A 72,089-nucleotide genomic window follows, 5' to 3' on the forward strand; every position below is an offset into this window, starting at 1 on the left:
ACAAGCAGTTTGAATCTCACCAGCAATGCTCTGTGTGTGGGATGTAGGTTTGTCCTTGGATGACCATGTGCCACAGATTAAAATGGCTGCTTCTTTGTGTTTCTGCCTTCTCGAAATGTTAAAGGAAATGGAGTCTGGCTTCTCAGTGTGCACTTGGTTTGAGAGTGCAGGTTGATGGGTAAATGGGTGGAGTCCACTTCAAACAATATAGTTGGGGTATATTTGTCTCTCCGGCCACTAGATGGGGCTAGAGAGAAACAACAGTATATAAAGTTAGATGTTGTGGCATAACAATTACATTATTATTATTCATCGCACAGTCAGCCAGGTGTTCAGACTGGATTTGGCATTTCTGTCTACCTATTGAATCCTTTTCAAGAACCTGAGATAGGCAGTTGTGGATGTTTGATGGTATATTATTTATTTATTTATTATTATATCTTTTATTCATTAAACATGAAACTCAGTCAACTGAACATTTAAAAATATATAACAAATATAACTGACTGGCACTGATGGTTGATACAGGTTGCTACCAGCATCCTAGGTATCGACCAAGTATATTTTGTGATTTTTTTCCCAGTTCTTCTTTGACTCTGTTGTCTCCTGATACAGTGATATCAATAAATTGTACGCTCCAGTTTTCGACAACTGTGTTATCTGGCGTGTTGTGTTCCAAATGATGATCCATCTGTATTTGAAAGTCCCACAAGATGATGATGATGTTGTTGTTATTATAAACTTTTATTCATTAAACATGAAACATCAACTGAACATTAAAAAATATATTACAAATATCATTGACTGGCTCTGATGGTTGATATGGGTTGCTGCCAGCATCCTAGGAATCGACCAAGTATCTTCTTATAATGTACAATGTTCAGAGTAGGACAGTTTTTGCAGTTCTGCCAGTGTTATTGCAGAAAGCTACAATTTCTTGATGTAAGGGATATGGTACCAAGTGCCCCGATGATAATGGGGATCACTGTCACATGCTTCATCCATAATCGTGTAGTTTCGAGAGCCAGGTCACAACATTTCGTGATTTTTTCCAGGTCTTTTTCTACGACTCTGGAATCTCCTGGTACAGCGATATCAATAAATTGTATGCTTCGGTTTTCATCAACTGTGATATCTGGCATGTTGTGTTCCAAATGACTATTATTATTATTGTTTATTATTATTATTATTATTATTATTTATACAAAATGACAGTATACACAGCAAACGAGATAACGATGCTGGGTTTCGTATCACAGATCACTAGTCGAACACTTCCCAAGCATTTAGGACTGCGTGATGTACCAGCGAATTATGTGAGCAGATCCCAGTAAGGTGGCCTTCTGCAGCTGACCAATAGTGATCTTTATTTTATTTATTTATTTAATTAATTTGTCACAATAGTATATATAAGCATAAGCATGAAATAACTATACGATATATAAGCATATATATAATCATAAGTATGTCAGCGCCAATTGCTTTTAAGTGCTTGCCTAAGTCTTTAGGCATAGCACCCAATGTGCCAAGTATCACTGGGACCACCTGCACTGGTTTATGCCAGAGTCTCTGCAATTCGATTCTCAAATCTTGATATTTGGTGACTTTTTCAAGTCGTTTTTCGTCCATTCTGCTATCCTAGTCCTTGAATCTAGTGATAGATTGGATTGATAAACTTATAATGGCAGAACTAAAACATGTTCTGTAAAACAATTGGTCCTGGATGAAGCTTTATCTGGAGAAATATTAATATCACAGATAACTCAGTTAGAGTATTTATTTGATTAATGACCAGTAAAATTTAAAGATACAAAACAGAATGAAGCAAAAGATACAATAATATATTAGCAACTAGCAAAATAAATCACATAATATAACATTCATTCCTCTATTACTATATTGACACATTTCTTGCTTAGAATGAAATAAAAATGTGAAACATTAACAGATTTAAAATAAAAATTATATATCCCCAAACAATTTATATGTTAAGATATATCAAACTTAAAGTAATATTTGAAAGAAAGCGATTATATCTGTAACCAATAATCTTACTTTCATTGCAGCAATACAGTATTTATTTATTGCACATGAAAAGGGCGTTGCCTTACCTGAATGCCCGTTCTGCTGAGCAGGGGGGCCAGCAGTCAGGAATGGGGTTAACTGTCATGTCCTAGGACTGAGTCTGCAAGCTATTAAGCTCCTCCTCTTCCTCTTGCTTCCCAGCTTTCTGATGAGGGAGATATGGCAGACTGGGGTGGTGAGCTCAAACAACATGATTAGTCATACCCCCACCCTGGCAAGGACCGGAATAAACCAGGGTGGGACTGACTGCTGGCCCCCCTGCTCAGCAGTTTCTGAGCTCAGCCAGCTCAGAAACTCGAGGGTCTGAAGTAATTGTGACCAAAAAGGCCACTTTATAGTAGAGGAAACATAGGCTTACCTCCCGCAGGAGTTTAAAGGGGCCCCGGGTGAGTGCAAGGGTTCAAAGGAGCCCTGGGTTCCAAGTTGGGTACCGATGAAGTGCGGGAGGCGGAGGTTCATAGCCCCTCTAAGAAATTGTCTAATCAGAGGGAGTCTGGAGAGGGACCCCATGGACCCACATGTCAAGATAGAGGAAAGAGTTGATACCTGTCTCCGAAGAGTGTTAGGTGACAATCCAGCCTCAAACCCATCCTACAGGAACTCCAGGACATACGCCGTGGACGCCTTCATGGGGACCAGGTTCCTCTCCTCACACCAGCCAGTGAAGGTGGACCACGTAGAGTTGTAGATGCGCAACGTGATGCCTGTATGGTGGCGATGACCCTCAAAGAGAGGTTGCGACCCCTCAGGAGGCTCCGCTCAATCATCAGGCGGTCAATTGGAGCCACCCAGGATCCGGGTGGACCAACGCTCCCTGGCAGAGGAGTACCTTGTCCAGGGGAAGCCTCCAAGGGGGAGCCACTGACAGGGCCATCAGGCCTGAAAACCAGGGCCGATGAGGCCAGTGAGGAGCGATCAAGATGAATTCCGCTGCCTCCTCCAGCATCTTTCAAAGAACTCTGGGAATTACTGGAAGTGGAGGGAAGGCTTATAGCAAGCCCGGTGGCCAAGGGCTAAAGTCTTTCTTTCTCTCCCCCAAACTTTGCCTCTGTGACTTCCAAATCCCAGCCAGGGCAGTGGCCGCTTTGGGAGTGTGGTGATGGGTGCCGGCAGCATTGGCTATGAGCTCCTCAAGGACCTGGTGCTCACCGGCTTTGCCCACATTGATGTGGTTAAGGCCTGGGAGGCACACGAGCGGTGGGTGGGGACAGGCTTGGTGCCTTTGGGCCGCTCGCGTTCTACACAAACACCTCATGGGAGGGGAGGGACTTGATGGCAGCGTGCAAAGGGAGCCTCTTTCTGTCAGACTCCCGGCTGTGAGTGTGCAGGCCACCCAGGGCCTCCTGTACCCCTGAAATAATAAGACCCCCGATAATAAGGCCAAGCCCTTATTTAGGGGTTCAAAAGAAAATAAGACCCTGTCTTATTTTTGGGGAAACACGGTATATACATACATATATATATACATATATACACTCCACCTACCAATTAAGATGCAACCACACAGCCAACCAACCCGCTTACAGCAACAAAGCCAACACTCCACACACACACACCAGTATTTATACAGAGACGGCAGCTCCCACCACGCTTTGCTCGCACAAGCACGAAGCCGTAAGCACCAGCCTGAAGATGATGAGTGAGACCTCATCAAAACGTCGCTAAAATACTCTCAACCTTACATGGGAAAAGACCCGAATATGACAAGACCTACATATATACATATACATATGTATATGTATGTGTGTGTGTGCGCATGTATATATATATATAGAGAGAGAGAGAGGGGGGGGCGAGAAAGAGAAAGAGAGAGAGAGAGAGAGAGATTGATTTTCAATCTGTTCAAATGCCTCTTGCATTGAAACTGGTGTGCTTGCTCCAGATTCAGCTGCCTACAAAATAGGTTTAAGTTGATACAGTGATTTTCCCTAACCTTCTGAAAATATGCCAGAAAAGGGATAAGTCTCTCATTAAATTGATTGACTTAGGTTGTATCAGAACTTCTTCAGTGCCATTTTCTTCTTTTCTTAGGCTTATATTGAACCTTTAAATTCTTTAAGAGATACACCTGGTTCTCCAAACGGAAGTTTTTATTTTTTTTCTGTACCTTTTATATGCCCTTTTTATCTGTGTGCTCTTCTAATCAAACCAATTTTTATTTTTTATATCTCAGTTTCCATAGCGTGATTATGTTCATTTGATAAAAACTGTTTCAGATTAGCAATTAACATTTCGTATCATTTTAAATATAGTCTTTGGATTTATTGTCTAACAGATGTGCACAAATTTCTATAGTTTAGTTTAATCCTATGCTCTATAGTTTGGAAAGATACTATCCAATTAGGAACTGCTATTGTGTTAATATAATTCCATTTAATTCATGCTTCAAAATTATTTTCAATTTATTTTCATTGAAGGATAAATCATTTCAGTTCTTATGTGTTTTCAAGATGTCATAGTTAATATTAAGGGATGATAATCAATTTCTAATTTTAAGTCTACTCCAATCATTGAAGGGCTTTTTAAAGATCACATAATACAATAAAATAATCTACTATGGATGTCCTTCCTGCCACCCAAAAAGTGTATTCTGCCAGGTACTCCCCTTTCACAGAACCATTAAGTACATTTAGCTCCAAGTGAGCAGTAATCTATCTACCACATAACCTGCACGCAAAGCGTGTGCCTGAAGCGAACCAGCTGAAACCCACCACTCGGCATCAGCATGGCTAAGACGTCTTCCTGGTCGATGTATTAACACATAAGTGTAGGCAGCCAGGAATACAGTCTATCTGGTCATGCGTGGTGAAAGGACTTGAGGTGTTTGGCGGTCTCCTGAGAGCAAATCCAACAATGGTTTATGGTCTGTAATCAGTGCAAAACTTTGACCATACAAATACTCATGAATTCTTCTGACACCGGTAACAAGTGCTAATGCCTCCTTATCAAGTTGACTATAGTTCCTTTCAGTCTTAGATAACGTTCTTGAAAAGAATGCAATAGGTATTTCTGCTCCTGTTGGTAGTTTGTGACTCAGTACAGCACCAATGCCATAAGGAGAGGCATCACATGCCAGCACTAAAGGTAAATGTTCATTATATTGGATCAATAAACTCTGTGAAGTGAGGAGGCTTTTTGCAGCCCGGAATGCGGCTTTTCCTTTCTTGCTCCAGTGCCATGGCTGTTTGGTGTCCAGCAGTCTATGCAACGGTTCGGCGACTGATACTTTGTGGGGCAGGAATAGGCTATAAAAATTAATGAGGCCCAAAAAAGCCTGCAATTCTGTCTTATTTGTAAGTAGAGATGCATAATGCTACCCATTTTTCCCCACAGGATTGCACAACATTTCAATGGCAGAAAACCAGGGGTGAAATCCAGCAGGTTCTAACAGGTTCTGGAGAACCAAATTTTGAGTAGTTTGGAGAACCAGCAAATACCACCTCTGGCTGGCCCCAGAGTGGAGTGGGAATGGAGATTTTGCAGTATCCTTCCCCTGCCACACCCACCAAGCCACACCCACAGAACCGGTAGGGAAAAATTTTGGATTTCATCCCTGCAGAAAACCGAACATTGTTCTACAAACTTTTTTTCTCTGTGAAAACCTAACTCCTAATGAAAAGATTTTAAGAATGATTGCTGAATTATGGTCACATCTTCAAAGGTATATTTACTTCACTTTGCTCAGCTTTCCTTTCTATTATTTTCCCCATCTGTCCTCCCAAAAGCTGTTTTTATTTTTAGCCATAATTTGGTTATGGTGTAAAGAATTTATGGTAATAGGATTTTACAAACTATGTTTAGCAGTACCCTTGCAAATTCTTTCCAGTAATAATTTCATGATCTAGCTGGATGGATGGAAAGATAGATTCAGACATTCCCTTAAGAAGCAAAATGTCTTTGATTGGTAAAATAAGCCCATATTGGTTTCTCACATTTTCCATGCGGGATGATTAGTCTTGTTTTAAGTCATTAGAAAAAAGAACAGTAGCAAGAAAAAATTAGCTCAAATACATAGACTGCTGTTGGAATGCCTTAGGCTTAGGGCATTTCTGAAGTTAATGTAGAGTTGGGATTTTACAACTCTACAAAGTTGTTATCTTTGGCACTACTGTATTTAAAAAAAAATTGTTTTGAAGATATGGATTGGTATACCATTTTGCTAAAACAGAAGCAGAAGAGGCCGATCTGCAGATGTGCACAAAGTGAAGAGCAAAAGTCTTTATGGATATCAGGAGGGCATTCCTAATAGAGATTTTGGTCTGGGGATAGTTTTGTTCCTGGACATATGCTGTACATGGCTCTTTCAAGGCATAATGACTTGTCTTAGGTGCTTCTTTTCAAAAAAATCATTTCTGCCAACACTTTTAAAATGTTTACCTAGAGTGGAATTATAATCTATTGGCTGTCCCATATGACCTTGAGCAAGTCAGGTGGTAAAACTGTGCAAAGAGCGTGGAAATTAGAGACAAGTGCATTAATCTTTTATGCATTAATTGGTTGGAACATCTATCAAGCCTACTAATTAAATTTCAAACTGCATTTGCTTTTGGAGTTTTATCTATTAGAAGGATGGCAATTTAATTAATGTCTTCTGGTGCTTGATCAAATTCCACTCATAAAAGAATCGGATGGGTATACATTTAACCCAGGCCCTCTGGTGAGCAGATGGATGCACAGTTCCATTAGTTTTTGTGACAACACACATCAGTGGTTGACCAATGTTTCCTTTCAGATGTTTTTTGTCTCCCTAGCTCAGCCCAAAGTCCTAGTATTCCCTGGAGATTCCCATCCAAATAGAAATACAACCACCTATATTGCATTGTCCAAGTGCAGCTGAGACAGCCTAAAAATGGTTTTAAGTGCTGGAAAGTGATTTTTTCCCCTCCTCTTACCCCAGCTTAAGACTTCCTGTTCAAACAATTCATGGCAATTGGAGGAAAAGGTGTTTGGCAACATGGTTGGGGACAATAACCTGCCTGGCTCCAGTTGGTCAGACAGGTAGATATATTGTTGATCTATCCCTTCTGTCTGGTCCTGGGGGTTGGCACATATTCTGAAAGACACATTGATTGCAACCATCTTGTCCTTTTTAACTACACCAATCATATCAGATCTCAAATGCAAATTGATAAATGCAAGAAGCATAGTCAACAAATTACCTGAATTTATCCTCTTATTAAACAGTGGCACATTTGATATCATTTTTGTTTGTGAAACATGGCTGAATTCATCCCTTCCTGACTCCATTATCTCAAACAAAGAATATCAAGTCTATCGATCAGATCGGGAAAACCGAAGAGGTGGTGGAGTGGCTATCTTTTACAAAAAGACACTGAATCTAAAAAATATCCAAGTAGCACATAAACTCTCTCTTCCTGAAACTATAGTATGCGACCTATCCCTAGACACTACTCTTCGATTCTTACTATGCTACAGAGCCCCCGACTATGACATTACCCACGCAAATATGCTAACCTCAATGCTAACATGGGCTACCTCTTGCCCATACCCTCTCATCTTCCTGGGTGACCTAAATCTACCTCTCATTAACTGGACAACTAATGAATGTTCAACTGACCCAATCCATACTACACTATACAACGCTGTTACAAACCTAGGTCTTGAACAACTTGTAACTAACAATACAAGACTCAACAACTGCCTTGACCTCATCTTCTGCAACAATCCAAACTCAATTTACGGACTACAAATTAAAGAACCTTTTTCAAACAGTGACCACTGCATGATTGATTTTCGTCTCAATATACGTCCATACTTAAATCGTCATAACAACAGAACTCCCAACTACAACTTCAAGAAAGCCAATTACGACCTTATAAACAACGATCTTTCATTTCTGAACTGGCAAAATCTGTTTGCAACCTGCATAACCGCTGATGACCTCTATAGAGTCTTCCTACTTGAAATCAATAGAGTCATTAAATTATATGTACCACGAATGACTACCATGTCCAAGAAAAACAAACTACCCATATCAATAAAAAAGCTTCAATCAAAAAAATCCTCTGAAAAGAAAAAAAAGGCTATGTTACAAACTTCAGAAACCGCTACAGAAACATATGCAACCAAATAAAACTGAATGCACAAATTACCACACCAAGCAAGAAGAGAACCTTCACGCAAAAATTCCAATCGTGCCTTTTATAATTTTGTCAACAGTAAACTTAAAGATTCAAGATCCATCCCACCACTAAAAGATTCTAACAACAAAGAATGCAATGACGAAACAGTCAAAGCAAACCTCTTCAACATTTTCTTTGGCTCAGTTTTTGTTAACTCCGATAACACATATCCAACATTCCACAAACGAACCAGCAATGACTATGATGATTTAACTCATATAGATTTCACAGAAGACAACGTTGGTAAAGCTCTTCACAACTTAAAACCATCGCTTTCTATTGGACCTGATGGTCTATGTGCATATTTCTTAAAAAAACTTTCCATTAATATAGCTGAACCCCTAAGTATTATCTTTGATAAAGCTTTCACTACCAGTTCTCTTCCCAAACTTTGGTCACTAGCCACAGTCATCCCCATCTTCAAAAAAGGAGACCCCAGCTTAGTCGAAAACTACAGACCGATCTCCCTTTGCTGTGTCACCTGCAAAGTCATGGAATCTATCATCAATCAATCCATTACCTCACACTTAGAAACTAACAACCTACTCTCCAACAAACAATTTGGTTTCAGGAAAAGTTATCATGTAACTTACAACTTCTCCACTGCAAAAACATATGGACTTCAAATCTAGATCAAGGCAAATCAATAGATGCAATCTACATAGACTTCTGCAAAGCTTTTGACTCAGTAGTACACGATAAACTTCTCCTTAAACTAACATCCTATGGCATCTCAGGACCCCTCCACAAATGGATATCTGCTTTTCTGTCTAACAGACAACAAGTGGTCAAAATTGGCAATGCTTTATCAAATCCTGTTCCTGTCAAGAGTGGCGTTCCTCAAGGCAGCGTCCTTGGACCAACACTCTTTATTCTATACATTAATGATCTTTGTGACCATATCTCAAGTAATTGTGTTCTCTTTGCTGACGATGTCAAACTATTTAACACCACAGACAACACTTCTATCATTCAAAACGACCTTGACCATCTAACCGCTTGGTCTAAAATTGGCAGCTCCAAATTTCAACCAGCAAATGCTCAGTCTTACATATAGGAAAAAGAACTCTAAAACTAAGTACATACTAGATGGACATTACCTTACAGACGACCCCATCCCGTTAAAGACCTTGGAGTTTTCATGTCAAATGATCTAAGTGCCAAAGCCCACTGCAACTACATAGCAAAAAAGCTCTAAGAGTTGTAAACCTAATTTTGCGTAGCTTCTTTTCCAAAACACCACACTACTAACCAGAGCATATAAAACATTTGCTAGACCAATTCTAGAATACAGCTCACCTGTTTGGAACCCTCACCACATCTCTGACATCAATACAATTGAACGTGTCCAGAAATATTTTACAAGAAGAGTTCTCCATTCCTCTGAAAACAACAAAATACCTTATCCCACCAGACTTGAAATCCTAGGCTTAGAAAACTTGGAACTCCGTCGCCTTCGACAAGACCTAAGTTTAACTCACAGAATCATCTATTGTAATGTCCTTCCTGTCAAAGACTACTTCAGCTTTAATTGCAATAATACAAGGGCAACCAATAGATTTAAACTTAATGTAAACCGCTTTAATCTAGATTGCAGAAAATATGACTTCTGCAACAGAATCATCAGTGCTTGGAATACTTTACCTGACTCTGTGGTCTCTTCCCATAATCCTAAAAGCTTTAACCAAAAACTTTCTACTATTGACCTCACCCCATTCCTAAGAGGACCATAAGGGGCGTGCATAAGCGCACAAACGTGCCTACCGTTCCTGTCCTATTGTTTTTCTTTTCTTCTTCCTATATATGTTTATATGTGTATATACTATATAATCTTTTTGTATGATGTTGTGACAAATAAATAAATATTAATATTAAATATTAACTATGTTATTTGACTCCTTTACAGGTGACCTAGAAATGGACTAGCCCATCCCTGATTTAGCAATTGTAATGAAAAAGCAATTGAAAGGAGTCAGCTCTTGCATTTTCATGCATAGTGGGCAATTCTCTTCATAGTGGCCCTGACTCCTCATTTCCTTTCCTCAGGTAAGGTTCTTAGGATAGTTAAAGCTCCCACATAAATCCCCATAGCACAATGCTTTCTCTAGCTCTAACTCTTCAACAGCACTATTTTCTGCAGCTGTATCTTATCTGCAAATATCCAAATGAACGCTAGCTGGTAGCCAACAGATACAAACATCCTTACTGTTCACTGCTGTCTACTATGGTTTTCTCTATTTCAGAGCAATCAGACACTGATTGCTAGCCTCAGGATTAGTAAACAATCAACCATCTGAGGGTGATTTAGCTCCTCCCTCTAGAGTAGGGGTGTCCAAACTTGGCCCCTTGAAGAGTGGTGGACTTCAACTCCCAGAATTCTCCAGCCAGCATGAGCTATAAATATGAGCAAGTTGCTGGCTGGGGAATTCTGGGAGTTGAAGTCCATCACTCTTCAAAGGGCCAAGTTTGGACATCCTTGCTCTAGAGGTTTGTGAAGTACAAGTCCCATTCCTGAAAGAAAAAGAGGTACAATTGTGTTTTGTAAGGTAAGTATTTTTTACAATCTAAATTACAGAAATGATTGCAAAGAGAGTGAACATCAAAAATTCTGCCAATAGTCACAGCTGCTAGAGAAAAGTTCCCTGAAGTTGGGCTCCCGCAGGAGTCCGAAAGCTTGGAAGACAAAACCCCTGGTCCCAGTGACTGACCCAGATTGGATCCTGCAACATTATCCTGAGATACAGATATTCACCTTCATTGGTGAGTCACAGTTGTCTTCAGAATGGTATGCTAGCTACAGCCTATATTCCAAAGAGTGTACCGTGATGTAATTTAATATAATTAATGATTATTTTCCATATACTGTAATTAACATATTTCTCTGTCTGCCACATTAAAAAAAATGCAGTTGAATAGCAATATTTGGAAAGCTTTGGACAATCACAAAATCTGTAGTGTTTTTCAAACTTGGCAACTTTAAAATGTGATTGAGGAATTCTGGGAGCTGAAATCCACCCATCTTAAAGTTGCCAATTTTGAAAGACACTGTTGTAGAATGTTGTCAGATGTGCACATTCCAGCATTACGCATAAGGCACAATAGCATAGTACCCAAGACCTACAACACTTTGGGGGAAGGGGTGTCTATGAAAATATTTTAAATTAAAAAATGGAAAAGTAAAATTAAGTTTTGTATCCTATAAAAATATTTTAAGATATTACTTCTCTTTTTTATCTAATTTTTATACCGCCCATCTCTCCTATAAGGCAACTCTGGCCGCATAAATTATTATGTATGATTTGTTGATAGAGATCTACAAATGATACAGCTCTGGATGTGCAACCCAGGTCTATGTGCTTAAACCATGTTTAGACCTTTGGGGAAGTACAACTAGTAATGAGTGACTGAAGAATGAAGAATGATGTATTTTTGGTGGATTAAAAGCAGTAATGAGGATTTTCTGGAGCCATCACCTACTTTACAAGTAATAACTTTCCCCCCTTCATATCGGAACCTTTAATACCTTATAAAGCGACATATTTGTATGTCTGTGTACACGTGCATGCACATGCATGCCTGTCCAAAGTCAGAAGGAATAGAAAGAAATGTGCACTTTCACGTACTTTTTCTAGTTACACCTCCAAAGTTTTTCTTTGTGTAGTTTTTTTGCCACTGGGGTCAAAGCAAGCATATTCTAGACATAAAAAGCTAATTGGTTTATGCAACTAGTCCATGTGATGGGGTCATTAATAACAGTTTCTCAAATACCAACTGGCCAATTATCTGGAGATCAGTGGTTCAAAATTCAGAAGAGGTTTATTCTTGGCTCATTTTAATGCTTGCCCAACAGCAGTGTTAAAAGGGAACTACAAGAAAACCTATTTTGCCAAACCATGGTGTTCCCATGAAGCAAGTGCAAGAAAAACAATTCATGTTTTGTTATGCAGTCAATTCTATAAGAATATACCATTGCATTTGATTTCCCTTTTCCTCTCAAAATTCCCAGGATATTCTCACTTATTTTACCTAGATTTACCTATTAGACAATAAAGATAATTTGGTGTCCTTAAGTGCCTGTTAAGTTTTGTTATGCAATGTATAACTTCATTGAATATAACTAAATATAACACATAGAACATCCCAGTGTACACACTTTGGAGAGAGAGAAGTTCCCTAGTAACGGGCTCCAGCACATGCCCAAAAGTTTGGAACAATAAACCTTTGGTACTGGTGACCGACTTAGATTGGATCCTGCAACATTATCCTGGGACATATATATTTGCCTTCACTTGCAAGTGTGAATTAATTAATTAATCTATTATGAATATTAATGGTTATGCATAGCTTAGCTATGGTTGTTTTTTTTACTATGACCATAATACAGTTTACTCTAGGTTTATCTCAGGATATATGACAATCTAAGCAAGTTTCAAACAAATTTATTTAAAGATATGTTTAATTTCTATAATTACAGAACATTAACTGTACCTGTCATGCCAGCTGCATCCCTGAATTGTAAGAGGGTCATGCTAGAAAAAGAAACAAAACTCTTTTTGTCTTTCCACTATATACCAGAAGGAAATAGAAAATGATGACGACCAGTGGCAAGGTGCATGGGTTCAGGTACAGTGGCTATGAGGGTGCTGTTGGAAGACCTAAAAGGTCAGTTTAGGGACAGACTGCCATGAATAAAATCTATCCATGGATAAAATCTATCCAGTTGTGATCACTAGGAGTAAAAAATAATTTGTTGACAAATAATTAATCAAGTGCTAGAATAAACCATTTAGCGAAGGTTCAATAATCATACAACGTTACTCGTTTCACACAATATACATATCCAAATGCAAATAATAAAATTTAGGCAGGGGTGAAATGGAAAATTTGTTACTACCGGTTCTGTGGGCGTGGCTTGGTGGTGGGGGGTTAATTTTAAAAGCATTTAAGAAACGGAATAAATGATGAACCCAACCTCCCCACCCTATCAACAATTCTGCCTCCAGACTTCAGATTTCCCATAATGGGTGATCCTGATACTGTCATGCCAAGACCCAACTTGACAGGTAGATGTTTGTAGATCAGTCCTTTCTGGAGGATATAAAATGGAAAGTGGCCAGTGAGCAATTTCTCGGCCAATGCATATAATGTTCAGGAAAGTAATGAATACTGAAATATAAAGTTATAAGACTTGAACAGCTGTGACTATTTGTTTTTATAGGAAAAATACAGACTATCCCAAGAACTGTTTGTTAGATGAGTTCAGGAACACAAAATCTAGGTCACATTAATAACAATAGCAAATTACTGTATAATGGAACAGTGATTATTTATTTTACCTTCTGGGATAGAGTGGATTGTTTACTACCACATTCAATATAAACGCACATATTCAAGTACTTTTTTTTCTAGATCTAGATTTATTATTTTGTTTAACTTCAAATGTGCCACTCCAAGAATTATCTCATCCCAACTATTATCTCCTACACAGAAGAACATTTGGAAGTCTGGGAAAAAAATAGCACAAGTCTGCCACCTGGAGTGAGTCTTTTTTATAAGACCAATATATAACCTTGATTAAGGGATGCAGTGGCTCAGGGGCTAAGATGCTGAGCTTGCCAATCGAAACGTCGGCATTTCAGTGGTTCGAATCCCTAGTGCTGCCGTGTAACGGAGTGAGCTCCCGTTACTTGTCCCAGCTTCTGCAAACCTAGCAGTTCAAAAAGCATGTAAAAAATGCAAGTAGAAAAAATAGGGACCACCTTTGGTGGGAAGATAACAGTGTTCTGTGTACCTCTGGTGTTTAGTCATGCCGGCCACATCACCACGGAGATGTCTTCGGACAGTGCTGGCTCTTCGGCTTTGAAACGGATATGAGCACTGCCCCCTAGAGTTGGGAATGAGTAGCACGTATGTGCGAGGGGAACCTTTACCTTTACCTTTATCTTTATAACCTTGATTAATGATTTTACATACTGTAATTCAATTGATGTACATCATACTTTGCTAAATATAAAAACCCTATGTATGTCCTACAGGCAAAACACAGGAAGGCCAATGGATCTTTTCCTAAAGCACATGTAGTCCTCAATTTCAAAATTACAACAGCACTGAAAAAAGTTACTTATAACCATTTTCCACATTTACAACAGTTGCAGCATCCACATGGTCATATGATCAAAATTCAGATGTTTGGCAACTGGTTCATATTTATGATGGTTGCATTGTCCTGAGGCCATGTGATCACCTTTTGCAACCTGCTGGCAAACAGTCAATGGGAAAGCCAGATTCATTTCACAACCAGGTTACTAACTTAACAACTGTGACAAAAGTCATAAAATGGAGCAAAACCTATTTAACAAATGTCTCATTTAGCAACATAAATTTTGGGCTCAATTGTGGTCATAAGTTGAGGATTATTTGTATGTGGCTTAATTTTGCAATATAAGAGAAGAAAAAGAAGAAAATGTAGAGAATTTTTCTGTCCAAGAGATTGCATCCTACATTTTGAAAGGAACAACAGAAAGGATAGGGGAAATGAGTGTAACAAGAAAACAGCTATGGTATTTAGTCTTTGTTACATTTTTAGAGGATGACCTGTTCACCTTACACTTGTATTTGGCATTAATTCTGTTCATCTACTTCTCTAAGAAGGTAAAGAGGATTCTGCTTTGATGTTGTCGAAGAGTGTCTCTGTCAAGGGTTATATTCCTTATTATTTAAATATCTTTGAACCCATCTGTCCTTGTATTAATTTGTTGGGCTGCCCTGAACTCATACAAATTCCAGGGCTGACTTGAAATCTGTCAGTGCATCCCCAGGATGTTCTGAAACTCATGTGAGTTTTGGGAAGACTAGCAGCACTTTGTTTTTCCAGGATTTACCGAACAGGCTGTTTTGCACAGAAAGGAACGCCTCTTCATCTCACACCTCCTGAATTTTCTCCAGGCTCTTGTACAGGAAAAAACAGAGAATGCCATCATTCCTCCTCCCCCATTACTTTAAGAAGCATCTATGCTGCTTCCTTTCCACAGTGACTATAGGAAGCACATTGGTACATGGAGAATGAGGGCAGAGAGGTACCAGCTAGTGGCTGTTTTTTGCAGGCTCATCTCAGACTCAGTCTCAGTCTTAGCCATTAAAGCCAGCTGGGTGGCTATGGACCAAGCATTCTTTCTCAGCCCAATCCACCTCACAGGGTAATTAATTGTGGGAAAATAGGATGAAACTTCATTGAGTATTAGGTATGTTCACCACCTTGAGTTACTTATAGAAATAATAAATAGGATCCAATAAATAAATCTTCAATAAACACTGCCTGACTGTCCTTTCTAAAGCCATGTTTTCAAATTAAGAGCTTCAAAATATTGTACCTCTACCTATTCCCTTGGTTTTCTGTAGCGCAAATGGTTTTCATTTTTACATAATCATAACAAATAAAGACTTGGTAAAGCATATAATATAAAGTGAGTCCCTTGGACTGCAAGGCGAACAAACAAGTCAGTCCTAGAGATCAACCCTGACTGCTCTTTAGAAGGCCAGATCCTGAAGATGAAACTCAAATACTTTGGCCACCTTATGAGAAGGAAGGACTCACTGGAGAAGAGCCTAATGCTGGGAAAGACTGAGGGAAAAAGAAGAATGGGACGACAGAATGAGAACGAGGTGGCTGGATGGAGTCACTGAAGCAGTAGGCATGAATTTAAATGGACTCCAGAGGATGGTAGAGGACAGGAAGGCCTGGAGGAACATTGTCCATGGGGTCGCGATGGGTCAGACACGACTTCGCAACTAACAACAACAACAACAAAAGCATATAATATAAACCAAAGTTTGATGATGGCTTATGCATACCAAATGTTGAAAACCCTTTGATACCCTTTAGTTAAGGCAATTGATATTATGAGGAAGTCAAATAATATTTAGCAGTATAAATTCTAAATCGAAGCACAACAGACTCTTTAAAAAATATTCAGGAAGATTTTTTTGGATATGAACTGAAATATTCTCTTTGAAGTTTTCTGAGATATAGAATTTGTTTTAAATCTATTTTAGCAAGTCATCATTACAGTAGTCGATTAACAAACTAATTCATAGACAGTCATACACTAAAAGTGCATTATGTAACTAAATTTTCTGGATTGTGTAGCGGAATTGAAAAGGATGATCTAACGATCTGTTGAAATTTTTGTTACTTTAAACATCTATTTCTTATGCAAGCAAAACACGGAAGATACATATACATAATTTAAAAAAAAACAAAAAAAAAACCAAAACCAAAAGGGGTTTTGCAAAATAAAAAATACATTCTGGCAGCCCTCCCCCACTTTTCCCTCCAAGTTACTAAATTGTTACTTGCATATTTTATAGTAGTTTGAATATTTTCATCTCCTACCTGTTTGGATAATTTTAATCATTATTACAAGTAAAAGTTTTTTCTCTTCTCTTGGGAGTTTCTCTTTTTTTCTCTCTCTAAACAATCCCCCATTCTCTAAGCTTGCCTTGCAAGGGTGACACGCTGTACTTATAAGCGAACCCTTCCTATCCGAATTTAGCTCAACCTCTGCCGTGTTTATCTATCGTCCCTTTCCCTTTGCTGCAAACAATACCCCTTTGCTGCAAATCCTTCAATTCTTTCTCGTCTCCCCATCCTGGACTGAGGACAAAGTTTCTCTTTTCCAAGGCTGTGCCTGAACGGTGCCTGAACAAGCGAAGAACCATCCATTCCCGACTCAGCAACGTTTCAAAATCTTTCTTGGAGACTTTCCCGCGGGCGAAAAGGCGATGGCAGACCCGGGACCTGAGCAAACTCCCTTGCCGATCTGCAGAACACACGGAGCAGCTCCTCCCGTCCTCTCCGCCTCCTTGCCGCAGCCTGAGCTAAAAGCTCCGTGCTGGAAAGGGGTCCCTTCTCACCTTGCCTTCCACACGCACACACCCCACAACCTCTCCCAACCTAATAAGGTTTCGAGGCAACCGCACCGCCTTCTCCCTCGCGGGACACTTGGTGTAATCTGTGAGTCACAATCCTCCCCCTTAGCGTGACGTTCAGCCCGGTGGGTTGAGGTGAAAGGGGGCGAGACAAAGCTGCCCATCGGAGGACTTGTCGGGGAGGGGGGGGCTTGGGGTGGGGGGAGACTCAGTGTTGGTGACACTATGAGGTAGGAGGTTGCTGAAGCAGGATCTGTTAAACGAGAGACTCTGAAGCTCTTTTTTTTTTTGCCCCACATACTTTGTTTGTTTGTTTTTTTGGGTGGGGGAGTAGATAGGCGTGTTATAGTTGTTTTTGTTCAGATGTATTTTCTACCTTCCCCAACCCTCTATCTAAAGTAGTAGATTCAGCATGATTGGGACAGCCCGACCTCGGGCGATGTACAGCTTAACAGATTCCACCCCTGCCCGGACAATTTGGGTCTACCGGAACGGGGATCCTTTCTACTTGGGGAGGAAATTTATAATCAATCCTCGATACGTGCCCACTTTCGAAGCCTTCATGATCCAGCTGAATGAAGGTGTGCCCACACCCTTTGGGGTGCGGAAGCTCTATACACCCGGACAAGGGCATACTATTACAGACCTCCCGGAATTGCAGCAGGGAGGTAAATATGTGGCTGCTGGCAGGGAGAAGTTTAGGAAACTAAAGTAAGTATGAAGACTGGACCATTGCAGTCCTTTGGCTCTTAAAAGTTTTGCTCAAGTTTATCACAACCTGCAAAGTTTCGGCTCTCCTTCCTCCTCAATTTTATTAGATAACAATCCAGGTAGTACAAATTCCAAAGAAAATCTGCACTTTTTTAAACCTTTATTCAGTATTGCCAAAAGAAAAAAAAAGATGCTGATAGTGGAGTTTAGCATAACACTGAAAATATTAGTGGGAAATTCAAGTCCTTGTGACAAAGATTTTTTTTCCTGCGTCTTTGCGGTAGGTGAACTGCATTTGCTCTTGCAGCATTCATAATCTGCATTAGAAACTGATTAAGTCAGTGGATTTATAGCTTGCTTGATATACAGTATACTAGGGATTAAATGCTGTGAATAATGGTTTTAAAATCCCACAAAATAGCAAATGCCTCAAATAGTTAATCTAGAATTTGTATGTAAGAAATATTAACTTCTTTATATTTTTCTTTTGCACTGTGTTCTATCTTTCCATAGGCAGTCCATCTTTGGAATTATATAACTGATCTGCTTCAACCCAACCCTATTTGCTAATTTGATATTCCTTATTCCTTTCTCTGCCTTGGATTTATCTAATTATTTAAAGCTTAAGTGCAATATGAAATTCAGTCTACTCTCTTTTATCTGCCATTGTCTAACTGGATAGGAAAGGAGCTGCAAAGAGATAAGAAAAGATGGTTGTATTCATGCAACATCTAGATCCATTACACATTTAGTAGCCATATAAGCTTGCTTAATTTTATCTCTAACACTAGCACTGATGATGTTACTTAGTTTGGGTAATGAAACATTTGCAAGAAAACAGTCAACCTCAGAGAGTACCAAGGACCCCTCCATTTTATTTTTGGTCTGGCTTTTTGCCATTGATTGTTCTGTGATATCAAGCCAGGTGTGTCAAACTCAAAGCCAGGAGTTTGGGATGCTTGGATGTGACCTGCGGGGCTGCCCTGGAAACAGTGAAGGACCAGCCCATGGTGCTTCTGCCAGTGAAAACGGACCCCGGGAGCCTGTTTTCATTGGCAGAATGCACAGGTCATCACAGATGCCCCCGACACAAGTGACAGCGAGCTGGCCATGCCCACCCTGGCCAAACCCACTCCAGCCCCCCTGAGGTCAAACATAACCCTGACGCGGCCCTCAATGAAATCGAATTTGACACACCTGCCCGAAGCTATTGATTAGTTCAGAGAAAAATGGGTAATTCACTAACCAAGCTATGTGTTTTATGAATATAGCCAATGAGTAGAGTGCTTTTACATACTTCTTTTTGCTGGAGCAAGGAAATTAAGAACAGCGTATAGTATAGGCCAGGGGTATCAAACTGGTGACCCATAGGCCGGATGTGTTACGTGCAGGCCACACCCACCAAAACTCTGCGAAGGGGAAAAACGTTGGCAACGTAACACGGCAAGTTTGACATCCCTCGTATAGGCCAATAAGTTGATCTTTACCTTGGGTCACATACTTTCTGTTTTTCCTTAAGAAACTGAAGAGTGATAAAAACTTTGATTTGGCTTAAATAATAGCTAATTTTGGGGGAGCAGTAGCGATTGGCTTGCCTATAAATTACTGGCCAGCTGGTAAAATAGAATAGAATAGAATAGAATTTTTATTGGCCAAGTGTGATTGGACACACAAGGAACTTGTCTTGGTGCATATGCTCTCAGTGTACATAAAAATAATTTGCTTACCAGGAATCTATCAATTTAACAATGGCCTATACTGAATTGAAAGGACTAAGAATCATTTTTATGATGTTTCATTGTTCACTTGGTTAAAATAAGTTGTTACTATTAAACTGGAAATGACTTCCAATATACTCTATAATCTAAACTTGTTCTCAATGTCTTCTGTTTATATGCAAAATTATTCATAATTAAGACTCGCTGAGATCATTGAGACTCACACCTCAATTTACAACAGTTCATTTAGTGGCTGTTCAAAGTTACAACGGCATTGAAAAAAGTGACATGACTGTTTTTCATAGTTACAACTTTTGCAGTATCCCCATGATCATGTGATCAAAATTCAGACCCTTGGCAACTAGTTCATATTTATGACTGTTGCAGTGTCTCGGGGTTATGTGATTACTTTTTGTGACCTTCTGATAAAATCTATGGGGAAGCCAGTTTCACTTAACCAGGTTACTAACTAATCAACTGCAGTGATTTATTTAACAACTGTGGCAAGAAAGGTCATAAAATGGAGCAAAACTCACTTAACAAATGTCTCAACATAAGCTTTGACTCAATTGTGATCGTAAGTGGAGGACTATCTTTAAATGAAAACTCGACTGCAGATTTGTTGAACTGTAACTTATTACTGAGTTTGCTGAAACTTGGTACCTCTTGATTGCTTAGTTGATGAGAGCTGGTATTCATATTAAATGAAATAGGCTGCTGCCTGCAATTCCCAGTGTAAGATAATGTTTTGTTTTGTTTTGTAGTGATGTGCTTACTTTGTGATATCTGGCCAGTCTATTTACAGAGCACAGAAGACATAATTTTAGTCTGTTCCTTTATCTTGCAAAAGGGAATAGAATTATCAAAATGCATTACTATTCTTACTTTAATTTAAAGTTTTAAAAAAATAGAACTAACCTCTGGAATGTTGTAGATTTTGTTGTATGAACTGTGCTGCTTAATGTTTACATAAACTATTGGAGAAAGCTATGGTTAGGATTTGGAATATGATGTCCTTAATAATGATACCCAATTATAATTCTTTTTGTTTTGAAGCCCAAAATGGCATTTGATGCTTTATTTTTTTCCTAGAATCATAATGAACTCAATTATAATAAAATGAAGGTCAGTGTAGATACAGCTAATTTTTAATGAATAGTATGGTTCATCTTGTGGTGTTTGTTCTTTCTTGATGTAGTCCTGTTTTCCATAGGAACATAGAAGTTTTGAGTAGAACTATTAGACAAGATGGGAAGATAATGAGTCTAAAATTGAGAGCTTTTGGGAGCTTTTGATGATGATTTGGTTTTGATTTTACAAGACCATCTGGAAGGGATTGAATTTTTGATAGAATTTTAATAAAAAGATTTTAGCATTAGCATTTTTAAGATTAATTAACAAAAAACAATCTTGGTAAAAATATAACTACACAAGGTCAAAACGATCTGATGAAAAATATCTGGTTTTAAAATTGAGAGAAAGGTTAAATATTTTAGTTTTGTCTTGACTAATATGAATTGTATGTTGTCAAAATAACTATGTCAAAGTTTTGAATGAAGTTAGAATTTGTTGAGATGGAAAAAAATGCAGTTGGGAACAATATCTGTGATTAAGATAAATATTTGGTTTAGAATGTTATTTTTATTCCAGACTACATTGACAACTGATATAACACTTAAGCAGTGGCAAAAAGGTATTTCCAAATTTGTTTGGCAAGGCAAAAAAACTAGAATTAAATACAAAGTGCTGCAGGATACTAAGGAGAGAAGAGGATTAGGACTATCAGATTTGAAGTTGTATTTTGCAGCTTGTTTTTTAATATGGATGAAAGAGTGGGTGACTCTAGGAAATAGGCCAGTGGTGGATTGCTACTGGTAGCAGGGGCGGCGGGAGGCTCCGCCCACCTGCCTGGACATCATCAAGTATGATCTATACATGCGCAGAAGTGGCGCACGCGTGAGTGAAGTGTGCGTGCGCGTGTGAATGAACCGGTAGCAAAGATAAGTGAAACCCACCCCTGAAATAGGTGGTTTTTGGTATTGGAAGGACATAATTTAAGATTTGGTTGACACAGCTATTTGTGGTTCAATAAAGTTAAGGTTAATATAGATTCTAAAAATCATTTTCTTAGCTGGGCCATATTGAGAATTTAGAACAGATATAAGGCAAAATGTCTCCTAAAATCCATTTGTGTTTGTCACACCAAGAAGATTTTTTGAGAAGGGAAATTATATTTAAACAAAAATGGTTAATTTATGTTAGTCTGCTGATCTGTTGGAAGGTTTTACATGTCATTGGTTTCCCTATGCTTAGTTAATAAGAATAGAATAGAATAGAATAGAATTTTATTGGCCAAGTGTGATTGGACACACAAGGAATTTGTCTTGGTGCATATGCTCTCAGTGTACATAAAAGAAAAGATACGTTCATCAAGGTACAACATTTACAACACAATTGATGATCAAGATATCAATATAAATCATAAGGATTGCCAGCAACAAGTTATAGTCATACAGTCATAAGTGGAAAGAGATTGGTGATGGGAACTATGAAACGATTAATAGTAGTGCAGATTCAGTAAATAGTCTGACAGTGTTGAGGGAATTATTTGTTTAGCAGAGTGATGGCCTTCGGGAAAAAACTGTTCTTGTGTCTAGTTGTTCTGGTGTGCAGTGCTCTATAGCGTCGTTTTGAGGGTAGGAGTTGAAACAGTTTATGTCCAGGATGCGAGGGATCTGCAAATATTTTCACGGCCCTCTTCTTGATTCGTGCAGTATACAGGTCCTCAATGGAAGGCAAGTTGGTAGCAATTATTTTTCTGCAGTTCTAATTATCCTCTGAAGTCTGTGTTTTTCTTGTTGGGTTGCAGAACCGAACCAGACAGTTATAGAGGTGCAAATGACAGACTCAATAATTCCTCTGTAGAATTGGATCAGCAGCTCCTTGGGCAGTTTGAGCTTACTGAGTTGGCGCAGAAAGAACATTCTTTGTTGTCCTTTTTAATGATGTTTTGATGTTAGCTGTCCATTTGAGATCTTGCGATATGATAGAACCCAGAAATTTGAAGGTTTCTACTGTTGATACTGTGTTGTCAAGTATTGTGAGAGGTGGAAGTATGGAAGGGTTTTTCCTAAAGTCTACCACCATTTCTACGGTTTTGAGTGTGTTCAGTTCCAGATTGTTTTGGTTGCACCACAAGGCTAGTCGTTCGACCTCTCGTCTATATGCAGATTCGTCATTGTCTCGAATGAGACCAATCACTGTTGTGTCATCTGCGAACTTCAGTAGCTTAACAAATGGATCATTGGAGATGCAGTCATTGGTATACAGAGAGAAGAGAAGTGGGGAGAGCACACAGCCTTGGGGGGGCCCTGTGCTAATTGTACAGGTATTTGATGTGATCTTGCTTAGCTTCACCTGCTGCTTCCTGTTTGTTAGGAAGCTTGTGATCCACTTACAAGTCTGTTCCGGTACCTGTAGCTGGTTTAGCTTAGTTAGAAGAATGTCTGGAATGATGGTATTGAATGCTGAACTAAAGTCTACAAAAAGGACCCTTGCATAGGTCTTTGGAGACTCAAGATGTTGTAGGATGTAGTGCAGAGCCATATTAACAGCATCATCTGTTGATCTATTTGCTCGGTATGCAAATTGCAAGGGGTCTAAAAGCGGATTCGTGATGGTTTTCAGGTAGGAAAGCACTAGCCTTTCAAAGGTTTTCATGACTACAGATGTTAGAGCAACTGGTCTGTAGTCATTTAGTTCCTTGATGGTGGGCTTCTTCGGCACTGGGATGATGGTAGAGCGTTTGAAGCAAGAAGGAACATAGCACATCTCTAGTGATTTATTGAAAATATGGGTGAAGATGGGGGCCAATTGGTCAGCACAGACTTTTAAGCAAGAAGGAGTTATCTTGTCTGGGCCTGGCGCTTTTCCTGGCTTTTGTCTGTGAAATAGGTCCTGCACTTCCTTTTCTGTGATCACTAGGGGTTGTGAACCCAATGAAATGGGGTCAGTTGTAGGAGGCTTGGCTGTTGTTGGTGTGTCTGAGATGGGGGTTGTGGAGATAGGTGGCTGTAGTTTCCTTTCAAACCTGCAGTAAAACTCATTCAGGTCATCTGCCAGTTGTTGATTACCTTCAGCCTGGGAAGGAGGTTTGCCATAGCCGGTGATATTTTTAAGAGTTTTCCACATGTTTGCTGGTTCATTTGCTGAAAATTGATTCTTTAGCTTTTCAGAGTAGCTTCTTTTGCTGCTCTTATCTCCTTGTTAGTGCATTTCTGGCCTGATTGTACAGCATTTTATCACCTTTTCTGTAGGCTTCCTCTTTGGAATGTCGTAGCTGCTTAAGTTTAGGTGTAAACCAAGGTTTGTTATTACTGTGTATTCGCAAGTTCCTTGTAGGTACACATAGGTCTTCACAGAAGCTGACATATGATGTTACAGTATCTGTGAGTTCATCCAGGTCTGCAGAGGTATCTTTAAAAATATTCCAATCAGTGCAGTCAAAACATGCCTGTAGCTTTAATTCTGATTCCTCCGTCCAGGTTTTCACTGATTTAATTATTGGTTTTATGGCTTTAAGTCTTTGCCTGTAAGAAGATTTAAGCTTGATAAGAATTATGAATTTGAACATGGTAAGACTAAATTTGATGTGGAGTTATGCATAAATGATCATATTATTGCTAAGATGTATAAACTTTTACCGAAAAGGAAACAGGATGAACAAATTAAAATCTGTATCATAAAGTGGGCAATTTTTATAAATATAATATACATTTTCATTAATGGGGAGAGTATGTGGAAGAGGAGGTTGAATTTAAGACTATGAACCAGTATAAAATTCTTCAAGAGAATTTCTATAAAATGATGTACTGCTGGTATATGACACCAGATAAGCTGTCATAAATATACAGGGAAATTTCTAATATTCATTGAAAATGTAATCAAACTGAGGGTACACTCTTTGATGGACATGCAAGAAAGCTAGGAAATATTGGGATCAAGCATATATTCTGATGCAGAAGATTTTAAAAGTTAATGTGCAATTGAAACGAGAGATTTTTCTTTTGGGTTTAATGCAAATGTAAATCATCTTATGGAACTTCACTTTTATATTTGATAACAGCAATGAGATTTTTATTTGCTACAAAGGAGGAAAGACTTACAAATACCTACAGTCAAAGAATGGATAGTGAAGCTGATGGAATTGATGGAGATGATGAAATTGATAGCTTTGACTAAAGAAAACACTGACTTAATTTAATTCTACTTGGAAACCACTTTTGGGACTTTGTGAGACATTGAAAGAACTGAAATATTAATTTTGGGATCTGCTGATTAGAATTATACAGTATTATAAGAATAATATGGATGGATGGATGGATGGATGGATGGATGGATGGGGAGGGAAGGGAAGAAGGAAGAACCTCAGACCTCCTGCAGATTTTCAGAATTTGCTGGTGAATACCCAGATACCAAATGATCAGAGTTCCTTTTCTATTGTAATTAACTATGTCTGCTGTGTCTATTTCAGAAAAAAGTGATTAATTTCCATTGCTCTATGTCCGTGATGGCAAACCTATGGCCCATGTGCCAGAGGTGGCACGCAGAGTCCTCTCTGTGGGCACGCGTGCTGTCACCAGCTGCTCTTCTGGCACGCCGGCCAGATGGTCTTTGTTAAGTTCTGGAAGTAACGAGGCTGGAGACCAGGGTAGTGACAACAGCTCTTTAATATAGGGTGAACCCAGCAACAGGCTGGGGGAAAAACCTCTCCTTTTATACAGTTCTGCTGGAGGCTTCGTCCAATCAGCAACGTGCTGATTTCCCGCTCAAATATTTAAAGGTACAAACATGAATACATAACACTCCTCCCCTCCCAGAAAACACTTTGCCTCTATTTACATTTTATTTACATGTCCTTATTCGACGTAGTCACGCAAATAACCTGGGCGTCTCCTAATTCTTTCAGACCTGCGCGGTTCAGTTCTGGGTGGTGTTTTGAGCTGGTCGGAGGGGCTGTTTTCTCCTCCCAGCTCTTTCTCTAGGCCAACGGGCCCTGGATTATTGCAGACTCTTTTCTTGGCCATCCGGCCTTGGATTACTTTGTGATTTTCCTGCCGATTCCCTCGGGACCTGATGGCGTCGCTGGACCTCCGGGACCTCAGCTAAGTCTTGCGCCTCCCGGGTTATGGTCAGCTGTGGGTTCAAATAAGGATTGGTCATATCTGTCTCGTTTGGTTCGGGTTGCTCTGTTATTCGTTTCCTTATCTGATCTATGTGGCGCCTCCATACTCGGTTGTCTTGTAACTCGACCAAGTATGACTTTGGACGGTTATCTTTATGATTTGCCCTGCGAGCCAACTTGGGCCGTCCCCATAGTTGCGGGCCCACACTCTGTCACCTATACCCATTCCTCTCGTTTTCTATTTCCCCTTGTAACCCTCTGGTGTGTAATGGGGATTCAAGCAGTCAAGTGGGCACCGGAGTTTCCGTCCCATCAATAGTTCGGCTGGGCTTCTGCCTGTAGCAGTGCTTGGGGTTCTGTGCTGAACGGCCAGAAAGAAATCTATCTTTGTTTGCCAGTCACCTGGCTTGAGCCTGGACAATGCCTCCTTAGCGCTCCGGACGGAACGCTCTGCAAGGCCATTCGATGCAGGGTGGAAAGGCGCGGAGAGGGCATGCCGGATGCCCTCCTCTGCCAAGTATTCCTCAAACTGGGCTGCCGTGAATTGCGGGCCATTGTCGGACACCAGAGTGTCAGGCAACCCGTGGGTTGCGAATAGGTGGCGCAGGGCTGCGATTACTGCCTCGGCCGTAGTGGATTTCATAAGTATGATCTCTAACCATTTAGAGAATGCGTCGACAACCACTAGGAAGGTTTGGCCGTGGAAAGGGCCGGCAAAATCAATGTGGATTCTTGACCAGGGCCCTTGAGGTTTTTCCCATTCCCTGACTGGGGCCGTTGGGGGTAGGGGTCTGGACTCTTGGCAAGTCTGGCATTTCCCTACCCTCTCAGCAATCTCTGCGTCCATGAGTGGCCACCACACATAGCTTCGTGCTAGCCCCTTCATCCTTACGATCCCTGGGTGACCCTCGTGGAGGAGGTCCAATACCTTTCCCCTTAATTTATCCGGAATTACCACACGATCACCCCATAATAGGCACCCCTTGAGCCGAGAGCTCATCACGCTTTTAACAAATTCCTTAAACCTTTCGCCGCGCAGCGGGCCACCCTCTTTGTACCCAACCGAGTACAGTCCTTAACATAATGTCCCGGTATGATGCCCGAGCCACTTCCTTAGACGTGACTGGGCCAGAGTCCAAGGAGTCAATAAGCAGGATAGGCGTCCCCGGCGTGGGGTCTTCGATGGCCCCTGGCAGTGGGCATCTGCTTAACGCGTCGGCATGCCCCACTTCTTTCCCTGGCCGATGATGCAGCTTGTACGAATAAGCGGCTAAGAAAATAGTCCATCGAGTCAATCGTGGCGAAAGTGCCACAGGCGTTGGGCGGTCGCCAGCCAGTATTCCTAACAGTGGTCTGTGGTCAGTCACAATTTCAAAATCCCGCCCGAAAACATATTCGTGGAATTTTTTAACCCCTGACACAATGGCTAGTGCTTCTTTATCTAATTGGCTGTAATTTCTCTCCGGGGAGGACATCGTTCTAGAGTAAAAAGCTATAGGGGCTTCTGTGCCGTTTGGAAGTCTATGGCTGAGTACAGCCCCCACCCCATAAGGGGAGGCGTCGCAAACCAGCACTAGGGGCAATGAGTTGTGATATTGGATGAGCAGGCTTTCACTCGAGAGCAGGTTTTTAACTGCTTCGAAAGCCCTATTTTCCGACTTTCCCCAAGACCAAACAGTATTTTTTCCTAGAAGTTTGTGCAGCGGTTCAGCAACGTCGCTTTGTTTTTAAAAACCGCGTAAAATTCACTAACCCCAGGAATGCCTGCAGCTCTGCTTTGTTTTTGGGCGCTGGAGCCTTTCTGATTGCCTTGACTTTGCTCTCAGTGGGGTGAATTCCTTTCTTGTCTATCCGGTAGCCCAAGAATTCGACGGATTCGACCCCTATCTGGCATTTGTTTGCTTTACCTTTAGTCCGGCTGTCCGAAAATGCCCAGAACCTTTCTTAACGCTCCCCAATTCCTCCATGTTTTCCGCTGATATTAAGACATCATCAGTAGGGAACTACCCTGGGAGCCCTTGCAGGAGTCGTTCCATTAAGTTTTGGAACAGCCCCGGTGCCACACCCACCCCAAATTGTAATCGGGTGCACTTGAAGGCACCCCTGTGAGTTACAATGGTTTGGGCTTCGGCTGTGTTGGCGTCTACGGGCAGTTGTTGGTAGGCTTGGGCCAAGTCTAACTTTGCAAAGACTTGCCCTTGCCCCAAAGAGTGCAGTAAGTGTTGCACCACGGAACCGGTAAGCGCTTTTCTGTAAGGCTTTGTTTAGCGCCGCCTTGTAGTCAGCGCAAATTCTAATTGACCCATCTGGTTTTATGGGTGTGACGATTGGCATCTCCCACTTTGCGTGATCGACTGGCACCAAAATCCCCTGATTTATGAGCTTATCTAGCTCCTTGTCAATTTTTGGTTTTAGGGCAAAAGGGACTCTCCTCGCCTTTAGCCTAATGGGAGCTACCTGGGGGTCTAAGTTGAAGGAAATAGGGGTCCCCTTGTACTTGCCCAGGCAGTCCTTGAAGACATCTTCGAACTCGTTAAAGAGAATGTCTTTCAGGTTACAGTCACTTCTGTAGATGCCAGTCACTCCCATGCCCAGTGCGAAACCAGTCTAGTCCCAACAGACTGGGCAGAGTCCCTCGACGATCGTGATGGGCAGGGTCTTCTTGTGAGGTCCGTACTGACTCGGACGGAGGTGGTCCCTCGAACAGGGATGCGATTCCTGGTAGTCGTGGACTCGTAGCCGTTGTGCTTGCAGGTGGCGCCGCGACGGACGGCAGTGACTTCACCAAAGTGTCCCAGGACATGATGGTGATCGCTGACCCGTGTCCACTTCAGTCGGCACCTTACTCCCTCTATTTTAGGTTTGGTGAAGATCTTCTTCTCCACTGGTTGAGGCGCGCCTATGACCACAGTTGTTTGGTTGAATCGCGCCTTTTTGTTTGAGCCAATCGCGGGTCGCCTTTGCCGATTCCGCGCCTGATTGGCCGATTTGAATTTTCGGCGGGAAGGTTGGGAGCTCGACAGACTTGAGCTAGGTGCCCTTCTTCCACACCGCCGACATGTTGCGTCCTTAAACTTGCAGCGTTGGCGCTGGTGTTGACCTCCGCAGCTTCCGCATTCGTCTCGGTCCTCTTTGTCGCGTTTCTCGGTTCGGCAGACCCTTCCTCATCTTCACCGCCGGATTCGGTCTGAACCTCCTCCTGGTGCACTGGAGTTGGCTTTGTGCTCGCCTTTGGTGGGGAGGCTTTGCAATGTCTCCGCCGCTTGGGTGGACATTTCATGTGCTCTGGCTTCGTCCAGAGCGTGGCCAGCGTTAGGTTGCTCTTTGCTAGCAGCCGCCGCCGCAAACGGATGTCTTTGACCCCTCGGATGAGTTGCTCGAGCAGCACCTCGCCCAGGTCTCGGTATCCGCAGTCCTTGGACGCTTCTTAGGGCGGCCATGTAGTCACCAATGGATTCGCCTCCATCTGCCTTCGCCTCCAAATTCAAACCGCCGCACGTATTTGGACGTGGGTGCGGTGGTTTTTTAGTAAAGTCTGCAGAGTTGGCCACGATACCGATTGTATCGGCGTTGGCTCTGCCAGGGCTTCCGCAATATCGATGACCTCCGGACCACAGTGGCTTAAGAAATAAGCCCTTTTGCGGTTATCTGGAACTCCCTGCAGTTCGTTGGCTTCTAGAAAGCTTTCGAAACGGGTCATATACGTTCCCCATTTCTCTCTGGCTGGGTCAAACGGTGCGGGCGGAGTGTAACTGGCCATCTCCGCGTTTTCTGCCCTGAATTGCTGGGTTCGGTTCTATCGTGCGTGCTTCAGCTCGGTTCTGGTTCTCCTTAGCCTCGAGATCCCACCTTCGTCGCCAATGTTAAGTTCTGGAAGTAACGAGGCTGGAGACCAGGGTAGTGACAACAGCTCTTTAATATAGGGTGAACCCAGCAACAGGCTGGGGGAAAAACCTCTCCTTTTATACAGTTCTGCTGGAGGCTTCGTCCAATCAGCAACGTGCTGATTTCCCGCTCAAATATTTAAAGGTACAAACATGAATACATAACAGTCTTCGCAGGTGCCAGAGCACCGGAAAACGGCCTGAAAAAATGGCCCAAAAAAAGGCCATTTGGGGGCCTTTTTCTTGGCCATTTTTAGGTCGTTTTCCAGCCATTTTTGGGGCATTTTAGGCCTGTTTTTGGCCTGAAAAATGGCCCCAAAACAGTCAGAAAACGGCTACCAAAACGGCAAAAAACAGGTTGCTTTTCGGGTCATTTTCAGGGCTGTTTTCAGGCCAAAAACAGCCTGAGAACAGCCAAATAAATGGCCTGAAAATGGCCAAAAAAACTCTCCAAAAAACAGGCATGTATGCACCAGCCAGCTAGTCTTCAGGTTTCGGGTGGTCTGGTGCATGCACATGCACGTACGTTCCGATTTGGGCACTTGATACCGAAAAGGTTCACCATCACTGCTCTATGTTGTTATGGATCTCTAAACAGACCCACAAAAATACATGGTGGCCCAATTCCCATGACATGTTTAATTTGATAACCGAGTGAAGGTTTTTCATGTGTCCTGAGAATAACAAAGAGTCTGTTGACAAGTGTCCTTAAGGAAGTTGAATTTAGCACAAAATTGACCCAGATGAAAAGGAAACAGGATGAACAAATTAAAATCTGTATGTTAAAATGGGCAATTTTTAAAATATAATTATATTTGGATCAATGAGAGAGTATGTGGAAGAGGGGGTTGAATTTTGAAGTTGGATTTAAGCACAAAATTGACCCAGGCGTTAGATACCCCATAGATATCTAACTCAGTTCAAGTCATGAAGACTATTTATCTGAGAGTTAATTTTAGAGTTTCTGTTAGGACCACAATTCTCGGGTTTTATGTTTCTCTGTGTACCTCCTATCTCCTTCACAGAGGGTCACCAAAAGTAGAAAGCTTTGTTAGAGACATTTGTAAAGAGTGATCAATAATAAAAACTGATCCTTTAAAGTAGACATAAGTGAGAGTTTATTATCTGTTTAGCCCTTAGATCAAATACATTTCTCTTGCTTATACTGTTCATCATTTTGGGGGGTAATTAAATTGAAATTCTGTGGGTTATCATTTTTAAAGGTATGTAAAGATATGAGCAGTGAAATTGTTTTTGTTGAACTAACACTTGTAAGTGATGACATTTGAAGTAAACCCACTCTTCAGCCTAAGTTGTTTACTGATGTGGTATTGTTGCTTTAGCATTTTCCCCCTCTTTTTCTTCAGAGGTATTTTCTATTGTGAGAACTCTAGTAGTATCTACCTATTAGAATAGAATAGAATAGAATAGAATAGAATAGAATAGAATAGAATAGAATAGAATAGAATAGAATAGAATAGAATAGAATAGAATAGAATAGAATAGAATTTTATTGGCCAAGTGTGATTGGACACACAAGGAATTTGTCTTGGTGCATATGCTCTCAGTGTACATAAAAGAAAAGATACGTTCATCAAGGTACAACATTTACAACACAATTGATGATCAATATATCAATATAAATCATAAGGATTGCCAGCAACAAGTTATAGTCATACAGTCATAAGTGGAAAGAGATTGGTGATGGGAACTATGAAACGATTAATAGTAGTGCAGATTCAATAAATAGTCTGACAGTGTTGAGGGAATTATTAAACCTATTCTTCTAATGTTCATCATTACATACATTTTCTCCCTAGTAATGGCATAACTTACTGTAGTTCCCGCATTTGATTGAAGAGAATCTGGGTACATTGAGCTTTTACATAAGACAAGACTGCTCTATTGGACCAGATTTCTCTTTTGGATCCTATTTTCAAATTGATTGATAAATTAATGAGAATGTGATATATTATATTTTTCCGCAGTTACTCTGATATAGGGGCAAAGAAACCTCAAAGAAAGAAGAGGGATGACGTGGTGAGTATCTCATCAGTGCCGTGTTCAATAATTTTCTGAAGGAAACAGTAACTCCATTTTATCAATTTATCATGTACCAACTTAATTTAATTCAGTATGTTATGGTTTAGTAAAATATAGAAATCCTGAATTTATTTTACTACTTTATATGCCATAGAGAGTTCATATATTTATCCTATATTTGATTACCATGAAGCCCTGTAAAAATGCTATAATTGGTTGATAAACCATTATATATGAAATACACACACATGCACATATGTTTATCAACCAATTGTAGCATTTTACTGTGCTGCGTTGTAATCAAATGTAGGTTAAGTATATGAACTCTCTCTCTCTCTGTCTCTCTGTCTTTCCCCCTCCCTCCCCCCTTCTCTCTGGAAGGAAAGAGTAAACATATCAAAAGTCGCAGTCATTGGAAGAAGCAAATAATTTGATCCTTGAACTACAGAGCCAATGTATACAATCGAGTGATTTGTAAAATTATGAAAATCATGCTTCACAGTAATTGCAGGCCTATTGATAGTTTAAAACCATGCTATATAATAGAAAACACTCCTCCTCCCCCTCCCCTTCCTCCATCATTATCATGAACATGACAGTGACATGTTCTAGAGGTGCACATTAGACTGTAATGTGACAAAGTCTATTGTAAGATCCTAAACATTGCATTTTATTGAACAATCCAAGAATATTCAACCTTTGGCTTAGAGTAATGTACAAAATCAATCATAGAATTGTGGAATTGGAAATATCCATATCAGCACCTTACATGAAGTTGGTGAATGTACAAAACCTACTCAGAAGTTTCCAGTGAAGCAAACATTGCAATGAATTCAACATTCCCTGTGGAACACAATTCAAAATATTTCTAACCTTTTAAAATAAAATCAGTAGGGGGAAAAACATGTCCCTTGTTTTTCACCACAGTAGATGAGATGAGGTTCATGCTGACTGTTACCTATGATATGTACAGAAAAATGGTCAAGGGAATGATTTTGTATCTATACAGACAGCCACAAAACCAAGAAAGAACAGCATACTTGAGGTTCATTTTGACACAGCTTGCAAACAGCAGCTACAAAAATACACTTCTCTCCCAACTTGCTTGATTTGGTTTTCCCCCCCCCTTTCCTTACACATAGTCTATACCTATATGTTCCTGCATTCAGCAACTATCAGCATCTGGAATTGTTTCTGAATGCAAATAACAGTATCCTATCTGACTGAATCTGGAGCTCAGCAACCGACGTGTGTAACAACATTTGTCACTGAGTGTCCTCCACACAAGAAATAGCTGCTTTTTTTTCTTAGCAGCATTCCCCCTCCACCCCAATTCTGTCTTCATCTAGTCACTGCTGCCAATAATAGCAAGAATGGAGCTCTGGTTTCTGATGGAAAAGAATGTTTTAAAAATGGAAAGTAATTGCAATTTATAAAACAACAAGATGTGGAACTTTATGTGTAAGAACTATGTGTGTCGTTCAGTCTGGACAATCAAAACAAAATCTTGGATAAGATTTCTTAAATTCTAAGGGAATTTTTTTTGCAATACATTCTGATCAGAATTTGAATAATTAGAAAAGTACTTGGATTTCAAATCTGGACTTGTCTACAGCTGTGCAGATATGTGGGGCAAACATGAGCTGGCCTTTAAGATTCTGGAGTCTTTCTGTTTCTTGCAGATTCGACCAGTAGTCCATAGTAATATAAAAGTTCCTTCCAAATGGCAATCAATTTATAATAAACCAAGAAATATTAAGTGAGTATTTACTGTTAAATTTGTTAAGACTGTAAGTTTGTAAGAGTTCTTACATTGCCATTTATGTCCAACTGAAAAACCATACATGCAGATGGCTTGACGGTTGGGCTAGAATTCAGTTTCCTGTTCAATATAGAATAATAAGATGGATAAAAATGCCAAATTCATTATAAACATCTGGATGACTATATGACCAACCATAATAACTTTATTAAATTTTTGGGCCATCCAACTCTAAATTGATTCTGGATGGCTCACAACAGTCAAAGAGGTAAGTTTGGGCCTAATTATGCTTCTTTCTTACTTACCTCACAGGGATTTTCTGGGGATAGGGGAAGACAATTTTGCATGCTGCTCTGGACTCTGGAGCAGATGTGGGATCAAACAAAAAAAACCATAAGCCAATTTTTTCCAATCTGGTATCTTCCAGGCATATTTGTTTATCTGATGGGCAAAGGCTTGCAAGCAAATAAAAGAGGTCAGTTTGATTTATGTAGGAGCATCCAGATTCCAGATATTAGTTTTTCTTGTTTTTTGTTGCAACAAGACTCCAACTGGACCACTTTAGCAGACAGCAAATTCTTTTTTATATAGAAGATCCTGAGAAACTAATATATTATGTTTTCAGTACTGACCTTTAAGTAATTTATCCATCTCACTTTCCTAAAATTACAAGGATAAAGCTATGTTGATAAAGTTAGCACTAATATCAATCTTAGTTTTTCAAACTTCTGGGATATATAAGAGAAGGGACAATGTTTTACAATGTTTGCAAATGGGCTTGACTATGCCTTTATTTTGATCAGATAATGGATATTTCCTTAAATGTATTTAAGTGCCACTAAAATTTATTTCAACAAAGAAACTTTAATATGTGTATAATGACAGTTCCACTAGATGGCCCCAAATATCTTATAAATGCAACTTCATTGCTTTAGAATCCTGTTTTAAAGAATCAGTCAGACACAAATATTTGGCCTGAAACCAGATTTACATAATTGATTTAGATGGTTAGTGAATACATTGTGATTTTGGTATGTTGCTATTCTAAGAACTATATTGGAATGTTTTTCCTAGATAATATACAATAGTTTTAATAATACTTAAAGCAAAAATCTACAGTTGCTGCAAATAGTTTCCATGATATATTGCTATAGATAAAGAAGTAGGATGTGAAACGAAAAAGTAGATGAATTTTGCAGAACTATATAGTACATTGGTATCACAGTATTCTTCAACCCTTGAGATTGAGTTGTATTTTAGACTTTTTCATGTAATGGAACAGGTACACAGTTAAGTAAAATGCTTAAGGGCGTTAACAGCAGTATTGAGAACAATGCTTTGCATAGCAAAGCTTGTTATAAATTTCCTTTCCTTATACACATGTATGATTTTAAAAGAAAAAGTGAGAAAGCGAAGATCTCTCTCTCTCTTCCCCCCCCCCTCTATATATGGAAGATCTAGCTAGCTAGCTATCTGATAAATTATTCGAATTCACTTTTTTTAAGCAAAGATTTTTGTATCCACATCTCAATCATAGTTTCTTAGGAGCATAAGTCCCATTGATTTCATTTTAACCGTATCTGGATTAGTATACTTTAGTCCCACAATAATTCTATATGTAGTTACAGATTGAGGAAGATACATTTTCTAATTCAGGCCTCAGTAGAAAAATCAATTGATTTTATTAGCTTTTTAAAAGAATTGCACTTTATTTCCTCTGGAAATTGTTGAGGGCATCTTCAGTTGGCATAGAGAGAAAATAATTAAAATTTCAAAAGTCGAACCTTTCTTGGGTTCTTCAACTAGACATATTTATATTTTTGAAATATGAACATTAACAACCTAAAGAGTTTAGAATTTATTCAGTAAATTAAGATTTAAAATTTATTGCTGAATCTGGGTGGATCCTTAATGAAATATCATCAAAGTGATTTGCTTATGTATTTTCAATAATTCCTATTAAAATTAGGTTTAAATATTTTTGTTTTTGACAGTGTTTTCACAAATGGAGATCTCTGGATACCGCCCATGAAAATCCTTATACCTAGATTTACACTAAATAATTGGAATGGTGTCCTGGCACTTGTAAATGAAAAAGTAATTCCTCGCTCTGGGGGTATTCGTAGGTAAGTTAGTCTTATAGTAACCTTCTACAAAAGAACGAAGAATGTGATTAAGATAGGTGACTTTTAATAACCACAACCAAACAGATCACACAGATCAGAAGTGGGTTTCAGCAGGTTCTGACCAGTTCTGGAGAACCGGTAGCAGAAATTTTGAGTAGTTCGGAGAACCAGTAGTAAAAATTCTGACTGGTCCCACCCCCACATCCCAATGGGGATTTTGCAGTAACCTTCCCCTGGATTGGGGAGGGAATTGAGATTTTACAATATCCTTCCCCTGCCATGCCCACCAAGCCATGCCACGCCCACCAAGCCACACCAACAGAACCAGTAGTATAAAAATTTGAAACCCACCACTGACACAAATCCAACAAAACCACTTCTAGGAATGCAATTGCCTCCCCCCCCACACCAAAATATGGAGCCACCTGAATACAATCATGACAGACCATGCCATGTCAGAACTAAAGCAAAGTTCTTTAAGTGGGGAATGGCCAAGAGCCCACAATTGCGACTGTGCTATACTGGAACAAACTATAACACATATAGTTCAAAAATGCCTTGTCAGGAAATTTCAAATCACCTGGGATGATCTCATTTCAACCACACCAGAAGCAGTTATATGGTTAGCTTCCTTAGATATCGAATTATAACATCTATCCCATTGGAATTCTATGGCTCCATATTATGGTAATGTTATGGTTTTACCTTAATTTAACATTTTATCTCCTATATTGTATTGTCCACATATCTTTTATGTGCATATGTATGTGTATGTATATGCTGATGGTTTACTTAAACTAAATCTGTATATCAGTGATTGCATGACCTCTGATGCCATATGCTAAAAAATAATAAATAGTAACCTCCTTATAAGAGTAAATTTAATATATTAATTTTTGCCCTTCCTAAAAGTACAGTTAAATTAGAACCTCTAAGGCAACTATAATATATTTATTAAAGTGACCAGATTTTTGCAGGCTTCCATATGAGCTTAAAAAGAAAGATAAAGTAACATGCTGGAGTGGCGGTGGAGACCCCCAGACTTATTGTCATGGGGGATTTTAACTTGCCATCGACCGGCATGTCATCTTCAGTTGCTCGGGAGTTCACGGCTTCCATGACGGCCTTGGACCTGAGTCAAGTAGTTGATGGCCCTACTCACAGTGGGGGTGGCACTCTGGATTTGATTTTCATCTCTGGTCAGTGGTTGAAGGATCTGGATTTGAGGGATTTAGTCATCGAGCCTTTGTCATGGTCAGATCACTCTCTCCTTCGCCTAGACTTTCTGACCGCCACTCAACACCGCAGGGAGACGGAACCAATACGTTGGTTCCGTCCCAGGCCCCTGATGGACCCGGAGAGGTTCCAGACGGAGCTTGGGCCGTTTCCTGAGGGTCTGGCTCACGGCACGGCCGAGGAACTTGTCGCGGCTTGGGAACGGGCCGCGGCGGGGGCCTTGGACCGTGTCGTGCCTTTGCGGCCTCTGACCCGGCATAGGTCTCAACCAGCTCCCTGGTATTCCGAGGAGCTGAGGGGGATGAAACGCCGGAGAAGACGCCTAGAGAGTTCCTGGAGGTCCAGTCGTTCGGAGGCTGATCGGACACTAGTTAGGTCCTATACTAGGACCTACCTAGTGGCAATGAGGGAAGCGAGACGTTGCTACGTCTCCTCCCTCATTGCGTCGGCAGATAACTGCCCGGCCGCCCTGTTTCGGGTAACTCGCTCTCTCTTTCAACGGGGAGCGGGATGACCCGTTGCAGGGACGTGCTGAGGAGTTTAGTGGTTATCTATACGACAAAATCGTTCAGCTTCGGGATGGTCTGGACCAAAATTGGGTAGATCCAGGTGGGATGTCAGAGAGCCGTCTTGTTGAGATTATTTGGGATGAGTTTGACCCTTCCGAGGACATGGCTTCCGAGGACATGGACAGGTTGCTGGGTAGGTTGAACGCCACCACATGTTTACTGGACCCGTGTCCCTCCTGGTTGGTGCTGGCCGCACAGGACGTGACACGAGGCTGGCTCCAGGGGATTACGAATGCTTCTTTGTTGGAGTGGGTCTTTCTGGCCGCCTTGAAAGAGGCGGTGGTGAGGCCTCTCCTCAAGAAGCCTTCTCTGGACCCAGCTGTTTTAGGTAATTATCGTCCGGTCTCCAACCTTCGCTTCGTGGCGAAGGTTGTAGAGAGTGTGGTGGCACGTCAAGTACCCCAGTACCTGGAGGAAACCGTCTATCTAGACCCGTTCTAGTCCGGTTTTCAGCCCGGTTACAGCACTGAGACGGCTTTGGTCGCGTTGGTGGATGATCTCTGGAGGGCCAGGGATAGGGGTTATTCCTCTGCCTTGGTCCTATTAGACCTCTCAGCGGCTTTTGATACCATCGACCATGGTATCCTGCTGCACCGGTTGGAGGGATTGGGAGTGGGAGGCACCGTTCAACGGTGGTTCTCCTCCTATCTCTCCGATCGGTCGCAGACGGTGTTGACGGGGGGGCAGAGGTCGGCCCCGAGACGCCTCACTTGTGGGGTGCCTCAGGGGTCAATTCTCTCGCCCCTCTTGTTCAACATCTATATGAAGCCGCTGGGTGAGATCATCAGTGGTTTCGGTGTGAGGTACCAGCTGTACGCTGACGACACCCAGCTGTACTTTTCCACACCGGACCACCCCAACGAAGCTATCGAGGTGTTGTCCCAGTGTCTGGAAGCCGTACGGGTCTGGATGGGGAGAAACAGGCTCAAGCTCAATCCTCCAAGAGGGAGTGGCTGGGGATGCCGGCATCCCGGTACAGTCAGCTGCAGCCGCGGCTGACTGTTGGGGGCGAGTCATTGGCCCCAATGGAGAGGGTACGCAACTTGGGCATCCTCCTGGATGGACGGCTGTCTTTCGAAGATCATTTGACGGCCGTCTCCAGGAGAGCTTTTCACCAGGTTCGCCTGGTTCGTCAGTTGCGCCCCTTTCTAGACCGGGATGCCCTATGCACGGTCACTCATGCTCTCGTGACATCCCGTCTGGATTACTGCAATGCTCTCTACATGGGGCTCCCTTGAGGAGCACCCGGAGACTCCAGGTAGTTCAGAATGCGGCTGCGCGGGTGATAGAAGGAGCCCCTTGTGGCTCCCACGTAACACCTCTCCTGCGCAGACTGCACTGGCTGCCTGTGGTCTTCCGGGTGCGCTTCAAGGTTTTGGTAATGATCTTCAAAGCGCTCCATGGCATAGGGCCGGGCTACTTACGGGACCGTCTGCTGCCACCGAATGCCTCCCACTGACCCATGCGCTCTCACAGGGAGGGACTCCTCAGGGTGCCATCGGCCAGGCAGTGCCGACTGGCGATGCCCAGGGGAAGGGCCTTTTCTGTGGGGGCCCCCACCCTCTGGAACGAGCTTCCCCCAGGACTTTGCCAACTTCCTGACCTTCGAACCTTCCGCCGCGAGCTTAAGACACATCTATTTATCTGCGCAGGACTGGACTAGATTTTTTACATTTTTAAATGTTTAAATTTTAAATTTGGTTTTAAATGGGGTTTTATTATTTATATCTTTATTTTATATATTCGGCCTATGTAATAAGTTTTTTAAATTAATGTTTTACTTTGTATATATATATGTTTTTAATATGGCTGTAAACCGCCCTGAGTCCCTAGGGAGATAGGGCGGTATAAAAGTATGAATAATAAATAAATAAATAAATAAAATGATTAATGAAACTCTTAAAACAGAATTGTCTTTTTCTCAGGCTTACACACAATCCGTGCTTTTGCTTATACAAGTTCTGAAGTAGTTTTGAGTTGGTTTTGCAGCCCTAATCTCTACCACCACAGATACTAATACTTCAGAAGAACATTGCTGCGGAATCAAACGTATTAAAATGCTTTGCGAGTGGCTAAATACAAAACACTCTATCAAAATATGAGGACAATAATTCTTACACCCTAATTTTGGTACTAGTGGTGGCAAATATCACATTTCTTAAATTTTCATCGTTTGCCCAGACTCCTGTTTTCCGGAGAGCCAAATAATTGACATCAGCTGCTGGGAATCCTCTCCCTAAACTATAGTTTAATTTAGGACTTACAAAGTAAACATGATTTATAGTGAAACATGTATTATTGAGTTAAAAGTTCAAACTGTTGCTATTGTTGACGAAGGACGAAAGAAAAAATAAGGTTCTAGATTTAGGCAAGAAAAATTAAATGTACAGGTATAGGATAAGTGGTACCTGGCTCAATAGTAGTAATTGTGAGAGGGATCTTGGAGTTCTAGTGAACAATCACTTAAATATGAGCCAGCAGTGTGCTGCAGCTGCCAAAAAAGCCAACACAGTCCTAGACTGCATTAATGGAGGGGTAGAATCAAGATCATGTGAAATGTTAATACCACTCTACAATGCCTTGGTAAGACTACACTTGGAATATTGCATCCAGTTTTGGTCCCCACAATGTAAAAGAGATGTTGAGACTCAAGAAAGAGTACAGAGAAGAACAACAGATGAGGGGACTAGAAGCTAAAACATATAAAGAATGGTTGCTGGAATTGGATATATCTAGTGTAATGAAAAGAAGGACTAGGGGGTTACATGATAGCAGTGTTCCAATATCTCAGGGGCTGCCACAAAGAAGAGGGAGTCTACAAAGCATCTAAGGCAGGACAAGAAGATAACGGATGGAAACTAATCAAGGAGAGAAGCAACCTAAAACTAAGGAGAAATTTCCTGATATTTAGAACAATTAATCATTGGAATGACTTGTGGATGCTACAACACTGGATGTTTTTAAGAAGAGATTGGACAGCCTGAGCAGGGGGTTAGACCTAAAGACCTCAAAGTTTCATTCCAACTCTGTTATTCTGAGGACCTTTTCAGATTTGTAAACCATAGTTTGGAAGAATCCATTATCTAATTTTTTTTTGCTCTTGAATATTTAAAACTCTTGTCAGTTTGCATGCAAGTTGAAGGAACATGAGATTTCTACATACATCTGGGGTACATGATTTGGCTTACAACTTAAGTAACCATATTTCTTTGCAGCATTGCCAATGGATAGCACTGCAAGCTTCAGGTAAGCTGGGTTTTTTTCTGTACTTGCCTTTAACTTGCAGTAAAGATCTAATCCCGATTTACATTGAAAGGTATTTTAATGTGTATTACTTTTTTCCGCCCAGCATAAAATTTGGAGTTGAATGCAATGATTACCAATTTCCTCAATATTAGAACCAGAAAATTATCTCTTCACTTTGGTCATTGTTTCTACATATTTTTATAGTCATTGTTTCTTAATTCTCTTTTTATAATAATTCCATTCTGTTCCTTCTTGGATCTGGAGGTCCCTCAAGTTTACCAGTACTTCTCTCTGTTTTGGTTTTACATAATTGAAGACCAAAGATAGAATTCAAAATATAAAAATAAACATTTCAGTTTATAATGTCATTTGGGTATACTTATACCCATATTCATTTCTTTTTCTTTGTAGATTATTTACTTTAAATGGTCAGCCTATACATGGACCTGATGAATTAGAAGATAACCAATTTTATGTTGCATGTGGCAAAGAAAGATTTCAGCATTTGCCATACTGGCAACATCCTAAGGTTCCAGAAAATATTCGTCGGTAAGCTGGGTCTTATCTAAACTGACCTTTTGTAGCTAGTTGCTGAAAACCAGCTCTATCTGAGCCAAAAACCTTATTTTTCCTAGAGTTAAGATAAAGATTTATGATTATTTGGATTGCATGTATTTTTCAAGAGTTATTTTTTCAAAAAAAAATTTTTTTTGGCTGAAATGAAAAATATGAAGTTGATCCGCAGATTTAACTGTATAAATCTTCCTTTAACCCAAAGCTTTTTAAATACACTCATTTGTCTCTATTAAATTCTTTAATATTAGTTTGCTGGAATAATAAAGTACTTGTTTAATACATAATATGATAGCTTAATTGTTAGTATATAATTATATTGAGTTAAAACATTCAAAGATTTTTTAAAACAACGATATCTATCTCATTGTTGCTGTTCCTTTATTTTTTAATTATTGAAGGCATGCTTCTAATTAATATATTAGTCACTGATTTTATTATTTAAATAATGTAAAATATTATAAAGCAAACTATAATTCCCCTGCCATTCCATAATGTACAATTTTTTAAATTTTATACATTCCATAATGTATAGATTTGGAGATGATTCCTATAGGGCAGGGGTCTGCAAACTTGGCTCTTGTAAGACTTGTGGACTTCAACTCCCAGAGTTCCTCAGCTGGCTGAGGAACTCTGGGAGTTGAAGTCTGCAAGTCTTAAAAGAGCCAAGTTTGCAGACCCCTGCCCTATAGAGAATTCAAAAAACACCATTCTAAAACTCTTATATTCTAAATAATACATTCCTATTAAGTGGGTAGCAGGGAGTTCTCCTATTGTCTTTAAGACGATCTTTGTCCTTCATGAAAAAACTAGATTGACTCTACTAGGTAACAATAGAGACAGTACTGTAAATAGAGTTGAACAGTCTTTAAAAATGTGGAAATTCAAACTAAACTAGGCTTGTTTTAATCAATTTTTTTCTGTAATATTTCTAATAGCGCTCTTTTTTTAACCTTCTGTTTTTATCTCATGGAATTGAATCATCCCTGCTGGATTCGTCCTTTCTAGGATCAAGATCAAGTCATCTTGATTTGATAAGCTGTAGTAAAGCAGATGTGTTCAGATCTAGTGAGGGGGGAAAAAAAATACTTCCTAATCCACTCAAAATTATCCAGAGATTCACAGCTAACTATTTTCAGTGCATTCAGTTCATTTCATTGCTGGAGATTCAGCTTCAAAAACATCTATTCTTTATCATGATCTTTATGATTCACAGAGCTGCATTAGGAACTCCCCAGAGCTTGGTGAGGGCATCTTAGTCCTTGATCTCTTTGTTTTGTTAACAGTTATTATATAGTGTATTGCCTTACAGAACCTGTTTTGCCAAGTGTGAACATTGCAAAAGTAAATTTAGGATGAACACAAACTGAGTTTCTTTGCTTCAGTGAAGATCATGCAGTACAGTCTTGTAATTATTCTTCACACTTGTTTCTCCCACTTTGGCCATTTTGGGGAGCAAGTTCAAAAGCAATTGTAGCGCTCTGATCTAACCACCAATGAATGCCCCCCACTTCAATACATAATCTTTGATGTTTGCAGCAAACTAAAATTCACCCAAATTGTTCCATACTACATACCATGTTCAGTATGCACTTTCAAATGGAAGGAAAGCCCCATCTATTAAGTTTTGAAACTGCATAAAAAGTATGCAAGCATGTTTTGTTCTGTGGGCCTCCTTAACATCACTATAGAGATAACACTGTGAAATAATGGAAATTGTTTAAGAAATTAGCAGCTTATATAAGCGACTGTTTGAATATCAAGTGACATTTGTAACTTGAGGAAAAAAATGGGAAGTGGGTAATTCTTTATAAGCTGCTTTTACACAAATATTTTCATGTTTCTCAGTATCATCATATATTTTTCCCAAAAAAATGAAGTTGATAAAAATAGCCAAACAAATACAAAGTTTAAATGTTAGTTTATAGCGTCTACAAATGTGTGCACGTTGATGGATTGAAATCAAGAGGGGTGGAGATACGGCTGTAGTTACTTAATGTGGTAGTTAGAAAGCTGTTAGGAAAACTAAATTACAAGTATATCCAGCCTAAAATATTTTAATTGGTTTGGCTCAGCATTTTTCAGGTATAGATTAGGACGCACAAACATAAAATATCAATAAGATGAACTAATTCAACAAGATATTTTCTGCATTCTCAGTGAAACTTTTATAGGGCTGAAATACAGAGCTGTAAGTAAACATGAGATTAGCAAATGATATTTTTACTCCCTACCATGCCAGTTTGTTTATTTATTAAAAGAAACTTTAAAAAAATCAGGTGAGACAAAGACAATAAAGGGTAACAAAGAAAGTATCTAGGGAAAATTGTGCCTATAGGCCATATGAAGAGAAATTCCAGAAATAAAGTTATGGATGGAGTGTAATAACAATATTAGGGTGTGTTAAACTTAGTAATTCAGCAATGAACAGTTTCAGAACATTCCAGAATGTTCCATTCCCTTCCAGACATTACCAGAGTTCTCTAGAACATGATGTTTTGTGGGTAACTTGGCAATTTCTCAAAGTAATTGCAAAACTACAATCTGGAGCTGGTTTGCAAAGTCCTGGGAATGATCTAGCTCTGAAATAGGCCTGTTTCATTCAGAACTTTGTGGTATCTGAAATGTTCTATTCCCTTATCTCTATATACTGCCCATCCTGAACAGTAACAGTTTAGGTTGCAAGTAGTCTGAATTGTTTCACATCAGAAAAGAAAAATGGGAATGAAGTGCTTTCAGGACAGTATCTAGTGGTAAATAAATTTCATTTACCTGAAAGATAAAATGTAGGAAGAAATTTTAGGTCCCAAAACTAGACCATGTCTTTAAATTAGGAGTGAACAATGTCTAATATTGAAATGTTTAGGGTACAGCTCCAGAATTCTGCCAAAAGATATCAGCATATTGAAAGTTTTAGTGTGACCTACTGATAAATGTCTCGGGACTATGTGATGAATAATTACACTATATTAATTAAATTTAATTTGTTCAAATTTAGTTTTTATCCTGGCTTTATTGATTTTTTTCCCTTAGCCCAGGCTCATAAAAGATTGTATATTACTGCAAATTCTTAAATCCTAAGAAGTCTTTGAAAGATTTTCTATTCTCTCACCTTTCTACTTCTTTAAAAAAAATGTTATCATATTCACTACTGAGATTATAATACAGTAGTTTGTGACCAACGAATCTGAAAGTTATTTATGAATCTGAATGGTAGTTCTTACTCTATTAAATAAAGATAATTACAATAATATGATTTACAGTTACATTTATAAATAATTATTTAGGTAAATTGTCCTTTACATTTTAGGAATTTTTTGAATTCACCAGAACCTCCAGAAAAGCCCCCTCTGAAAAAGGTAAGAATTTGTTTTAAAATACTATGAAATATGCAACACATGTATAACATTAACTCTGAATACTGCTTGAGCCCCATTAAGTCTTGCAGTTGAGCTAAATTTATATGAGCAAACTCTCAATCTAAATGATTTTTAGTTACTACTACTATTTTTGCATATCATTTATTACAAAATATGATATCTTAGCATCACAGCAGAAATGTTATTCTTCCCCTGTGGCAATGCAAAAAGTAAAATCTTCATAAATCCCAAAAATATGATAGCCAAATATATTAACTCGCTAGCAACCAGTTTGTTATAAGTGCAGTTTATACAAGAAAGAGTATCATTCTTGAAATTGGCTGTTTGTCCAAATCTAATAGCACTAATTCTTCAGCATCATATGACCAATTGACCACCATGGGCAGTAGGGCAGGGGTTGGCAACCTTAAACACTCAAAGAGCCATTTGGACCCTTTCCCAAACAAAAGAAAACACTGGGAGCCACAAAATCCTTCCCCATGCCTGACTATTTCTTGAGCGACCACAAAACTAGCATATGTAGTTGAATTAAACATTCTGTTTTCTTCTTAAACTTTTCTTTTCTTGGATTTATCCATGGTTGGCCTACTGGGGATCAAAAAGCTCAATCAATTGTGTGCCGGCATGTATCGCACATTGGCAGTTGTGACGCCTATTTTGAGCAACAGGGAGCCACGGTAGAAGAATGAAAGAGCCACATATGCCTCCAGAGCCGCAGGTTGCTGACCCCCGCAGTAGGGTGTAGATATAGAGTTAAGGATTTACTCTGTGTCCCCTCTTAGTTTGCTGGTGTAACATCCTACCTTGCTTCCTTATCATACATACAGAATACAGGGTATTGGGCTTTCCTGCTCATCACCATATTAAGCTAGGTGCTGGCAGAATACAGGGTAGCAGGGGCTGCAGGGTGCAGGGAAACAGAACAGAATAACCGAGTTGGAAGGGAAAAGGGACCTTGGAGGTCTTCTAGTCCAACCCATTGCTCAAGCAGGAAACCCTGTACAATTTCAGACAAATGGTTGGGCCAAACTCTTCTTGAAAATCTCTAGTGTTGGAGCACCTGCTATTTCTGGAGCAAATTGTTCCACTGATTAATTGTTCTGTCAGTAAATTTCTCCTTAGTTCTAGGTTGATTTTCTCCTTGATTAGTTTCCATCCATTTCTTGTCCTGCCTTCAGGTGCTTTGAAGAATAGATTGACCCCTCTTCTTTGTGGCAGCACCTTAGAAGGGGTTGGAGGTCATGTTACCTCTGGGCTACAGTAACAGCCCGAAGTTTGAGAACAGGGCATAACAGTCATTCAGCCTCTTGTACCTTTGAACAGTTGCTGAATAAATGGTAATTAAAAATGGATATTTTCTAACAAAGGAAAGAACTGTGCCATATGTTCTCATTTTCCAGTCCATTTCTCTTTGTTGTACTTTTTTTACTTTTTACTCTTCTTTTTACTTATTTTATTGTTTTATTTTACTTATTTTGCCTTCAAGTCAGTATTGACTCTTGGTGATTGCCTTGTCCTGCATTTTCTTGGCAAGGTTTTAGAAGTGGTTTGCCCTTGTTCTCCTTTGTAGGGCGAGAGTGATTGGCCAGTGGCACCCACTTCACTTCGTACCCAAGGCAGGACCTCTGTGCCTAAGAGAGAACTAATGCTGGGTCTTCCCACTTGCATTCCATAACCTCTATACCACACTGGCACTCCAGAGGAGAGAGAGAGAGAGAGTTCTGAACACCAAAGAAATAAATCCATCATTTTGGGATTTGTATTGCAGCCTCCTATAGAAGCGCCTAAGCAAAGAGATCGCATTGTGGCTCCCATAGAAGTATCAAGACAAGGAGGAGGAGATAGGCTCTCCATTTATTATGCCAAATCTGACAAAGCAAGTCAAGCAAAGCAGGCTCCTAGACCTGTGTCTCCCAATGATGGTAACATGACATAATGTAGCTGGTGCCTAAGATTTCAGAATGACATTGGGTCTTTTCCTACTTGCTCTTAATTGTGGCACAGATTTGATCTGGGAGTTAAGTCATCCTTCACTATACTAGCATTAAAGTCATATTTTCCCTTACTCCAGCTTCAAGATGTATAAAATCTATTAAGCTTTGTCACCTTTCTCCTCATGTCACAAAAAGCTCCTTAAAAAATAATCAGGCTGGATGGAACCTACTACAGACTCAATGCCAGAGTATTGTCATTATTATGGATGGTTACATAATTGGTGTTTAGGTTAAATTTGGCATTTTTATCCATCTATCTAGTTCTTCTCAAGGACTTAATGTTATTGTTATCATTAGGAGCAGTGTTTGTCAACCACGGTAGCTTTAAGCTGTGTGGATTTCAGCTCCCAGAATCCTTCAGCCAGCATGGTTGGCTGAAGAATTCTTGATTCAGAGAAATCCAGCCCTCAGCTGCTATTTTGTGATGTGCTGCAGGGCTCAATACTTTCTCTACTCCTTTTCAACATCTGTATGAAATCACTGGGTAACATCATCTGTCACCAAAAGTTGAGGTATTTACAGACCCATCCCATTCATGCTGGCAGAGAGGTATGCTGCAAGTCCCTTCAGCCTGATTATTCTGGCTGGCGGGGTCGGGAGGAGGGCCTTCTCTGCTGTTACTTTTGCCCCTTGGAACTTCTTGCTCCCCTCCAATTTGAGGTTGACCCCAACCCTCCTATCCTTTCCTAAGGGCCTTTCGTAAGAGCCTAAACACCTGGCCCTGCCAGTTGGCTTGGAGCCCCAATGGGGGAACAGCATAGTTGATTGATTAGTGATTGATCGAGTAACAACAGATTCCACCTCTCCCCATTCCACGCTGGCCCTCCCCACGTGTCCTTGATTTTAAACTTGGTTTTAATTTATTCTTGTTTTAAGGTACATATATTCTGTATAACTCTTACTAAAAGAGTTATCTTATGGTAAGAGGGGCGGCCAATAAAATTTATAAATAAATAAACAAATAAATTGAAGACCACATACTTTAACATTGCTGAGGTTGAGAAACACTGCTTTGGAGAGAAGTCGAATGTCGGCAATGATTAGGAACAGAGACAATAGATATAAGATAAGGAGTGCCAGTGAAAACAGCAACTTTCACACAATATTCTTTCTGAAGGGATGGATGGACAGCAGTGGGAAAAGGCCCTTTGTAATTGTATATTCTTCTTGTGCTTGAGAAATGAACATAATTGGGGCTTACATCAAACTATTTTGGTTAAATTATATGTGACAGTAATTGCAAAAAAAATGTCTCTAAATGTAAGTTTCGTTTTAAACACTTCATAGTTAGTTCTATAAGTTCAGCCAAAGAATTTGCTCTTCAAGAATATTAATTCTTGTTCATACCTCTTTAAATTATTTACCTTAAAATCAGTTGTGCAAAGAAAAAGCCTCAAAATTTATATTTAGCTTAGGCACCTCTTGAGGAGCTTAAGCAACTGCTTAGAGCTACAAGGTTGATTTACCGTAGTTATACTTTAATTCTCAAAATATGTAATATCATCGTTCTTTAAGAATTGTGTAGCAAAAAATTCTCATTATATTTTGCATAATCTTGGTAGCCCTTCAGACCCTTCTCATTTGCCATTGAAATTTGGCCATAAAACCCATTGCCAAATTTCACTTGTTAATGGCTTACATCCCATATTCAGTTACTTTAAAATTCAGGTTAGGAACTGGAAGTTGATAAATGAGACATATTCAGTTTAAGGTTCGAAGATGAATTACATTAAAATTTCAGATACATTTTGAAATTGTTTGTATTTTAAAATGCTCTAATTTCTTCTCTGGAATAAACCTATCTGATGATTATTTATTTGTGCTTAATGTACAATTATGTGAAAAAGTAAATATTCTTTTCTGGATTTTTACGTATCTCTGCTGCCGTTTTTATCAAAATTACACATGAAAAGGGAAATCACCCAAAGATTTCAAATTTGTTTCATTTTTTTTATACATCTGAAATGTAATTTGTCAGAGTGAAAAAGTTAATACCTCTCCTTCTAATTTGGTTGATGTAGTTAAAGAGTTAATTAGGACAACAAGTACTTCAGTAAATTGTCAGCTGATTTGATCCAGCTTTACATATCTTACTTAACACAAACTTTGATTTTTCTTAGTGGCACATTGTGCCCTACTCAAAAGAAATTTCTGAAGACCTCCACAGAAATAACATTGATATCTGCCTCTCTGGAAAAATGACAAAATCTTATATGAAGCTTTGGGATCCACCAATCTATAGTCGGAGATACGGTTTTAAAATGAAAAGATTTGGAACAATAGGGAACAGCTATCCTGTCAAAATCTCTCCAAGAGTATAGCAAAAAATTGTTCAGAAAGTCACAAAGGACCCCAGAACAAGATCCAGAGACTTGTTGTCTTCTCTAACCTTTGTTAAAATAAGTTTATAGGATGCCAACATCAAGAAAAGAAAACAAACTGAGAAAACATGAAATTCATGGGAGAATAGCAAGACAGAAGCCATGGCTCATAAAAGAACATTAATGCTCATCTCAAGTTTGGAAGAAAAATATTTGGATATCTGGATGACTCCAGACTTCTCCATTGTGAAGCAATGTTCTGTGGACAAATGAACAATGAACAACTGTGGACAAATGAACAACATTGGACAAATGTACAACTTTTCAAGCTACATGAGGTTATGGCTATTAGAAACCAAGCATGGTATTCCACAACAAGAATATCATACCACTTGTCAATCATAGAGATGGTAGTGTCATAGTTTAGGGACACTTTGCTGCTTCAGAATCTGGATGTGCCACTATTTAAAGGAAAGGGAATTCTGTTTGTTTTGGAAGATTTCACAGAAGAATATTAGATCTTTTGTCTCCTAAATGAAATGGAAACCATGAGGTAATGATCCCAAACATACAAGTAAGTCTCCAAGAACATGGATAAAGAAAAACAAACTGATTGTTTTGGAATGAAAAATATCAAAGTCATAAGTACCACACAAATGTTACAGCAGACACTGAAGTGTATGGGTCATGCTAGAAAACCTTCAAATGCTACTGAAATGAAGCAGTTTGCCATGGAGAATTGGCTAACATTCCTATTTACTGATGTGAAGGACTGAACATTTGGATGCAGTTATCAAAGATAAGAGCGGTACAACTAATAACAACTAACAACTGAAACTAAGAGGACAGGGTCTCTTTCACACTGGTACATCACACGTTAGATGACATTGTTGATCCATTCATTTTCTTTATGTCTTAGTAGATCCACATGAAGAGAACCAGTTTGGTTAAGGCATCAGGCTAGAATTCGGGAGATCATGAGTTCTTCCCACCTGAGGCACAAACTCAGCTGAGTAGTCTTGGGCCCTATCTCTCTCAGATCTGGAAAAGAGGCAGTGGCAAACCACTTCTGAAAAAACGCCAAGAAAACTGCAAGGATTACTGTTCAGATTTAAAGGCACCAAAAATAAATGTAGCTGTAATGGAATAACAAAGTGGATAATGCTGAAGTATTTTTTCCTTAAAAGTGTAAGATGATGTCCCCTAAAATACTGTATTATACTAATATTATTGTATAATCGCAATATTGAAAAATTAATAACGGTTTAAAACACAGTATGTATTTTTTTAATAGGAGCCTTCTTATTGCAATGAACAAATGAACATTCACTGATGTGTGTACTTTTGTTGCTTTTTTATTATACTCATTTTGGTTCTTTGTTTTTAGAAAACAGTTACAAAAATTCAAGGCTTACAGTGGTTCCTTTTTTGTGCATTTTGGTTTTAGGCAGCTCATATTGCATCAATTTGCCTTGAAATACTAATTGAACCCACACATATAAAATAAAGCTGAACCGCTTGTAGCAGAAGGCTAAACATTTAGGAATTTAAATATTTTTATTATTTATCAGTTCATGCTTCTGAAGCTGAATAATATCTCATTTTGATTACTCATTTACTAATAAGGATGAGTCTTAATGTAAAAAATGCTAACCCTAATTATTATTATTAAACAACTGTTGCTTAAAAATGAGGTTTAAATATCTGATAGCTACAAATAACGCTTAGCAAAAACAATGTAACTGCAGTTTTCATTTATAGATATGTATGTGTACAATGTTTATGTTAGTAGTTTCATAGAGTAAGATAAACATTTCTTTTAAATTAATTCATTTTCAGAGCATAGTATCTATATAGCTCATAAATCCCCGACAGAAATTGAAGGGGCTCGTGAGATTCAAGAAGACAAAGATGTTAAAGTGGAAATACCCATTGATCAGGTCAGTTTAAAATAGATTTTTTTTCTGAATGAATTTGTTAGAATTTTGATTCCCAATTGCCCTTGTTTGTTTTTCTTTTAGGACTACTAATAAAGTCATAGTGTTTCTGTAAAGAACCTAACATCTTGCCAAGTAGGGGGTGGGTTCTACTTACCCTTATTACTGGTTCGCAGCAGGATCGCGTTTCCTGATAATGTTGGGGTCGGCGGGCAGAGCCTCCCCCCAGTTTTATTACTGGTTCACAAGAACCGGTCCAAACCGGAAGCAACCCAACATTGTTGTCAACTCAAATTTCAGATTTTAAGTAGCAGACAATGTAACTTTTATTTTTTTGAGGGAGGGAGTGTTCTTTTTAAGTAAACATAAATTATGAGAAACTACAGCCACCAGTATTAATATGTTTACTCAAAAATAGTCTATGCTATATCTTCAGAAATAAAATACTACAGATGTGAAAATCTTAGGAAGGCTCTGACTTTGTAGATTCATCTCTGGCTTTGGCTTTATTACGTACCTATCGGCCAAGTTCCACTTCAAGACTCTTGAACACTGACTTATATAATGAGAAAATACTCAGAGTCATTCCTTGTTTAGTAAAGATGATTTCCAGATGAATGACTTTCCTTACTAGTCTAAAGATGCTATGTAATTATTCTATCTTCAAAGAGGGGTATTCATATTTTTGCTGCCATCTACTGGCCAGGTATGGTTGTGCCCCATATTTCAAAGAAGCAGCAGTATATAATATGTTTTATAATCATTTTTAAAAATGATTTTGATATTTTGATATTCCATTATTAAAGGAAGAGAATTTTTTAAAAAAATCTTTTTTCTGACCAAACACAATCATTAGTAAGAACTGGCTTTTTGATTTGTACAAAGTAGAGAAATCAGTTTTTAAAATCTAAATGGAACATGACTTATTTTCTGATTGTGATAAAGTTATGGCAGAAAGCTTATATTTTGTTCTTTTCTGATCATGTAAATCATAACTGGATTTTATTCTAATAAAGTCTGTAGCTGAGGTTTTCCAGAACAAGGAAATTTATTTGTATTTTGGGATTACAATAACATGTATTAGTTTTCTTACTGGTTTTTCAACACTGGAGAGTAATACAAGGTGTTTAAACTCCAGTGCTTTTAATGGAAATAAATCACTACTTGTCTTTTTTTCCTTATTTGTGATAAAATAATATAGGGTAAATTTCATTTTACTGAATTCTGTTCATGCAAATCTTAAATAGACTTTATTTCTAAGCAAAGCTGTAGCGCAGTGTCCAAAATTAGAAAGGGTATTTGCATCCTGGAATTAGAAAAGAAAATGTTACTTTTTGTTAATTGTTTTTACAGCATTCGAATTGATATCGGTTATTTCAAATGAAATCTCAGGTATAAATCCTTTTTTATCAGTTTGTTAAAAAAATATTATGACATTTGCAACAGGTTTTGTGTTTATATTGTTACTCGAAAATAGCGAGTCTTAGGTTTGCTATATAGACAGTATATTCCTCAAAAAGGAAAATAGCTGGCTGCTTTTTTCCTACTCTGTAATTCTAAAAGGATGAAAGTTGTTTACTTTTGTTTATATAAATCTGAATTTATGTTATACAAGGTTCCAGCTGAGATCATCCAGGATGAGGAGATTTATGCAGATCCTGGGAGTATGAAAGCACAGGTTTGTTTTGTTTTGTTTTTGTTGTTTGTTGTTTTAAGCAATAGTTTAGTTTAGTTTACTTTATTGTCACTGCACCTCATACAACAAAATTAAATGCCATCTTCAGTATACATCATACATAAGAAAACTACAAAAATAAAACAAAAATACACATCCTTCACATTCTATACAATTGAATTGAAAACCCCTGATACTATATTAATATTACACTATACAGTAGAATTCAATATAGTTACTGCTCTGGGAAAGAAGCTGTTTTTCAATCTATTTGTCCTTGTTTTTATTGTCCTGTACCGTCTGCCAGATGGTAAAAGTTCAAAAAAAAAAGGGTGCCCAGGATGAGATGGAACTTTAAGAATGTTTTGAACTTTCTTAAGGCAGCGGGAGCTATAAAGCTTTTCCAAGGGGGGAAGAGGGCAACCAATGATCCTCTGGGCAATGATGTTAACTCTCTGGAGTGCTGTCCTATCTGTCACTGTGCAATTTGCAAACCATACACAGATGCAGTAAGTTAAAATACTCTCTATAGTGCAGCGGTAGAAGGTCACCAGCAGTTTTTCATTCAGTTGTTGTTTCCTGAGAAGTCTCAGGTAGTATAATCTCTGCTGTGTCCTTTTGACCAGTGCTGCAATGTGAGCACCCCAGGTCAGGTCCTTTTTATGATAACACCCAGAAACTTAAAACTGGCCACTTGCTCCACTCAGGTTCCATTGATAAGCAAGGGCTGGATGTCTGATCTATTCCTTCTATAGTCCACTATAAACTTGGTCTTATTGGTGTTAAGGACCAAGTTATTGTCTCCACACCATGAAAGCAACCGTTCCATCTCATCTGGATAAGCAGACTCATCCTCCCAACCCCCCGGAGATGAGTCCCACCATTGGGACTATATGGAATAATATTAGATATGTAAAAAGAAATCCTGATTATAACTTAACGTTTTGTTTTCATTTTAAAACAAAAAATAATCTTAGTAACTAAAATCATTTAGGATATTGTCATTTGCATTTACTGTTCATAAGAAGTGGCCTTCAGGGTTGCTAACAAAGGACAAAAGGTGTAAAGGGTTTTTTAAAAAAATAGCAAAAAGAAGTTACTTTTCTTTAATTCATGATAATATAGGAAAACTTTGATTTATTTCCATCTTTTATGCAAATATAACTAGAATTTATCTTACCAAGGCTCCAGCTGAGATTGTTCAGGATGAGACAATTGATGCTAAGAATATAGAGGAACAGGTCAGTTTGACTTTTGTTTTTTTATAATACCAGAAAGTAAAGTTAGATATTTAATATGGGATCTGTTTTGAGTACTTGCTTCCTAGTTTGTTAAAAAGAGAAATGAACATAAAATAACCAAAACTATTGGTGATAATTGATCTGATTAACAGCTGAAAAAAAATCAGCATAGACATTTTGCCAATCACCTCAGCTGAAGGGTAGCATAGCTTCAGGAGTATTGAAATCTATATGCTTAATAATTAACTGTTCAATGGTTTAGGCATATGTTGCAAGTGGGCACAATCATATGATTTCTATTTAATTTTCTTTCTGTGTTTAACATAAAAATATATAGTATATATTATGTATAATTTCAATTTTATTTCTACCTTACTCAAGATAGTCGCAGATTTACACACACACACACACACACACACACACACGCAAGAAGCTGTTGAATCTATGGAGATTCTGAATCATCCAGGTCAAGGTTGTCCCAAAGGTGATTTTCCAAAATGCAGCTGGACTTTCTTCTTTTTTTTTTTGAAAACATTTTGTTTCTTATCTAAGAACTGAAGAAGCTTCTTGGATGAGAAGCTAGACGTTTTCAAAGAAAAAAACCAAGAAGGTCCAATCCAATTGCCCTTTGGAAAAGCATTTTTGGGACAAGCTGTTGAATCACAATGTCAAAAATAGTATAGCCTCACCCCACTTCAGCCATTAGAGACATGCATGCAACATCACAGGGAACCAGGGATAGGGTCCACAACATTACAACACTGCTTTGACCAATTTGTCTCTCCTTATATGGGTGCACAAGGCTACATAATTCAGCCCTGGCAGATACTTGTCCACTGAGGATAGAAGCAATTTCTTTATGGAGAGTGAAAACATTGTGCTTACCCTCCAAATGATTTTATCCATAGAAATTTTGACCATTGTCTCTCTGACCTTCCTCAAGTATCATGGAAGGTAGGGGAGGATAGACAGTCTTTCTTGCCACAGTCATTAAGTGAATCATTGCAATTGTTAAATTAGTAACATATTTGTTAAGTGAATCTGACTCCTCAGTTGACTTTGCTTGTCAGATGGTGGCAAAAGGCTATCACACGACCTTGGAACATTGCAATAGTCATAAATAGAGGCCAGTTGCCAAGCATCCAAATTTTGATCACATGACCATGGGGGTGCTGCAGAGATCAGAAGCGTAAAATAACCTATGGTCATAAGTTTGAAATAAGTCATAAATGTGAAAAACCTAGTCATAAGTCACCTTTTTTTTCAATGGCCATTGCAACTTTGAACGATCACTGAATGAACATTATAAGTCAAGGACCATCTGTGTTTGGAGCAAGTGGTTGCAGGCCCCAAGCACGTGAGATTTTCAAGGTTATAACCAGCACACAGTAATAAACCAGCAATCAATGCACCATCCATAGGACTGATGTTACATGTCTGCTTTGGGCTGTAAAACATGAGTACTAGTGCTTAAGACACAAGATTGTTTCGGCTTATATATAGGCGTCATCTAGCCTGCTATTCTAGTACACCTCTAGGTACTATTCATTTTTATTGCAAGATATTTTTTAAATAACAGTAACCCAGAATGTTGTTTATTGTAGAACCTACAATAAAATAAAAAGCTTTTACTCAGCTATAATGGATGTGGATAAGATGTAGCAAACGTACCTCTTAGCTTTAAAGACTAAAAAGTGGGAAAGGTTAATTCTTACTGCTTTTTTCCTGTAGGCAAAAGAAGGTGAGCAATTGCAGGTCAGTGTTAAATATATATATTTTCGGTTGTTAAAACTTACGAAACAGCAAAATCTGAAATTCTTGAGTTGGGAAATTGTGCTTTCTGCTTTTGCTTTATTGTCTCTTTATAATGGCCAAATTGGCATGGAAGCTAATTAGGGTCACCTCTGATTAGAACATGAATAGGAGATTACCTTGAAATCCCTGGGTATAAATTTAGGTTGGAAGTAAAATAAATCTAGAAGAAAACTCATCATTCCCTTCCAAATTACATGGATATGTCTTGTCATTAGGTGTCTTGTTCAACTCCAAAGAGACATTAATTTTCTTTGTTTACAGTAAGCATTTCTTCAATTGAGTTAGTTTATTACATCAGAAAGTACAACTCCACTTTCATGTTGCTTCCACCACAGAGCAGAGAGAATGCATCTCATTTTTCCATATATTCAGTTGTGATCTCAGATTAATTTCATAGGGAAAAAGTGGCTATAGAAGAACTAAATTACAATCTGGCCTGTCAATTACAATTGATATATCAGATTAGGGAAGCCATTGACAGGATATTGAGGAAGTCGTCTGCCAATTTTAGCTCCTACTGTGAAATCCTTCTTTTTCTTATCAAATATTTATAATGTATCGAATTGAAGCTAGTACAACACTAATACAATACAATGTAATACAAATAAAGGGAAGCCTTTTCCATGGTTCTTTAAAAATCATAATTTTTACCCAGCCTCAGGCTTGGTCATTCCTTCAGGATATTTGGAATAAACAATAACATATTTTTCATAGTTTTGAATAAGCAGAAGGTTTCTTTTAAAATCCTAACTCAATGATCCTGTCTAAAAGATAACTAAAGATTTCATTCTCTAGTAAAATTATTTTTCTTCTGTTAAGATTCAGTTTTCAAATAAGAAACTATTAAGTACTTATAGATATAGGTCTTTTCAATGTGTCTAGGTGCCTAAATTTTCTTATATTATCTATAGGATATATCTGTAAAACATTTGCTTTGGCAAAGTTACAAAACATTTGCTTCTTTTAGATTAAGCAAGGAATGTGGTTTAAATACTTGCTAAAATCCAAAGGAATAATTTATTACTATTGATTACTTCAGCAATCTACTATCAGTGAAAGAGTACCTTTTAATTAATAATGTTAAATCTGCCAATAAAGAGCATATTGCTTGATGAAGCATTTTGTCTCCCACTGAAATTGTGTGACTTAAAAAAATTAAATCTATATTGATTTTCTAATTGGTTTTCCATGTACTACCCACAAATCCTTTTAAATGAATATCTCTGCTTATTTTCAGAACACAACTTAGTGCCTACACTACAGTTATATATTTTAGAATTGCTACCAAAGATGATCTGATATTAATTCGCTGGAATTGTTATGTATCAGCTGAATCCTGAAGGGATGTGTAGAACTAACTTGCAATTAAAATTTTTAATCTAGGCTGCAACTCTGCATGCAGTGAGAATTTTGGCACAATTCTACACATGTCCATTACTGGAATAATTTTATGCAGAATATAGTAGCATCATAAATAGCAAATATGCTTGAGAAATATTTATGCTGAATATAAACTATCTCTGGATATAAATATTCCCAAAGATTTTAGAGTAAGATTTTTAGTGTACATGATCAAAAGACAATTGGTTGAATCTTACATTTAATTCTGCTGGATGAAGAAAAATGTAATTAATACATTTTTTAAAGTTTCTGTTTCCTTGGTTTTAAAGAATATTAAGCATTCTCTTAGTCTACATTTAATGTACAATTTATTATTGTTCTCAAACAATCACATCTAGCATCCCTAGTCAGTCTCTTGAAATCCCACTCAATATATTTCAATTTTTTACATTTGTCATTTGGTTTTATATAAAAGTCTTTATATAAAACTTTATATAAAAAGTCTCTGCTGTGTGACATAAGAAGGCCTTCGTAAATTCAGCACCATTATGAATCAAAATTATTTTGCACTTAAATTTCTGACTCAAAACTTTTGAGTTCAAAATGGTGCAAATTTATTACCGCCTGAACCGGTAATAAAAAAATGCTTCAAAAAGTAAAAAAAAAAGTTCTGACCATCGTGCGGCACTCAGCTGATTTTCGGAACTTTTTTCTTTTTTTACTTTTTAAGCATTTTTTTTACTACCGGTTCTCCAGAGCCAGTAGTTAAAAATGCTTTAAAAAGTAAAAAAAAGAAGTTCCAACCATAAAAAAAAAAATTAAAAAAAAATTCCAACCATCCCACATCACTCAGCTGATTTTCTGAACTATTTTTTTTTTTACTTTTTAAATATTTTTCCGAAACTGGTAGTTAAAAATGCTTTAAAAAGTAAAAAAAAAAAAGCAGGAAATCCAAAAGCCCGTGTCTGGTGCAGACTGCGCGTGTGCGTGCGTGCATCCAGCATGAACTGTGCATGTGCGCGCGCATCTGTGTGGCATCGAAATGGTGGCAACTGGCGGAGGATTTCACCATTGCATTATATAATAATAATGGCACATATATTTTATATATCACATTAACACATAATCTTAATACAATAATTGTTATATATTTCCATAGTATTTTAATAGTGTGTGTATATATGTGTGTAGAAGCATTATAGCTCAGTAGTTAAAGACACTGAGCTGCAAAGCTGATTGCCCAAGTTCAAGACCTGAGCAGCGTGTGACGGGGTGAACTTTCATCTTTGCCTCAACTCCTGGTCACCTAGTAGTTTGAAAGCATGCAAATGTGAGTAGATAAATAGGTACCACTTCGGTGGGAAAGTAATAGCGTTCTGTGAGGCTCAGCATATAGCCACATGACCATGGGAAGTATCTTTGGACAATGCTGGCTTCCAGAAATGACCACCATGCCCTAGAATCAGACATATCTGTAGAGGGAAACTTTTACCCTTACTGTTATATGTGTGTGTAGGCATGCATATACTATATATGTCTGTGTACACACACACATATATATACCTACACTTTATTTATTTAAAAAAATTGTATGCTGCTTACTGATAAAGTGATTCTGGGTGACTTACAATATATTAAAAAGTTACAAGAGATAATATAAAGTGATTAAAATTAAGAGGATTAAATAAGTTTATATGTAGTCAAACACACCCATATGTATACTATATATATATATTATATAAATTATCTTGCTAAACTTGCTATTCAACAGGACTTTCATGATTTCTAATGACTGATTTCTGTTACAGGAGAAAAAAGGTCCTTTCAAAAGAATGTTTGGATTCTTTTTCAGTAGATCAAGGAAAAAAGGTATGTCGTATTTACTCTTTCAACATTTTAAATGCCTTCAGATATACAACACCTACAACTGACCAAGCATTATTACTGCATTCTTAACATCAACAATCGATAATATGAGAGATGCTCAGGAAAATTTCACCGATAGGAAAAAACGTTATATTCTCTTGGCTAATTTCAAAGTTAAGTGTTTTGAGATTCAGGACAGATTCAGTGCTTTTCGATATAGCACAGTTTGTGGAATTTGCTACTTAAAAATTTAGTGACGGCCAAAATTCTACATGGACTTAACTGGAAGTAGACATGCTGAAAGAGAGCCAGGCTGTCAGTCGTTGATCTCCCCCCCGGCCCTTTGTGGGGAAGTATATTTTGTGTACCACTTGCAGTGTGTGAGATGCTAATCAGCAGTGTGCTGCTGTTTTCTTATCCTGTTCATAGCTGTTCAACAGGTAGAACAGAATTGTAGATTAGCTAAACCCGTGGTCTGATCCATACAGCTTTTCACCTCTTAGCTCTTGCTGTTATAATTAGTAAGAGGTTTATATAGAGTCATCTTGGCGTTCTTTGATCAGTCCTGTTGTGTCTCACTCGCTTTCCCCGCAGCCGGGTCCCTCTTACCTCCTGCCGAACGCTGAGGAATGTCCTGGCATGCCTCCAGCCCCCAGCCCTGGCTCCATGCCCAGGCAAATAGAGCAACTAGACCCCTCCCCCACAGCATGTGAGCCTGAGGAATGTGAATTGCCAACAGCTGGAGCCTGGAGAGATCCTCGCTTCAGGTGAATTGATAGGCGGCGTCAGCAAAAGGAAGGGAGGGGCAGGCCTAGATAAGTGCTGAGTCATGGAGCCACACCCCATGGCCTATATAAAGGATCTGCTTTCTGGCATTCTCTGAGTCAGGCAAAGTCTACCTTGGATTGCTGAAGTCACTTCCTGGTCTCCTGCCTGCCCTGAGAACTTTGCTAGGACTTTGGCAGAGCTGCAGAGGCACGCCTGATACGGACTTCCCCGACCCGGCCGTCAGCGGAGGAGTGGGACACGACAAGTCCTGACTTGTGGATATTTTGTAAGATGAAGCAGATCAATGTGGCCTTCAATGTACCACCTGACACTTTCTTTGAAATTTTTTATGAAATATGTTTTTCTTATTCCCTTCTAATATTCTGCTATGTCACATCTTCCGTAGGGCCCTGACATGCCTTAGCATTCAATTTAAGATCTTTGATATGTGTCCATGTGTATTTATTACATTAATTCTTTATATTTTTGTGGATGCAGTTAACATTTTCTTCGGTTTGCACCGAAAAGTGAATAGTATGAAATGGAGAAGAGTTGTGTACTGCCTCCTGTGGTAGCTTGTGCAAATGCTCATTTGGGCCATAGGTAAAAAGTCCATCCAAAAAATGGCTTCCTGGTCATCCAGTTGTAGAAGCTGGGGTAAATCTTGTGCCTTTGAAAAAGCAGCTGGGGGCCACATAATCCCAGAATTTAAATATACCATAAAGAGCAATGGAGTGACCATATGGATGCTAGCAGTCACTGCTGTGTCAGTTATGCAAAACATTCGTGTATGAATGCAGCAAATAGTTTGGGGTTCTAAAACATGTGAGTTTTATCCAGATGGGGTTTTCTCCCTGTCTGGATAATGTTTTGTTCCAGACCGGGATCAAAATGCAGTTTTGGGTAGAAAAGTTTCACGTCTTTTGTTTTAGTTGTTGTTGTGATTGGAAGTAGCCCTACTTCTTCTCTTGTCTAGTAGAGTATAGTAAATCCATAATAAAGAGAGATCATACTATTCACATAGGTTGGTTTGGGGGGCTGATCTGAGTTGAGTTCTGAGGCAAGGCATTTGGGAGGGAGCTATTGTGACTCTGTCTCTAGAGTCTGATTGGAGAATGAGCCACACAGAAGAAGAAATTACTGCGAGGGACCATTGGATCCAGCACTGGAATGGTACTTTTGCTCGAGGGGTAGTGACTGGAGGTAAGTATCTGGTTGCCAGCCTGCCTGCCTGCCTGCCTGCCTCTAAGGCAAGCTCCACCACCTTAATTTAGTATACAGGTAGTCCTTGACTTATGACCACGTTGAGCCCCATTTTGCGATCTTTTTTCCCACAGTTGTTAAGTGAATCACTGCAGTTGTTAAGTTAGTAACACAGTTATTAAGTGAATCTGGTTTCCCCATTGACTTTGCTTGTCAGAAGGTCGCAAAAGGGGATCACATGACCCCGGGACACTGCAACCGTCACAAATACATGGCAGTTGCCTAGCGCCTAAATTTTGATCATGTGACCGTGGGGATGCTCCAGTGGTTATAAATGTAAAAAACAGCCATAAGTCAGTTTTTTTCAGTGCTGTTGTAACTTCAAACGCTCACTAAACAAATGACTGTAAGTCGAGGACAACCGGTATATATTTTTTTCTTCAGTTTTGATTCTATGTCATGTGATGGTGAGAGGGAGGGAGGGAGAGGGAGAGGGAGAGAGAGAAAGAAAGAGAGAGGGATTTCTTTTACGTTATCCCATTTCACTCTGCAAGAGAGCAAAAACACAGAACTTCGCATTCTCGCCACATTCCTTTCTGTTAAAGTATTTATACCTTCGGGGAACATGTTACTCTCAATTCAAGGAAAGATAGGGTAATGCTAAGGATATTATAAAGCATTGCTACACATTAAGAAGCATAATCTTTAAAGTGATCTGGAATCCTAGTGTGGTTGATATCTGTCTTGTTCTTTATCAAGTTTTATGAGTATTGTTATCACAGATTTTAAAAATTAAGATCATACATGATTCGAGTCATATACAGTTAGAACATTACTGTTAATCCATTCCTATCCATAGCTATTCATAATTAGATATGGTCCATACCAGTGATGACTAACCTTTTTGCTGTCGCATGCCAAAAGCGGGGGTCGCGCGGGGGGGAGGGTCACGCACATGTACCCACACCCATAATTTAGTGCACCCCCATGCTCCCCCCGCTTTTGGCACACGACGGCAAAAAGGTTACCGGTGGGCACAGTAGGCCCATTTTTCGCCCTCCCCAGGCTTCAGAGGTTTTCTTGGAGCCTGGGGAGGGTGAAAATGGTCTTCCCCACCCCCCCAAAGCCCTTCGGGGGCCGATACAGCCAGTTTCCTAGCTTCCTGGGCCTGAAAATCAGCTGGCTGGCATGCACATGTGCACTAGAATTAAGCTAGGGCAACGCTTGGGTGCTCACAGATATGGCTCCGTGTGTCACCTGTGGCTCGCGTGCCATAGGTTCGCCATCACGGGTCTATACAGTCAAAAGTCAATAAACAAAAATAGACATCTTTTTGGAAGTCTTTTTGCATTTTCCATTATCCATTGAATATTAGCATTGAGTTTTCAGTGGCCCCGCCTCTTCTGAAGCCAGTTGACATGTATCACAGTTTTCATTTTATGTATTGTCGAAGTCTGGATTGTAAAATCTTGAGTATTACCATGCTATAATGTGATACCAGTTCAATTGTCATTAGAAGGTGTTTTAGCACTTTTTTTTCTTCAGTCCTGGAATAAAATAAATGCTTCCCAGTTTTATGGCCTCTGCTGTGTTTTCTGTACCTCGTTAAAACCCACAAGTATCACTAAGTGCATCATTTTGTAAGATTTTAAACAGTTTTGCTGTATTTCATCAATTTCTGCCTGTTTGTTGAGTGCAGTATTTTCTTTTTGATGGTAATTTTGTTAAAGATTAGAAGAGAGAGAGAGAGAGAGAGAAAGGGAGGGAGGGAGGGAGGGAGGGAGGGAGGGAGGGAGGGAGAGAGCAGTACAGATCACAGATTTGCCCCTTGCATTCTATTCAGAGCTTATGATCATTCCAAAGTTATAGCGAAGAGAAGACTAGGCATGGACATTAAGTAGTAAAGAGCCTTAAATAATTCAGTTAATGATTCAAAGAAGTTTTTCTTCACAGTGAAAGAGGCAAAACCCTGGCAGCATCAATCCTTCCGTTTTGTAATTCAAGAACTTCAAAGCTTTTTTCTCCCCAAATGGACGTGGCTTTATGAACCAATCTCTGTTATGAATGAGGCTCTGTTTTAGACAATATTGTTTGTTATTTTTTCTGAAATAGTTTCCAATATTAAGTGTATATTGTAACCTAATCCACATATTGCTTACATCAGCTGTTTCATTTCTTTTTGAGAATTATTATCTTTGTTCCTATCATGGCTATTAAAATTGTTTTTGTCATTGGAGAGGCTAAATAGGGTTCCCCTTTTTAAAAAAGTCATAAATGTCTTACTGTTAAATTCAATAACTAGCATCTTGATTATGCTACTGCAGATTTCCAGTTGCAAAAGATTAATAGGCTGATCTAAGAAATTATAGAAGTTGAGAACATATATTTTACATGTGCATAGCTTTTAACCATAGAATTTAATGCAGGAGTGTTTTTATCATAAGACTTAATTCCTTTTGGAATAGAAGTTTATGTGTAACTTATGTACCAAAGACAAAACTCTTAAAGCAAAAATGTCAGAGGAAGATGACATATGTAAGAAACTAAAATGCTAACAATAAAAAAATAATCAAAAAATTAAATAAAATTAATAGCAAAAGGAAAAAAGGAAGCATTTTTCTACCCATATAAATTAGAAGTATGGAAAATTACTCTTGATCAGTACAAGTATTCTATGTAAATTTTTTGCATATGGTTGAATATCAAAGTTTCATTTCTTCTTTTTAACTTCTTTCCTGTTTAATTAGGTATATGCTTATACATTCATTTTATATTTTATTTTCTTCAATAAAAAATGAGATTTGTTTTGCATATCAAGTTCATGAAGTCGGTAAGTATTACTAAACATGTAATGTTTACTTTTTGTTATTTCTTTTTCAATTTTTATTTTGCCTTTGGGAAGAATTTACTTCATAATTCTGTTCATTGTAAAATAATTAGTTTATTTGATCAAACTCAATGAGAAAGTTAATATTGCCTAGTTCTAAAATACTGGCAACAGAAATAACTTATTTGACAGCAAATATAGTATATCTAATGTTCCCATTTGCAATCTACTACCGTATATTTAATTGGATGAAGATAAAATAAATATATAACAGTTTCATGTACACCATATATAAGTTTTTCCTGCTTTCCATATAAAGTCTTCTAACCTTCTTTCCCCCTTAATTATTTGTTTGAAATGTCTCCACATTAGATCCCTAAATACAGAGGCACAGATATTAAAATACCCTAAAGTTAATTTTATGATATTCAGGACTTTATGTTAAAATTCATATAGTAACAACAAAAGCCTGTTTACTGTTCCTTTCACATAAGGTTTCATTTCTTGGTTGATTAGGTTTAGGTAAATAACTGAGCATCATAAATGTAATGAGAAAAATATTTTGTACTCTCAATTACTTTTCTTGGTGAAAAGATATAATTATAGACGCTTAGTCCTGAGTATTATTATTATTTCATTTCTATTGCAGATGTAGTAGTACATTGTGTCAATATAATTGCCTAACACTACAGATTAAAATATCCTGTTTTTATTTCCATTGCCATATTGTGGAAACATTTCACATTTCCCTCAGGCTGCAAATATTCAGCGATTAATGGGCATGCCATTTCCAGGGAAGTGATAATATGTGAAATCTCATTTGTCTTGATAGGCAAATGCCTTCTTTTATGTAGATTTAAGACTTCTGTATACTGGATCAGGTTCCTTAATTGATTTCATTTAATTTCCTGTTCTGTGCAATCCACAGAATGAGGGTTTCTGTAGTTTTTATAAAGAGAATTTTATTATATCCTGCTTATTGTGCCAATGTATACAAAAGGTGCATACTTACTGAACAATAAACCGTAAATTCTGAAATGTGTGGTATTTAGCTGTGAAGAAACCTTATTTAGAAATCAGAATGCCTTATTTGTAAGCATAAATTGGTACTAGAAATGCATGCCGTCTTTAAAGGGTTACATATGTTCTTGCTCTATGTGTGGTAAAAATGTATCTAATTATGGTATCACATGTTTGCCTATGCTGTATGGAGTGCTGAGATATTCAGCAAAATATGGAAATGAGAGCCTGGGAATAAAATAGTGTTTTATCATGAGCTGTCAGATGTAGGATTCTGCCTCATTTGCTGACCTTGGTAGAAAGTTTATAGGAAATGAAGAAGGAGACTGCGGTCAGAAAGACTTCTGCTACATGTAAGTCAGTGATAATGAAATCATGCAGAACTGTATTAAAATGTTTCTTCTAAAGTTATTTTGGTAGTCAGTCTAGAAAATTGGAGGCAGAAATCCAGGCTTTTTCATTTAGTCATGAAGACCTTAAAAACGCAGTGGTGTGTTTTCTTCTGCCATGACACACAGTTCAGCTTAGCCAATGCCTCAGTATCCATATACAGGTGGTTCTCGACTTACAACAGTTCGCTTAGTGACTGTTCAAAGTTACAACAGCACTGAAAAAAGTGACTTATGAACATTTTTCATACTTAAGCCCATTGCAAGCATCCCCATGGTCAGATGATTTATTTTCAAATGTTTGACAACTGACTCGCATCTATGACGGTTTCAATGTCCTGGAATCATGTGATCACTTTTTGCAACTTTCTGCTAAGCAAAGTCAGTGGGGAAGTCGGATTCACTTAACAACAATGTAACAACAGTAACAGGCTCAAGCTCAATCCCTCCAAGACAGAGTGGCTGTGGATGCCGGCATCCCGGTACAGTCAGCTGAGTCCGCGGCTGACTGTTGGGGGCGAGTCATTGGCCCCGATGGAGAGAGTGCGCAACTTGGGCGTCCTCCTGGATGAACGGCTGTCTTTTGAAGATCATTTGACGGCCGTCTCCAGGAGAGCTTTCTACCAGGTTCGCCTGGTGCGCCAGTTGCGCCCCTTTCTAGACCAGGATGCCCTATGCACGGTCACATCTCGTCTCATCTCGTCTGGATTACTGCAATGCTCTCTACATGGGGCTCCCCTTGAAGGGCATCCGGAGGCTTCAGTTAGTTCAGAATGCGGCTGCGCGGGTGATAGAGGGAGCCCCTCGTGACTCCCGTGTGACACCTATCCTGCGCAGACTGCACTGGCTACCTGTGGCCTTCCGGGTGCGCTTCAAGGTTTTGGTAACCATCTTTAAAGCGCTCCATGGCATAGGGCCGGGTTACTTACGGGACCGCCTACTGCTACCGAATACCTCTCACCGACCCGTGCGCTCTCACAGAGAGGGACTCCTCAGGGTGCCGTCAGCTAGGCAGTGTCGTCTGGCGACACCCAGGGGAAGGGCCTTCTCTGTGGGGGCTCCCACCCTCTGGAACGAACTCCCCACAGGACTTCGTCAACTTCCGGACCTCCAAACCTTCCGTCGCGAGCTTAAAACACATTTATTCATCTGCGCAGGACTGGATTAGACTTTAAATTTATATTGGTTTTAAATGGGTTTTATTATTTATATTGTTTTTTAATAATTCGGCCTTGTAGAATAAGTTTTTTAATTGTTATTTTAGTTTGTATTTATATGTGCTTTTTACTTGCCTGTGAACCGCCCTGAGTCCCTTGGGAGATAGGGCGGTATATAAATGTGATTAATAAATAAATAAATAAATAAATAAATTGTTGCATTAACATTAGTACTACAACATTAGTAACGTTAGTGTTACTAATTTAACAAGTGCAGTTAAGTGCATTCACTTAACAAATGTGGCAAGAAAAGTCGTAAGATGGGGCAAAAAGTCATTTAACAAATGTTTCATTTATCAACAGAAATTTTGGGCTCAACTGTGGTCGTAAGTTGAGGACTACTTATAGTGTTTTTGTTGTTTTCATCTGCTAACACTAGCTAATAAGCAGAGAAGGGATGGGAATCTTGTAATGTCATAGCACTGTTAGACATTAAAGAGAGAACCAGGCAGGCAGCTGACATTTCTGGCAGTAGACTTTCTCTCACAAAGCCGGGTCATTCTGCTTGAAACATTAATTCTAATCTTAGTGATGATTTGTAACCTGGAAATATTTCCTAGTTTACCAAAAGTGTAAAGTGGGATAATTCCACATTCAGTTCCATTAAATTTTGTCGAAGAAGGGCATGCAATCTTGAAATTATTGGATAAATAAACACCACAGAATGTGTATACAATATAGGATGCTTATATTTAATTCATGTTTTTTTCTGGGTGTTTTGACTTCCCATAGGTTTGATTTTCTTGCAACATTGAATAATCCTAAATCTAGATGTTGAAATCATAGTGATTATCTATTATTGTCTATTAAATACTCCCAACATTTTTTCCACTAACCCCACCATAGTTTTCTACAATTTTTAAGTAAGTACCTCTGAAATGGGAGTGCTAATATTTATGTCCAGTGATTCTGTTATAAAAGATTCTGAAAAAAATCCCAAAGTTCTGTGTACATGTAACAGATAGTGCTATTTCATGAAATTATGATGTGCTTTTACTGAGAGGCATTGTGCCACATTCTACTTTTCATTCTTCCTGATAAATATAAAACGTGGATACGTTTTAGCAACAATGACCATTTCACAATTGTGCTAATTGCTTCTTCACATAAGAGAAACAGTTTCTTGCTGTACAAATGAATAGAATTTGCTTTACCATTGGAATAACGTGCGCACAATTTTTAGATATAAAGGAAAACGACGAAGAACAAGATAGAATGAAACAAACGAAGGATTATGAATACTGGGATGCCTATGGGTATGACTGAAGAAACTATTTTAAACATCTTGCCACCTGTTCTTATAAAGGTATAATATAAAAGTTCGATATTTCAAACATATTTTCTCACGTAGTAAGTCTGCCAGATCTGCCTTCAGAAGTCTTGATTATTAACAATGAGAAGTAGAAAATTCTACTCCTATGTTCTTGTCAACCGACATTTTGCAGCTCAAATCTGGTACTCCTGTCATACATCTTAGCACATACCTGAGAAAATGATCTAGATAAAACTTCAATCTTTAATAAAAATAGAAATTAGATTTGATATTAGTACAGAAATAGGCAGTATCCTATAAATTTATATTGTACTATACTATTCTACACTGCACTGCACTGCACTGCACTGCACTACACTACACTACACTACACTATGCTATATATTACATTTATTATATTATATTTTTAAAGTTTCATGGGACTTACTGCAAGTTAAATAGCTGTAGAATTAGAGAGCTATAATACTAAGCTAGAATAAACACATTTCATAAATGAATGACTTATTCTGAAATAGTGGCATATAAGATTATCCTGTTGGTATTAAAGGGTAGAGCAATCTTTTTAATGTTGTTTAGTTTGGATATTCTTTTAGGTTAAAATTATTATTGCATTATTCAGAATTAATGTGATCATTCTTGCCACTGAAGCATATTTGTTAGGCTGTAAGTAATAAATATTACAGGAAATATTACATAATAGTTAACTTGGTATTTACAGTCACAATATTATGAACTAATAATAATCCATTCTTTTCTTTTTTAGGTTTTTAATCTTACAACCCTTGAAAATCATGTTTATTGATGATCTATTCTATGCCTTCATTTAAAAGTTTTAATTATTTCATCTTACAAGCACAATTAAAAATGTAAACTTTAGCAACGGGTTGTCTGATTTATATTTTTGGTTACATTTCTCCATAAAGGTTTGGTAAGAATGGGCATGTAAAGTACTTGAATAAAACTGCATCGTACAGTGATTTTCACTATACAAGTTGTTGATGATTAATTTTTTTGTAACTTCCTGATGAACTATCTTTCTATATCCCCATAATCAGCAAGCCTGCTGTGTAATATAATTGCATTTGAAAGAGAATCACCACCTCATGAAATGAATAAACTTCATTATTAAATCTGATAGATTGAAGAAAAAACATTCAAATATCCTAACAGAATAGCATCATTTCCTGTGCTTTGAGGATAAAACACACCAATGTTTTAGGCGTTCCCTAGTTTGATGCAATTTATAACATCTGAATTTTTAGAAACTATATTCTTATAGAAGAATAAATACATTTCACATCAGTTAAATTAATAAAACCAATCTTGAAATGGGGCTAAGAAAACATTCACAGAATGTTAAGAAACAAAATATGCACAGATCTCATAAGGAAAGATATGCTGTTAAATCTAACTCCAAAATTGTATCTGAAATGTAATTATACCCTGTCAATTCATATCAACAAAAACCTATATAAATAATCATTATATGTAGAATCATCTCTTTTCCTTCCTTCCTTCCTTCCTTCCTTCCTTCCTTCCTTCCTTCCTTCCTTCCTTCCTTCCTTCCTTCCTTCCTCATCTTAATCAGTTTTTTTCAGTGATAGCTGTTGGTATTTTTCTTTCTATTGCGTTTTAGCATATTACATTATTTTTTGAACCCATAGCCATTCTCTCATAAATTATAAATACTTGTAGAACCAGCCAAATCCAATTAAGCCAGCTTAAGTTAGAGACATGGAGAGCTTTTGGAGCTATTCTTTGTTACAATATTTTTGAAAACATTTCTATCTACTCTTATCCTTATTAAATAAATATTTATTCATTTTTATTCTATTTGCATCCTGCTTTTATTATTTTTACAAGTAACTCAAGACTGTGAGTTATTTGTAAAACACACCTTCCTCTGCCTGTTTTTCCCAGTTATAGATATGGAACTTAAACCACAGTTGAATCTACTTTTTCATGGATATTATGACTATGGGAGGAACAATTATTACTGCAAAAGCCAAGACATTTAAGGGAGGGGTATGAGGAGGATCTCATGTTCTTTGTTCCTTGTGATGTTCCTTGTGATGGTTTGAGGAAAAGCATTTTTTACATATACTTTTTACTGCTCATGTAGGCTTATTTGACCATTTACCATTATTGTCTCTGAGAAATTTGGAACAGTAATGGCTAACCTTTTTGCCATCGCGTGCCAAAAGCAGACGTGGGGGGTGGTTTTGCGCGTGCATGTGCCCTCACCCATAATTCTATGTGCCCTGCCCCCTGCGCATGCACGCGCGACACCCCCCCATGCTCCCCACGTTTTGGCATGGTGAGCCCAGTAGGGGCCATTTTTTGCTCTCCCCAGGCTCCAGAGCCTTTCTAGGAACCTTTGGAGGGTGAAAATGGCCTTCCCCACCCCTCCAGGCCCTCTGGATGCAGGAAATAGCCTGTTTTCCTACTTCCGGTGGGCCCAGAAGGCCCAAAAATCAGCTGGCTGGCGTGCGCCAAAGCTGAGCTCACATGCCCACCAATATGGCTCTGCCTGCCACCTGTGGGTATAGAATGATTAATGACTGAACATCTTTTTTCAGGAATATCACAAATGAAACCTTGTCAAGTTGCCTTATTTAACCTATGTCTATACTCTTTTCCAATGGTTTTTTTGTGTGTGTGTGCCATCCCTAAATACATTTGTATTTGAAGGCTGCAAACTTCTCATGTACAGTATATGAGGCCTAAAAACAAGACAAAGTCCCAAAAACATGAGCATGTGTGGCGGGAGTGGCTTTTTGATAACCAAGATGAAAAGATTGGACATGAAGTTATCACATTGGATGGTTAAGTGGATGAGTGAGTAGATGGATGGATGGATTAGGTTTATATCCTATCTTTCAGGAATTCAAGGTGGCACACATGGAACTACTTCCTCCTAGGTTGATCTATAATAACAGTCATGTGATTTGCACTGTGCTGAGAGACTGTGACTGATCCAAATTAGTAAATTTCTTTAAGCGTCCTTGTCTGGGGCAGGCTAGAACCTGAATGTCTGTCATATAACCTCTGTTCTTCACAGGGATTCCAATTATAGCAGTACTTTAATGCTGGCTGGTGAATGAGAAACACTGAATTGAAGCATTCCAGTCCTTCCACTCAGTGATTGTGTGTCTTCCTTTAAACAAATTGGATGAAAGGAAACAGCTACCTATTTGTGTAATGTTTCTACTACAGACAGAAATAAGCCATAGAGCTGTTTATGAACAGAGGAAGAAATTCTGAGTTAAAACTACGATGGTGAAAAATAATAAAAGACTTGAAATTTTTTGCTCCATAAATACCCCATAAACCTTTATAGTTCTCCTTTCATGTATCATGTATCTTTCATCGATCTGTCAGCTTTTCCAGTTGCGTCAAAACTTCTATTTCCTTATCAAGTATTGCATATGGCAACCTGTGAAAAGATTAAGGATGGAATCATACGGATATATATTACAAAGTACAGGATAGCTTCTGCCATGCTGTGTTGATATCCCTTATTCCCCCCCTGACTGTTGAAAATATATTTAGCAATAAGCGAGCAATCTTTGGTCTAGCCTGATGCTTTTTTGCTTTGCCGAGGTAACTGCTGACAGATCCGGAGAAACAGGACAAGGACATCTGGTTTCTGAGGAATGACTATCAAGATAGCTCCCAGACATTTCTGAAATGGATTTTTGAAATTATGGTTCACCGGCAAATTAAAGCATTTTGAAATATTGATATGTGTAAAACTGAGCTGTAATGAAAGGTCAATGTGCTTTCTTTCAAAGAATATATGTGAATGACAGACAGGCTGATCTAATTTTTTTCTAGCTTTGCTGATGACTTGTTAACGTATTTGGGAATTTCTAATGTTCTGCCAATCTGCCATTGTTTTTCAACAGCCCAACCTTTTGAAGCATTGTTACACCTGTCAAAAATAACAGTAAGAATAACCTTAGGAAGATCACTAATCAATAAAGAGATATTTCTTTCAGCTCCCTTATCACTCACCTGATGTCTCCACCAGAACCTTTTTCTTCTAAATGCTTTATCCTTTTTTTAATCTCTCATACCTTTTCTAACAGAACTAACACTGTCTTTTAAAGTCTAAGTCAAGTGGATTATTTAGTGCACACTGCCTTTGATCAAAATAAATTTCTGGCACCATTTGTTGAGTTACAAGCCTTGTAGAAGGAGAGCCATGCTAGTATTATGGTAGCCAAAATCAGGAGTCTGGTAGAATCTTTTCAGACTCAAACATTTTATCAAAAGATTTAGACATTCATGACTGCAGTTCACTCTATCAGATGCAAGATGAAAAATGCAAGATGACGTTAATAATAAAATCGAAAGTTCAATCTTTCAATCAATCAATCAGAATAGAACTGGAAGGGACCTTGGAGGTCTTCTAGTCCAACCCCCCTATTCAAGCAGGAGACCCTATACTATTTCAAACAGGTGGCTGTCCAATCTCTTCTTAAAAACTTCCAGTGATGAAGCACCCACAACTCCTGAAGGCAAGCTGTTCCACTGGTTAAGTGGAACACTATTGGGAAGTTTCTCCTCAATTCCAGGTTGCTTCTCTCCTTGATTAGTTTCCATCCATTG

At 38.7% G+C, this 72,089-nt stretch overlaps 1 protein-coding gene and 1 long non-coding RNA gene across 2 annotated transcripts; both read left to right on the top strand.

The window, feature by feature from the left end:
* Window positions 1-17,568: 17,568 nt before the first annotated feature.
* On the top strand, window positions 17,569-50,933 carry DCDC2C (doublecortin domain containing 2C). The gene is given in 10 exon segments (XM_058177876.1): window positions 17,569-17,867; window positions 20,745-20,762; window positions 30,397-30,430; window positions 33,379-33,455; window positions 35,453-35,584; window positions 41,047-41,184; window positions 44,519-44,567; window positions 46,357-46,510; window positions 50,743-50,843; window positions 50,925-50,933. Coding segments are annotated over 10 exon segments (1,011 nt in total).
* A 13,939-nt stretch (window positions 50,934-64,872) lies between these two features.
* On the top strand, window positions 64,873-68,351 carry LOC131196234 (uncharacterized). The gene is made up of 3 exons (XR_009154676.1): window positions 64,873-64,949; window positions 67,386-67,508; window positions 68,239-68,351. It is a non-coding gene; the product is annotated as an uncharacterized LOC131196234 (long non-coding RNA).
* Window positions 68,352-72,089: the final 3,738 nt, after the last annotated feature.

The sequence above is a fragment of the Ahaetulla prasina genome, chromosome 1 (genome assembly GCF_028640845.1).
Source record: "Ahaetulla prasina isolate Xishuangbanna chromosome 1, ASM2864084v1, whole genome shotgun sequence".
NCBI lineage: Eukaryota > Metazoa > Chordata > Lepidosauria > Squamata > Colubridae > Ahaetulla > Ahaetulla prasina.